This window comes from Lepisma saccharinum, chromosome 4, assembly GCF_977018435.1.
Source record: "Lepisma saccharinum chromosome 4, izLepSacc3.1, whole genome shotgun sequence".
NCBI lineage: Eukaryota > Metazoa > Arthropoda > Insecta > Zygentoma > Lepismatidae > Lepisma > Lepisma saccharinum.
In genome coordinates, this window is record NC_139232.1 from 17836104 (window position 1) to 17900156 (window position 64053).

General features: G+C 38.7%; 1 protein-coding gene across 1 annotated transcript; it reads left to right on the forward strand.

The window, feature by feature from the left end:
- The first annotated feature begins 26136 nt into the window (after nucleotides 1-26136).
- On the forward strand, nucleotides 26137-60109 carry LOC145986856 (uncharacterized). The gene is made up of 3 exons (XM_083121328.1): nucleotides 26137-26270; nucleotides 28365-29251; nucleotides 60000-60109. Exons 1-3 carry the CDS (start codon nucleotides 26137-26139, stop codon nucleotides 60107-60109), a joined length of 1131 nt encoding a protein of 376 aa, XP_082977454.1.
- Nucleotides 60110-64053: the final 3944 nt, after the last annotated feature.

The window sequence follows — 64053 nt, forward strand, 5'->3', positions numbered from 1 at the left end:
GGGGCAGTACGAGGATAAACGTACCAATAATAATAATAATAATAAAATTATTATTAATAGTAGTAGTAGTAGTAGTATCAAAGACTTTATTATCGTCGTAAATTACACAAAATGTGGGTAGAAGTTGGTGCAAAAGGATTTGTGTGAGAATAAACTGTTTTGAACGTTCAATTTCACATTAACTAATATTGGAAAACAAACACACAAATTGTATTTTTGAATGCAGAATATCAATTAAGAGAAGTCTTAGAAAATTTTTCAAACTGAAAACAATATTGATCTAATAGTGCGCAAATAATTTAACGGTGCGCCACGGCATTCTCTCTTTTACAACTTTTTTCATTTAGATCGTTCGGTGCCCATGGCCGACTCCTGCCGCTCACTAGCTACGGCTTTGAACTTGATGAGAATAAGAAAAGTATGTATTGCGAGCGAAGCGAGCAATAAAATTTCAAGAAATGTATTATTACTTGCACAAAATTTGAAATCGAGACTGGCAATTGCCCCTTTGTACTGCTACAGGTGCCCTTGACCGTCAATGCCCCCCTTAGAATGTGTTTTCATCCAAGGTTGGAGGGGGCAATGGCCCCCCTGTCTCCCCTGTCATTGCGCCATTGGAAACCATTATTCTTAGAAAATATGTCTTTTTGGCGTTGTGTTTTAAACATTTTATTTGTTTAAAACGTGTTTTGTGATCTTGATTAAACCACTGTTTAAAACACTTAAAAAGCGAGTTTAAAATAATTAAAAACGTTTTATTAGTTTTTCTTTAAAAAAATGCAAATTTTGCCAACTCTGTTTAAACTTCTTGGGAATATATCATTTGAATATAATTTTTTCATTAAATCACAATGTGCGTTTCTTTTCTTCCTAGGTTTCTGAAGTTTAGCGTCTTGAATTTGTCGGTATGTACTTTCTTAAACTGCTGTATATTCTGCCTATTCATGTTTATCGTGGCGACGATGATGAGATGAAATTATTGGGGCGCACTCGCAAAGAAACACCCGCACTCAGATCGGAAACTTTGGTGGCGAACACTCAACGCCCTCTGCCACAAGTGGAGGATTTTGATTGTCCCTGGCTTAGCTCGTAACGAATTCCTTGATCAAATGCCAGTCTTCTCTGTATCCACATCTACCTTCCTCAAGAAAAACTCGAGCAGCAAGAAGATTGCAGATGTTACGTTAGTCGACACTGAACACACTTTAAAATTATATGGTGACTCACTATTGATTTTCTGTCCTGTTGAACCTGCAGCTAATCGGCTGGTGCGGAGAATATGACAGAGGCTCCCAGGTTCGACAGAAAGGTATCGATTTACAGGCATGTACTTTCAGCAAATATTAGCATTGCGGAATAAAATTATACGATTTAACAGAAAAATCAATAGCCTAGTTATGTGGTAATATTTGCAACGATAATCCATACGCAAATATGCATAAATGCATGTGCGTATGCGAGTGTGTAATTATGCAGAATGAGATGTTTCCAGAATCTAAGAACTTCAAATTGTGGTACACCCGCTTATCTTGTACTGAGTTCGACGAGTTTATTAATACCATGCCCGGTGGGTAATAATTTGTCAATTATTTTGTTAATTGCATTCAAATTAGCACTACAAAAGCACAAGGTATGTGAAGTTCTTCGATAAACTGGCTGGTTAGAAGGTTTCAATATATGAGGTCCCTGTAGAGCAACCAGAATTCTCAATCACCCAGACACACATTCACGGTCTCGTATAGGATAGCATAACGTATTATGAAGTTACATGTTTCTGGATTCGAACTCCTGATAAGGCATAGACATATGGATACAAACGTATGTGTACGTGCCTGCATTCAAAGAAGGGTATACACAGGATTTCATATTACATGTGAATAAAATTCTAGGGATGATTAGTAAAGAACTTAGAAAAATGTACATTCATGTACTTCTACCCATATTCAGTACTCATGTATACTATTAAATTCATGTAATATTAAAATTATAACAATTTTAATTATATTATAGTATAATAATAAAATATATTAAACATACGTAGAAATTCGCAAAGAGTATAATAATAAAGTACAAGAAATATATTATAAAACCACAGACGCAACTATTCTGCATATGTGCTTGCACTGCAAACCTGTAACATTACAAAACACATTGCACAGAATAACTCAGTGTTTCCACGAAACCATATAATATTGTAATTCTGTATACATTATATGATATCGTCTTTGGGAATTTAAGTAGGAAAAATTTACAAGAAGTGGTTAGAAGCTCTTCTTAATGGAGCGTCAGAGGATCTGTAGATCCATCAACTTGTTTGAAAAAGGAGAACAGTGGCTTGTGATGACATGTGTTATTTGTTGTAGAAATCTATACAACACATATCTGACTCAGCTCACACATTGTTTTTCAAAAGTTGGCTCCACTGCAGAAAAGTATAGGCCGTTATCGGTAATAAAAATCCAACCGATACCGATATGTCGATATCGGTATCGGCTCAGCCCTAATATTCATATGAAAGCTATATCGCTTGTAATCCTTGCACGATAAATTAAGTTTTACAGGACTTTATGTACACTCACCGGCAATAAAAATGGGACACCTAGATCCTGAAATACACGCTTCCCTGTAAGGTGTTATGTTTGTTGTTTGTTGCATAACTCTACAGCGATAGCAGAACTCCAATATCAACTTTACAATGGAAAGTTTTGCTGAAGCCGTAGGGTTAGGGAACACATATAACACCTTACAGGGAAGCGTGTATTTCAGGATCTAGGTGTCCCATTTTTATTGCTGGTGAGTGTACACGCTGTATGCAAACTGTGTCAAACTTTGAAGGAACTGAAGATCACAGGGAAACTAGGGTATTTACGGCTTAGTTTCCATGGCATCGTGTCTCCGAACAATATAGAACATTCGCAACAGCGATACACGAGGGAATCTCGACTTCAATGAAGGGTTGAGAGGGGGAGAGACACGAGGGAAAAATGCGCATTGGCATATAAGACATTTGGAGCGTCCATCTTATTGAACACCAACCGTTTCCGTCTCCATGAAGAAAAGAGGAACTATGCAAAGAAAAGAGGAACGCAGTTTATAAAGTCTGGATGCCAGGGGGGGGGGGGGCATGGTCATCTGAGAGACGAATTCTCCGATCGCAGGGAGGAGGGGGTCGAAGGGAAGGGTGGGGTGATGCTGTGGAGAGCGAGATATTGCTCGGCTGGGAACTGAAAATTGAAACGGTTCCAGAGGTTGGATTCCAATAAAAGCAGGCGTTCACGAGAAGCGGTGTTCCGATAGCGAGTCATTCTAGGAATCGCCCAGTATACAATACACCTCCAACTGTTCAGTTTCCAATTGCCACTCCTGGGGGCACATTCGCTCATCACCTCGTCAAACATGGAACATCCATTATTAGTTATTACACAACGGTGCTCTACTCACAGGCATCTAGTTCCAGACCAGAAATGATGTTAACTGTTGAAAACAGCGTCTTATCATTTTTATTTATTCATTTATGATTACTGATTGATTGATTTGGTTCATTATACTTCGCTTTTCTGCCATTTTTGGTTATTCGCGACGATGAGGATGAGTGATAACATGATGAAGACACACTTATAAACAGCAACCATGCATTGGCCGGGATTCGAACCCGGGACCCATGCTGTGAAAAACACTCCGCCACGGACTTCCACAATCTTATTGCCCGTCGTTGCTCGGGTATTTATTTATCCCAATCTTCTATTACACAGGAAAGTAATGAATTCTAACTATAGTGTAAAATGAACTTGGAGTTGAACGGGATCGTGAGCGACCCCGAAAACTATGGATTCCACACTAATATCGGTCGTTTTCGATTATTTTTACATGTCACCCCTTCCCACCCCCACCCCTAGGGATGTTACAGGTGTCATGAAGTTGAACAGAATGGGTAGTGTTACTATTCATCTTAGCGACCCCGAAAACTATGGATTCCACACTAATATCGGTCGTTTTCGATTAATTTTACATGTCACCCCCTTCCCACCCACACCCCTAGGAGTGCCAGGGATGTCTTACCCTACAGTATTTCTTTCGAGATTGCAAGTGATATGTGTACCAAGTTTGGTTGAAATCGCTCCAGAGAGATTATTATAATACATCCTAATTACTAAGACCGATTGAAATAGATTTGTAGTAAAAATATAAATGTTACAGAAATCGCTGACTGTACAATGTTGTAACGAAAACTTACCTAAACGTTAAACCCATTCAATAAATAAGAATATAACTTGAAAAAATCCAACAGCTCTCTTGTACGTACAGTAAGTAAAACGTTGATTTTCCCCTGCAAATGATGACAACAATGTTTCATATTCATTTTCATAGAGGGGAAGTTTGTGTGCTATTTACATTATGGAGTAAAGGGTTCCTTAATACGAAACGAACTGTTTGCCCCCCCCCCCCCCCCGAACACCACCATACGCACACCACGGGATCTGCGGGTCCGTTATGGGCGCCTGTGGCCTGAAGAATACAAAATCTCGTCTTTTCTTGCAGACATGGGATGTTTGTCTAGACGATTCTGTAAGTCTCAGGATAATTAATGAACATAAATAGGAGAATCCAATTCACAGCTGAAGAGTTACTAGAATTTTTTGCGAAAATTCCTTGCACAACACGAAACGATTCTGCAAAGTGTGTCTTTCCTTGGTTCTTGGCGAAAAATGGTTCGAAACTCCTGCACAATGTTGCTTCAACTGAGATTAACGTGTTTTACTGAGATTTCTGTTAGCAATCTCCTGGAGTAGTTGGTTAGATGACAGCACTTTCGTTTTTTTTACTGTTTTCGTCAAGATCGAAACATCGTAGGTTCAAATCCCACCCTTTCCTTATTATTTTTTCCTTTTTATTTACCGAGTACGAAGTGTTCTAATAACGTAATATAATATTATATGATATTACTGTAAATATTTATGCGATGCATGCTCAGTGGCGGCGATTGGGTTTCAAAACTGATGGGGCAAGGTGGGGGTGGGGGGAGGGCAAGGACAGTTTCTTTGCCTTGGTAGATAATGTTTAGCATAGTGCTGGGTCATATGCCCCTCCACACTCCATAATCGTCGCCACTGTGCATGCCTCAAGTAATGCTTCTACTAATGTTTTTAATCTTTCAGTGATTGGCAGGATTTTAGGAAATACTTTTTCTTTCATTCAGCTGTTATAAGTTAACACATATTAAAACTTACATGTCAACTTTCTGCATCCGGAAATGCTGGACATAAATCGCATAAATATCAACGAAAATATCCAAGAAACGTAGATAAGCATTGTCGTCGAAAGCCGTATACTTCCCAAAAAAGATTTTGCAAGGAAGTAGGTTTGAACCCATGACCTTCCATTCCATAAGCAAACGATCCCCCTACACCACGCGGTTCACATTATTTTATGCACTCGGTTCGGATCCCACTTTAAACTGTAGGTCCAGTCCCGATTAGCCTTACTTTGCATAAAGTTGACTTAAAACACCAAATCAACCAATTCATCTCCTTTCAGAGTGGGCCTTCTATGATACTGTAGTCGGCCAGCATCCGAAAATACAGTTCTGCTTCGCGTATACCAGAGTGTAATTGCATTTAATATTGTGACTAATTTTACTTTAAAACTACAGATTAAAGCGATAATAGTGTCCAGAAAAAGATCCTCAAAGTAGATCTTCACAGAAAGTACTTTAATCCATTGCCAAACGTTTCAGTTAAGAATAATATTATGCTTTTCCATTGACCGTATTTTCGATTCATGGTGAATTTGCTAAAAGAACCATGTCAAGACATCTAAATATGTAAGTTTTACTAGTAAATGCATTTAAAATGTAGGAAACAACAGGGGAGGAGAAAAATAAACCTAAAGAATAAGTCAAAATGCAACAAAAACTGTTAAAAATACTGACAAATAAACTAAAAGCCAAAAAAGGCCGAAAAATGCAACAATAAAAATGTAAAATAGAAAGTGTTTTCTAGCTCTAACTGAAGAGAAACGGACATGATATCAGATTTAGCATTGTTTTTAATGGTCAGAAAAAAAGTTGATTTTTCATCAACTTCCGGACCCTAAGTAGTAATTATGACCATTGGAAAAGTTGGAGGTAACTTACTTAAAATTTTCTTGCTGAGGGATCGTATCGTCCCATATCTCCACTTCATAATAAAGAAAAACATCAAGTTCATATTTCGAAAATGACTTGGATTTTTCCACCACGAAAATATGATTTTCATAGTTTGAAGTTCGTTAGTATTATCTTTCAAGGTTTCAATTGTTTTAATTTCACACATATTTTACATTTCATACGTTCCTCTCTCTTTTCATACAGTCTTTGGAAAAATGCTGAAGTTTCTTGTCATACGGGGTCTGGTTCAAAGGCCAGATCCGGATCCTAGCGGATCATATGGATCCGGATCAAAAAAAATTTCGGATCCGGATCCGTTTTGCCATCCCACATGCGCTTCTTTGGAAAGTAAGAATGTGTTTATAACATATTGTTACCTGCTAATATACATATATATATAATATACATACATACATACATACATATATAATATACATACATACATACATACATACACACACACACACACACACGCACACACCCACACACACACACACACACACACACATATATATATATAGTGTGTGTGTGTCTGCGCGTGCGCGATTTGTAATTAATTAATACACTTACAAGAGAGGTCTAAGTCTCCCCCTCCGATTTCCATGAAACTTGGCAGGTGTATAGAGGGCCCCCCCTCAAATGTCAAGATGAGAAGAAATTGAAGTGGCGATCTGACCCCGAAACCACGTAAATATGGCATAAGAAGAAACAGGGGGCATAGGGCCTCTCTATACACCTGCCAAATTTCATGGAAATCGGAGGGGGACACAGGGGTCAGATATCCCCACGTCAAATTGTCCTCATCTTGACATTTGAGGGGATTTTGCCCCCTAAAACAGTTTTTAACTGAAACAAAAAAACACGTATTTCTTCCTTTGGGTCCCACTATACACCTGCGAAGTTTCATGAAAATCGGAGGGGGATACAGGGGTCAGATCCTTACTTCAATTTGTCCTCATCTCGATATTTGAGGGGATTTTGCCCCCTAAAACAGTTTTTAGCTGAAACAAAAAAAACACGTATTTCTTCCATTGGGTCCCACTATACACCTGCCAAGTTTCATGGAAATCGGAGGGGGACACTTAGATAACCTCCCTTGTTAGTCTTACACTTTGTAATTATATAACACTGCATATATTATAATGTTTTATTTTAATTTGTAAAACTGTAACTGTAGAACAATTGTATAATTTTTGTATAACATTTCTATCTTGTTATATGTGTTAAAGGTTTCATCCTGGAATGGAATGTCTTACATTTATGTGTGTTTTCATTTCCAATACATTCGAATGAATACATATTCGTTCAATGGCATTTACAAAATTACCTATGACATTTTATGTTAAACAAGTAAGATTATTTTTTGCACGAGTGTGTTAGCCGATGTGTAGCAAAGTATTTTAGGAAAAACACTTGAAAAAAAATTATTGTAGGACTAACTAATGTAATCGAAGATCATAATACCTTTTAAGGTGTGGTAATATTATAATGGGATTGAGATACGAAACTCTCGGATCCGGATCCGTTTGGCCATCCCTAGTTCAAATGACTCCTTTTCGCTCTCCTGTTCCCACTTTAAACAAACAACAAAATACTTTGTAACTAAACGATTGCTTGTTCAAAACACGGATTTTTTACAGAATTTACAAAATATGACAAAACGTTAACATACATGTTCATCATTTTCCCTTTCAGCGTTTCTCGATTGCCATGAGGAAAATATAGATATGACATTATGTGTGAATTGGTTTCTTCAAACTGGTAGCAAATTTTAACATGAGCTACCTGGAGAAGAGGTAGCGTGCTTGATTCTTACGAGTGAGGTCGTAGGTTCGATTCTCCACCTAGGCAGGCCCTTTTTTCAGGAGTATATCGTTGGGTGTAAAGTTTATCCACCGTGCTAAGAAGCAGGGAGTCGTAACGTAACGAAATGGAACGGTATTTTCAATTACGGTTTCCGTTACGTTACAACCAGAAACAGAATAACTTTTTTCGTGAACAGAAACGTTACCTCAGGTATATGAACATTACGTTACAGGTGTGCATAACGGTACCGAACCATAACTGATCTTTAAAGAAGTAGGTCTTCACGTGACACTTTAACGTTACATCCATTGCCGGCAACCAGTAACGTTACAGGGTAAGAAAGAGGTTCGTCACGTATTGACTAGTAACTTTAGTGTGTGTGGAAAGTGATAGTAACGTTACAATTAACCAGTAACTTAATTGAGGTCACTACTGAAAAAACGTTACACTCCTTTTTTCAAAGCAACAACGTTATTTATAGCTGGTATCATACAGACGTTCCGATGTGCAATACCGTGTCCGATGCCGTGTTCCGGAGAGAATAACATAGGTCTCTCGTATAATTGTGCTCGTTACTTTTGTAACGTTACAGTTCTTTTCCTCCACAAAAGTCTGTTTCGAAAAAGTGATACACATATCCGTTACGAATAGCAAATACCGTTATCGAAGGCGTTTTCGAAGAAGTCTCATAATTGTTTGATTTTGATATGCTTTATTTGACTTCGCTTTTTTTTTGCCACTTTTGGCTAATTCTCGAAGATGGAGATTGGTGATAACAATATGAAATTGATGAATGCACACTTACAAACATCCACGCCCAGGCCGGGATTCGGACCCGGGACCCGTAGCGTTCTCATAATTGTGATCGGCAGCATAGTAACATTACAATATTTTGACACCTTGAAAGTCATTAAGTTATAATACGTATTTTCGTTTTGGATGTCAGTGAAAACATTAAATTGTAAAACAAAACGTTTCATTCGGCGTGACAGAATTCTGGTTATCGGAATTTACTGACTAACTATGTATTTATCACAAATATATTTCTTTTCTGCATACTTAATCACTTTACGTGAATTTGTTCTAATTTGAATATCTATGCAAGATGAATTTTAACATGTGCGTTCACTTTATACAATAGGAAAACAAACGTTTGTTGAAGGAAAACGTTTCTATCTATCTATCTATCTCTCGCTCTCGGTTTACATGTGTTACATCAATTAAAAAAAAATACATTATGTTTTTCGATGAGAATGATTCGTTCTTAGATTAAAATGCTGAAGGACGAAACATAAAGGACCAACCATGGTCGAGCCAAAAAGTCATCCGTGCCACGCGTTCGTCCACATAAGCGAGAGGCAAGCTTTTCCTATCGGAAGACGAAAAATAATTGCTTGCTGCGCGACCTTGAGATGGCGAACCGAACTGATAGCAGCAGCACCACGCAAATCGGAAAATCTGAAACTTTGTACACGTGACCTTCGATCACGAAGCATCCGAGTAGACAACGCCCTGAGGCGATATGAAAGGCACTTTTAGCCAGTGGCGGCCGGCGGGTACTGTCAACGTGATCAAGAAATCGAAGAAAAAAAACCTCTGCAATGCCTTGGCCCCCCTCCTTGAGGTTGCCCCACTGGCCAAGATGTATATCCTTGTTTGGTAACGTGGAAAACAGTGTGTTTAAGTAATAACACACTAATACGATTCATCTTCACTCACTAACCTATCTTTAAACACTACAGGACACTTCACTAAAAACACAATTACAAGAGGAAGGGAAAGCAAATCTTCTCACCTTCTCCTCCCCCATGCACACGTATTCCAACTGGACGTTGAAAATATTCTACATTTGATGTAAAAAGAAATTGTCGAAATGCCAAAGGAATTTTTACTTTTATATTTTTAAAAAGTCTGGATGGCCCTCTAGGCGCATCTATCTATTATCAAAATGTTCATTTAACTTCGGAAAAATACTAGGTTCGTTTCTCCAAATGTTGGCAGAAAAGTAGATAGTACCTTTTTCACGAATTACTTCCCCAACGGGTCGTACAAATCCGTCGTATTTAGCGACTTATCTCTGAAGATGGCAACGGTGTCAACACTGAGAAAGTTCCCTCGCTGTGCTAAACGGGCACGGCTGGTGTCTTATGGGCTAACCCCATTGGCTAACACCACCCCCTGCCACCTTCTTCCCGGCTTATGGTGCAAAGGTTACTCGCTGAGACTTCACCAACCCTCTGCACGCGTTTCAACTTGGTTAGGCCAGCTCTTGGGTGGCGGCGACCGCTGCCTCGCCGAGGATACGAAACAGCTGGCGATGCAGTGAGGAGGTTGGGGCGGTTCATATCTAGTCTGTGGTTGGGGCGGTCGTCACGTCAGCTTGACCGATTGAAAGATTCGAATCTCATTGTCTGTAAACTATCAATGTATTAATTTAACAATACTTGGGCTAGGGGCTAGGTATGCATTTCTTCTGAGGGTAGTGCCATGGCACGGCGGCTCTCCCCCTTGAGCCGCCGCTGCTTTTAGCAAGTAGAAAATACGTATAAAGGATGGAATTTGTGTACGAAACAAATGAAACCGCGTTTGCGCAACTGGTCTGTAGCTAGACAGGGCCTTTGGACTCTGAAATAGGCAACAATTGTATGGAGAGTGATTCTCAAAACTAAGCGAATAAAAGGACAGTACACGTATTTTACAAGGGCCCTCATCTGCTTACAATTTTGAAAATTACTTTCAGTAATTCGTGCCTTTTTGGACAGGAGATGAATTAAACTTTTTGGTGTAGAAACAGACAGAGCGCCTACCACGTTTGAAAGAAGAGCATAGGCAGACATTAAAGTAATTTTCAAGAATGTAAGAACGACAGTCGACATGGACATTGAGCAACGTGTGACTGAGAAATACAATCGGAACAAAGGACAAGATTCTTCAAGAAACAGTAATTTTATAAAACTTCCTATCATTAACTAAGTTCATCCTTTTATCCTCTTTTGTTTCTTCTACTTTTGTATTGTTCTTGTATCGCTTTTCTGCCACTTGTAGATAATCGCGACTATGAACATTAATGATGATCATATTAAATCTATGAAGGGATGGTTACCAAAGAAAACGCTCATGCCCAGGTGTCTACTCGAACTTGAAATGTTTGGTAGAGAGTTTATGAGTGGATCACTCAACGACTTCGGCTTCGAGGATACTGTTTCAGTTGCAACATGCAGTATAATTACGTTTCTACTACTCTCAATTGACCCAAGCATGTGGTATGTGTCCTTCATTTTACTTAAAAAGCCCCCTTGATACATGAGATACTGCAAATAATTTCAGGCATGCCGTCGAATTCACATTGCCTGGCACTTTTTTTAAACTAAGTAATGAAGTGACGTGTATATTCATATTACGACTAGCTCGAACTAAAAACTCTTGTGGAATACTGTGTATATGTTGTCCTTGTTGAAGTGAGGAACTTCATATTTTGCTAAGAAAATATGTATGAAAAAATATGTTTGTAGCTACTAGAAGAATTCAAATTATTATGATGAAATTTCAACTTGCGTATACTCTTCATATAACGTGGTATATAGTTATCGCAGACGAGGTCTTGTTTCGCAGTCAATTTATTTTTAGTTGAGGAACTCGAGAGTAAGTTGCAAATATTTAATGACCCACGTTGTGGTGTGCTGTTCGATTAAGCAGAATTGGAGTGAGAGAAATCATTCAACACGTCAATTTGTAACTGTGAATGCAAGTTTTCTTTGATTTAGCGGGAAATCAGTCTGCTATTGTTGTAAGTAATAAATGGAAACATATACATTTTCTGCTCGAGTAGGAATCCACAGGCGTTATCCAATCAATCAGTTTCTGTGTTTGAAACTTCTGTCTAGGAAAGCTACATAAAATTTGCTTTTAATAACAGCAGCTTCAAAATAACCTATCCATTCTTGTCATGCCAAGTAATGTTTGATTTTGATTTGTTATATTTAACTTTGGTTTTCTGCCACTTTTGGCTAATCGCGAAGACGAGGATGGGTGATGAAATTACAAAATTGACGAAAGGACATCACAAAGAAAAATGAAAATGATGCATAGGCTGGGATACGAACTCGGGACCTGTGGCGTCGTATTGCGATGTGCTAACCGCTCCGCCACGGAGGTCTGCAAAGTTGTATTTGACCATTGTACATTGTTAATGAAATAAAAACATTACATATACAGTGGCTCACATTAGTAACCGAAACGTAGCATTTTGTTTCATTTCTTCACAATATTTCACAATTAACAACATGTACATAAATATAATCCATTGTGAAATATTTATACGCATTTATTAAAGCTATATTCCCTGTTACGTTTTTCTTTTTTTTTTTAATTTTGGGTGTTTCAGCACTTAGGCTATTTTGCACCCGCCACGTTATACTGGGTCCAGCCCCTTACCACAACAAATAACATAACTGTAAGGTCGCATAACTGAAATATGAAAATATTCTGACTTAGGTTAAAAGCTGAGGCTGTAAAGGGGCACTCAGCACACATGACAAAAAGCAGGAGAACATACAGAATTATACTGGCCAGTCGCCAGAGACTTGTTAGTCAGCAAAAGGCAGCCCAGGGTGTACTACGTGGAACTGATTTTGACGATCGGGTGTATGTACTGCGTGGAAGGTCACCCCTTACACCCCTGTTACGTTTTCAAATCTGAAATTAGTTATTTATATTTGGGTGTGAAAAAAAAGATCACTTTAATATTCAGACAAATCTTGAAAGCCTTCTGTTACTGTTACATAGTTTTTTACCGGTCAACTACAATGCGGGGAAAGAACAATTCATGCTACTTCCTGACTACATCTGTTATGAGTAACTGCATTGGTCCCTGACTGAAGTACGAGAAAAATTGGTAACAAAACAAAAAAACAACATTTGACGAACGACAGCTATTTATATTTGCCGTATCTAACCAAAGGGCGTCGGTACGTGCAAGGAAATTGAAAATGTTAAGTACATGTAAGCATACCGTGGGTAACGCAATAAAACGTAATGAAAAGCAAAATGAGGTAAATTCCGTATCTCAGAAAATTCAACCAAGATAAATGGGAGAAAGAAATGAAGGAGCTTCGGTATGAAAAATCAAGACCCTTTCCTCACCCCCACCCCCTTCTCAAACCAAGGGCTCTGAAAGCAGCTGTGCAACTTGGAGCAGACATTGGGACTGCTTTACAGACGGGATAAAATGAAATGTACTTCCGTTTTCCTACCAACTCAGAAGCGAGTTGGAAACTCTTCATTGCTCCTGTATAGATAAGAAAGTGGGGGAGGGCAGTAGCAGACAAGGCCACCACGGAAACTTGTTTCCAGCAAGCTTTATGTTGGAGTCTTGGCAGTTTGTGGAAGGATTTTGTGTTCTGCCTTCCCCCCCTCCTCTCTCTCTTTGGATTGAAAAACAGGGTGCGACGATTATGCGATGAAATACGGTAATATATAACGATAAAGCTTTATTTGATTGAAGATGATGATAATAATAATAATAATAATAATAACCCGTGACGCAACGGTCCGTGAGGGCCACGTCCTACCTACCGACTGCCGGCTTCACTTCCACCTGCCGAGGTTGGAATTATGGGGTGACGCGTGGTTAACAAGACAAGTCTTCAGCTAATCTGTGGTCTTCAGTCTTTGCAGGTTTCCATGGCCGCGTCACGCTACTAATTTGTAGCTCCTCAATTTCCTCACGACGGTGGATGGCCACCAACCCCATACACAGGCCGAAATCTCAGAACCAGGGGTTCCGGGTTCGAATCCTGGCCTGGCCATGAATGTTTGATCTTTGCAAATTAGCCAAAAGTGGCACAAAAAGCGAAGTATAATAAAAGAAAATCAATCAATAAATTGTTTATTGTTGGTTGACGTGAATTGTTAATATGCCTAAACTATTAAAATACTCTAATATCAGGTTTTCTGTTGCAAATTATTATTTGAATTTTGAGGGCATCCATGACGAAGTGCTTTGCATACTGCTCTATGAAACCGGAGACCCTATGATCGATTGATTGATTGATTTGCTTTATTTTAATTCGCTTCTTGTGCCACTTTTGGCTAAACGCGACGATGAGGATGGTCGATGAAATGATGAAATTAATGAAGGGACACTCACAATGAACACCGAATGAACACAATGCCAAAGCCGGTGTTTAAGCAAGCTGTGCTAACCACTCTACCACGGAGGCCGGAATCCTTCTTAATGTATAGGAGAAATCGTTCTTTGACATCGAACTAAGAACAGTTAATATGCGTCACCTCGGAGTTATTATATTTTAAATTTCGAACAATCAATTGAGATTTATTCTTCACCATTATTTTGTCCACATCAAAACTTCCACACAATAAGATCAATTACACTAAGGACAACAGCATTAGAGTCTATGCTTTAAGGAATGATTAAGCACACAACGATGACGGAAAATAATTCACATGATTAAAGTGATGCATTACATCAGTGAAACATAAATTTTCGGTCATGAAGAAAGATTGAAAAACGCAGGGACACAATAATCGATGTGTTTATTTATTTTATTTCGCTTTTCTTCCACTTTTGCGTAATCACAAAGATAAGTATGAAAGGTGTGTTAAGATGAAATTTGTGAAAGGACAACTACAAACGTAAATGGATAGGACACAGTCCAAACCCCACAGACCATTATACTGACCTTATGTCATGACGCCAGATCCTCGTTAGTGTGCAAAATGCACTCCATGGTCACAATGACGTAAGCATTCGTAGAATTGATTTGTATATCATTCTTTCTTTTTTTCAGAAAAACGCGAGCTAAACTATTGCGCGTTCTGTGATATGTTCATTACTTCTCAGGAACACTCGCGGCCTTCAACCAGTTTTATCCTTAAACAAAATTGCGGGTTAGGATGTTAACAGATACTTCAAAGACAATATCCAAAAAATTACTTGTCACATACGCAGAATGTAAAACATTTTTATTTTCTCGTTTCTTCTACATCCTTGGGGAGTAAAGACGGCTGGAGCGTGGTGCTGGTCATATGACCTCCAAAATGTCCGAACTCGAGAATATGCGACACCCTACTGCAACCCTTAAATGTGCCTTCATGGCACGGTTCTATACGCACGACGAACTTTACCTTACCTTTACTACTACTAAGTACTCATGCCCGGAATTTTTGTATTTTTGATCCCTCATTATGTCTCCATTGCTAACCTGTTTCATTTCCAGTCATGACAGCAATTAGTCGATGCAATAAAAATACGTCAAACTTAAAATGAAACAGGTGTCGGCGCGCGCGCGCACACACACACACACACACACAAACACAAACTCAAGGAGAGAGAGAAAGGCGGGGTTGGGGTGGGGGAGGAACACAAAATCCTTCCACAAACTGCCAAGACTCCAACAAGACGCTTTGCCGGAAACAAGTTTGCGTGCTGGCCTTGTCTGCTATTGCCCTCCCCCACTTTCTTATCTATACAGGAGCAATGAAGAGTTTCCAACTCGCTTCTGAGTTGGTAGGAAAACGGAAGTACATTTCATTTGATCCCGTCTGTACATCCGAAATGGTAATCTGGCGGTTAAGAAAGCAACGATGAGTATGAGCGACGAAATGGTGAAACTGATGAAGGGACAATCACAAAGAACACTCCTGCACAGGTCGGGATTCGAAACCGGAACCCCTGGCGTCGTAGCGTGCTGTGCCACTCTACCACGTAATATTTTTTTATGTACTCATTTTTAGCTACTTCCTTTGTTCCTTATTTTATTAAGTGTATCCGAATATTAATGTTGCTGCTATGTAAAGTCCAACGTTCATAATTTAATATCTGACTAAATTGTATTTTTTCAAAATTGTTCCACTTTGTATCACACATCTACGATACCGAAGATATTTTTTTTAAAAAAAATCTAACGTTCCTTCATTTAAAATGTGTCTGACATGCCTTAAAATGAAAACGTCTTATCTGGCCAAATATTCGAGAGTCTACCTATTTAGCGAAGCGTTTTTCTGTTGTTTGCGACGTGAACAACGTAACGTCTCGAAGGTAGTGAAGTATAAAGACATTTGTAGACATGTGAGCACTTTTGTTATCATATTCACTGATTGTAAATGTCAAATGATGGGGAATTGCAGAATTACGCCTGTTTATTTGATGGAATTCTAAGTGAAAAAGAAGAGAGGAAATGGAGATATTAATACTAACATTTATTGAACGTTTTATCCTGGATGCGAACCCGGCTTCTTAAAGGTAAGTGATCTCACTTTGTATTTGTTGAATATGTATTTAGTGTACACATTTGTGCCTAATAAAGAAGTCCAAGAAAAATGTATTTTTTAGCTAATACGTTTTAGAATTATTATTTTTTTAAGTATTTGTAGGTGTGTTTTACAACAAAAGAGCATTTCGGTATCAAAGCAGAGGGACACAAGAAAGAAAATGCAAGGGCATTAAATGAAAACTCCTTAACTTCATTAGGGGTAACATCTGAAATAAATAAATCAATAAATAAATCTAAGCGTACATATGGTGAGACATGAATCCATAGGGACGAAAGTATATTTTTGGTGAAATGGATTAGAATCACTGCGTGCACCCTAGAAAGTTTGATAAAACACCTCAAGTGTTTTTCTTAAGAGAAGTGTAATACTACCAAATAGGACCTCTGGCAAGAAATCGCTAATAGGCGGTGTGTGCCAAACAAAGAAGACGACGACAACCTATCTCCAGTTCTCAAGGGCATTTAGTGGAATGAGTGATTATAAAGTTTTATTTTGGATTTGTTCAGTAATATGGTGCAGGCGATAATCGTTCAGGTGTGTATATGTATATGATTAATTGAATTAGGTTATTTTACTTACCTTTTTGTCATTTTAGTATATACAGGGTGTTTCTAAAGGTCGTTTACAACGCTTGGGAGGTGATTCCTCTCACGAAAACAAGCAAAAAGTGTGAGTTCCATTTTTACGACTGAGGCTTCGTTTCCGAGATAGGAGCCTCGCAAAAGGTGACAAAGTGAACGTCACACCTAACTGGGACGAATACTATAACAGATAGAGAGGCGGTTCCAAGGGAATCATAAAGGAATCGTATGTGCTCAGTCCGGAAGTCACTATGAAAAGTTCACTGCACGCATGCGCAATGGAGTCCTCAAAGGAATTGGGGATTTCCAGCAAGAACAATGCATGGAAAGGGTATGTAACGCAGCAAGAAGGACCGTGACAATGAGAAATGCGTTAAAGACAACACATCCCGACCTCAAACATCAAAACATGAGCACGGTTGCATACCCCAGTTACACGCGAGGAATATACGAATCATGTCATGTGGCATACGAGACACATTACTCCACCAGGAGGAGGGAGAGAAAAACACAATATCAGATGATTGCGACAACATGTATTTTTACACGCTACAACTACGTAATATCCCTTCCCCCACACACACACACAACAAACAACAAATGCTACAATGTCTTACGCACAGACAGTGCGTGTCACTGTACACCAACTGAAGATGTCACTTTCACCACACAAAGGGGGTGGGGAGCAATACCAAGAGTGTTCTCACTGGGATTTGACGAGGGCGATAATCACAGACGGTTTTCAAAATGTCTGCCGTTCACTTGTACGCAGAGATGACAGCCACGAATCAAGGATTGTCGAGTACGAGCAAACAAGCCAGGTGTATCTGCTACCGTCGCGGCGGAGACGTTGATGCGAGCAACGAGGTCCTCAGCTGATGTGACAGGTGTGTCGTATACGAGGGTTTTCATTTCTCCCCAGAAGAAAAATCGAAAGGGTTGAGATCTGGTGACCTCAGTGGCCAAGGCACAGGCTCATCCCTACCAATGAACCTATTGCGAAACACGTCATGCAGGAAATGTCGTACATTACGATCGAAATGAGGTGGTGCCTCATCGTGTTGGTACCACATTTCTTGCCGCAGTGCCAAAGGAACGGTCTCCAACAGTTCAGGCAGAACCGCACTAAGGAATGCATGATACGTGCGACCATTCAGACGAACAGGGAGAATGTATGGTCCAATTAAATTATCATGTACTATCCCGCACCACACATTCACTGAAAACCTGTGCTGGTGATGGGCTACAAAAAGTGCATGTGGGTTGTCAAAGTCCCAGACTTGACTGTTTTTACTATTGAAGACATCCATCCTGGTGAAAATGGCTTCATCTGTCCTCAAGACCTTTGCCTGAAACCTGAAAGAAGGCGTGAGACGGTAAACGTCTATGTGGAAAGCGTTATCCATAAAGACGCCTTGCCTCACGGCTATTACCACGTGCCTCCCCATACATTAGATGCATGTCTGCTTGCTGCTGGGTCGTATACGCAGCCATCTGTGTAATAGGGAGCTGGAACTGGAAAGTATCGTTTTGTTTAACACTGGCACACTGCACAAATTGGCCATATTACCGTACGAACACCACAGACCAATTGTTGCGATACTTGACTTGCCCACTCCACCACGTCAACTTCTTTCAATACAACATACTAGTACTCTTCAATGCGTATGACAACCTAGAGAGAACTGCTGATCATATCCCAGAACCTGCATCACGACTGGGACGACTGCCGGAGAGAACCAACACTTCGAGCTCCTCTCGCGGGTACAACAGTCATGAAGGCCAAACGTAGACTACGAGAGCCAGACTTGCCTGCACAGCGCTTCCAAAACTGGTCTCTTTTACGTCACAGTGATCGCGTGCGAACACTCTTGGTATTGCTCCCCACCCCCTCTGTGTGGTGAAAGTGACATATTCAGTTGGTGTACAGTGACACGCACTGTCTGTGCGTAAGACATTGTAGCATTTGTTGTTTGTTGTGTGTGTATGGGGGGGGGGGGATATTACGTAGTTGTCGCGTGTAAAAATACATGTTGTCGCAATCATCTGATAATGTGTTTTTCTTTCCCTCCTCCTGGTGGAGTAATGTGTCTCTCGTATGCCACATGACATGATTCGTTCATTCCTGGCGTGTAACTGGGGTATGCAACCATGCTCAACTTTTCGAATTTTGTGTTCCGCGCTCATGTATTGATGTTTGAGGTCGGGATATGTTGTCTTTAACGCATTTCTCATTGCCACGGTCCTTCTTGCTGCGTTACATACCCTTTCCATGCATTGTTCTTGCTGGAAATCCCCAATTCCTTTGAGGACTCCATTGCGCATGCGTGCAGTGAACTTTTCATAGTGACTTCCGGACTGAGCACATACGATTCCTTTATGATTCCCTTGGAACCGCCTCTCTATCTGTTATAGTATTCGTCCCAGTTAGGTGTGACGTTCACTTTGTCACCTTTTGCGAGGCTCCTATCTCGGAAACGAAGCCTCAGTCGTAAAAATGGAACTCACACTTTTTGCTTGTTTTCGTGAGAGGAATCACCTCCCAAGCGTTGTAAACGACCTTTAGAAACACCCTGTATATATACTAAAGCAAGATATATATATATATATATATATATATATATATATATATATATATCTATATTTATATATATCTTGCTTTAACCCACGGAAATAACTATTTCTGCTTCTGCATTTTTCAGCAGTGTACAAATACGCCACAAGCTGCTTCTACATGGAGCCAATCAGATTCGCAGTGTTCGATTTAAGGGAGGGGTAGGAGGTTAGAACTACATTTTACAGCGGAGGTAGATGAAGAAATTGGGATCCTTAAAACTAGCGTGAATGGGAATCTCGGTCTTTTACGATTGGTTACAATGGAAGGAGAAGGTTCTTCGCTATCCAAGGGAAGAAAGAGAAAAAATCCCGTTCGCATGTTTTTCTCCTTTGATGACATACGACGAGAATCTCACTGTCTTATTCCGGGCTGCGGAAAGAAAGTTGCGGTAAGTGCAATCTTCGGGCAGGTTGAAATGTTTCAGTTCTCGCCGTAAATTCCGTTATTTAGGATTTCAGGATGGGACTTATCTTAACTTGTCGAATCTCATAGCCGTCCTAGACCGAAGCCACCTTGATCGTGTTATTACTATTTAAACATCATAAGTGTTTTCTATCTTATAAGTTACATTCTTCCTCTCAATTGTTCTGCCAGTGAGGGTCAACGTAGAGAACGTGGTCTCGAAAAAGGAAACTGAAAACAGCTCGTCTAAATGTCGGAGAGCCTTAGTTTAGAGTGCAATGGGGTTATACGTCGTATAGAGCGACCACAAGGGGAAAAAAAACGCCGAAAAGTGTACGCACAGATTTTCCTTCTTCCATTCAGCTCTGGCCATAAGAAAGCATGCTTTACTGTGCCCCTCTCCTCCACGCGAGAGTACGGTGCACGCGAGCCGCGAGTCTGCTCAGGTTTATATCCTTGTGGTCCCACAGTAGTTTCTGTTCATTTCTGCAGGAATTCAATCTTATCATAAAAAACTAACTAAACTTTTTGCTCTGATTGTCGTGGATTAAAAAAATGTTAGGATGCAGGCGAAAGGAAATGGAAAATAATTAACGTTTGTAAATTACACGTAGGATTGTGCACGAGTGCACTCTTGCTCACACATCACATTCTGCTATGAGCCAGCGTATTTAAAGGTGCTTGAAGACTATGGGCAGATCTTTTCATGTCTGCAGGTTTGCCTTGGGAAAATTCAAATGCCTAGTTTCAATACATTAATTAATTTAACTTTATTTGGGATTCTATGAAATTATTTGCATGGAGGTGCATATAGAAACGTTCATTTCATCATGTTAACGTTTGAAAGCAACTGATATAGTCTGACCGTGGGCAATAGTTGCTTCGGCATTTCAAAACTCGGCTGCATATGCATGTGTGGGGGGTAGAGGAGTATTTTATTTCCTATTTCGGCAATTTTACGTAGCTTTCCTACCTCTTCAGTTATTTACTATGTTGAGGTTGAATAGATATTGGGACAAACTCAATGGTACGTCCATACCTTAGCCAGGGTTTCAAATAGCAGCTTAGCTGATCAGTCACGGAGCAGGCAACGACTTTAGTCTTTACGGTGTTCTTCAAGCAGCAATTTTAGTATGGTGTCTTGATACTAATTTTTTCATGGCCATTATTTTGTTGGCCGTGACGATATAAGTTGTTATTGAACATGGTATCTAAAACTCAAAGTTTGCTGATTTACGTGAATGCTGAACTCTTACTCCAAATTGAAATGAATGCAATACTCCTTGACTACTAAAAAGTGATAGCGATACTTGAAGTGAAGGTCGGCTTCCCCGATGTCGCAGTGGTAGCGTCGTCGCCTTGTATTCCAGGGGTCCCGGGTTCGATACCCGGTGGAGGCACACAGTGGTTCGGATCCAATTTTATAAACTGTAGGTTCAGTTCCGATTAGCCTTACTGTGCATAAAGTCTGACTCTTAAACGTGACTCAGTCTTACAGATAAGAATTAGAAGTGGAAAAATGTCGATTTACTTCAAATACCCTTCAGAGGATTTTTTTTTTAACAAAACTGAAAACCGCATTTTTGTAGTTACGTTCGTCTGATTCCCGTAGGACGATAGGTGAAATACGTTTCCCGAGAAATATTTGAAAGGAGTTGTGTTAAGATGTCAAGCATGTAGCCCACAGCCATGCTGTATGATGAAAGCATAGAGGATAAGCCCCACACTTAATCTAGGTTCACAACAAAGATAGCGACTGAGAGGCCTAGCGTAATGAAAGGCAAGGAAAACTGTTAATCATTGGAAGAGACAATGAGTTTCATGTTTAGATCATTCTATCATATGTATAATTAATGAAATTGCTTATAAAAATAAAAAATGGTACAAAATGCTTCAAAGTAATTGAAAATATCGTCTCCAGGAAAAACCGAGAAAAGGAATACGCCCATTCAAACTGCAAACCTCGATTTGCATACTATATAGAAGGAATTTCCACCACATACTTGAAATTAGTTTGAGAAAATCTAAAATACGAGGAATCCCTATTCTCGTGTTGCTATTTCCTGTCAAATAAGAGGCTGTTGCGGTCTACTTCCGCGCTATACATTGAAGAAACAACGCTTTATACTCCGAAGTAGATACCAATGGTTCATGGACGCCCGCATTTTTTTTCAGGGAAGGGCAAGCAAGGTAGTTTTTTCCAGGGGGGGAAACAAGGTGCATGTCCTACACCATAAGTGTTGTCTTTTAAAAAAAAACATTACTTTAATTTGAAGTTATGTTCATGCAATAATTAACATATATTATTGTAGCTGAAATGACATTATATGTGTGATATATATATATATATATATATATATATAATTTTTGGTTGACTTTCATTTTCCAGGGGGGTCGTCCACCCCTTGCCCCTCTTTCGGACGTCCTTGCAAAGGTTCTATTTTTATTTCGCGTCTACCACTGTTAATCGCGATGATAAAGGATGCGATAGATGATGGAAGTGGTATAAAGACAATATCTTCTAGTCCAGGTTCTAATCAGACTTTAGACTTCGCATTGTATTACGCTAATTAATTTGCCACGGGATCGGCTACTTTGTGTTTGTCTGCTCATCAAATGATTAATTAGTTATTCAAACTCTATAGGTAGCAAAGCGATATAAAATAACGAAACGGAAAAAATCCACTTGACGTCTTGTAGTACTATCATCAACCTACAATTTCATGCTCACAAATCCACACAGGAAACTTCTTGTGGCATTAGTTTTGCGGAATGGCCTTGGGAAATAAAGATCGCCCATTTCCTTGTTCAGCTCTAGACAATTCAGGTGCCTTATCGAAGCTGCTCTTGAGCACGCAGGGTTTCTAACCTACTTCGCCGTAATTCAGTTGTTGTATCTTGATCAATATGCTGCATTGAACATTCCACTCAGAAATCCCATCCTATTCAACAGGGCGAGCTCACTACCATTCACGATTTTCGTCTGTATAAAGTTTGAAAAAGAAGAAATTTTCAGAAAACTCGTGTCTAATGTATTTCATTCTTTGATGTTTGTGTACAATTTGTAATACTATTAGTAATTGTAATACAGCGCGTCATTTTACTAGATATTCAACTAGTCTCTGTAGAAATAAGACAAAAAAGGAAGGAGGCTACTTAATGAAAAGGTGCAAACTGCTAATTTATAAATCTAAAGTCACGAAAAGAGTTCAGTCAAGGTCACGCCGCTCACCTAGTCTTGCCAGTAAGTAGACACATCCATATTTCGTTTTTGACGAAAACACGAAATGTGAAATGACATGCTGTAATGTTAATTTTTCATGTTTCTGAAAGGTGAGGTGCATTTTCCTACCCTGTTTCGTAACGAAATGATCTGCAAAATAAGAAATACTCCTAAACACAAAATTAGTTTATTTACCGATGCGATACTTTCTGAAGTTTGAAATATCCTGAGTTAGGTAATTCACGGAGAAATGATTAATTCTGCTGTAAATATTTGAGAAGCATAAATTGACCCCTTTATACAGAATAGACTTAATACTCTCGTAACTACATAAATGCGTAGCGTTCCAACAGAACTGATATGCTACGAATGTACTATAAGGGATATACTTATTTTGTGTAATAAGTGCAGTTTTTTAATCAAATTTAGGATTATATTCAATTTGTCATTTTATACACCACTTTTGATCAGATTTTTCACCGCTATAACAACGAATTTTTATTTTATTTAGCGCATTTGAACCCGAAAATTGTACCGAAATTTTGTATTATTTACCAAAAATATATGCCTCTTCTACCAATAAGCAACAATTTCAGCTGACGCAATCAACCGCATACGTACAGTGCGATGCACTAATATTGCTCGGCAAATTGTCCGACTATTTTCGTTATTTTTCTCGTACATCCTATGTGTTTTAAGCGATGGATTTTTATGTATACTGGTGCAGAAGTTGTCAACAGCTTGTTTTGAGTTTTCTTTTAATTCTTGAAGCTCTTATTGGGTCAAATAAAATGCACTAACATGGTGATGGACAATTTGCACGGTAATACTCATGGATCCCACTGTACAACGCGCGAAGTGTCGACTGAGCAGCTAAGATGTGTGGCAACCCTGTAGGACCAGGGGTGTGGAGGAGACAAGGGGAAGCTCAGACTTTGACTGGACTGTTTTCGTGGAGAGAGCAATCGTGGGAAATTCCTACTATCCATTAGCTAGTATATCCATATAAAATTGCGGAGGATGGTTACATTCTAACATTCCAAGTAGGACCTTTATTCCATCACTTGAATTGTTTAGTAAAATTTATTATTTTAATTCGTATATGCAAAATTGGACTAAATTGATCAATTTGATGGAGTGGTAAGTTAAATTTTACGTTTGGTACATACATTATATTTCGTCAGAAACCAAATGCTTTATTGATGGCGTTGCGGGCCAAAACTGAACGTATGAAAATATTTTAGATCAAATTGTGACTTTACTGGAAAGACAAAATATCAGGTTCAGGAAAGATTTCCGTGGGTTGTAGTTTATAAAACACACACCTCTGAATGGGTGTCCAATATGTCCAGGATTGAATTGCAGTAATTGGTTAATATCAAGGAAATAGCGTTTATAACAGGGCGAAGCAATTAATGACCTAAAAATAAAATTTTAAAAATATATCATTTGTTATTAATTCCTTAACAGTTGATGAGTTAATTTTTGATAAATTTAATGGATAAGTGTAAAATGTTTAAATTTACTACAACTTGTTCGGAAAATGGAGTAATACACACTGTTAGCAGCAGTGAGATTAATGCAGAATTGGCAAATACGTGAGATTTAAAATCATTTTTTTAAAAAAATAATTTTATGTTGTATTGTTACAGAAGACAAAAGTTGCAATGGCTTTTCAGAATAAAGCTGAAGTAATATGATCAATAAACACTTGACGGAGATTCTAAAATAAAAATGATTGTCTGCTAGTAAAGACGTGTACAGTACGATACACAAGTATCGTGTGGGAAATTGACAAAGATTACTTTTGTTAATTTTTTTTCTTGCATCGTGCGTGTGTTTGAGAAATAAATGCTTGTGTAGAGATTCAGTTGCTTGTCTGGCGCTTTGTTCAAATTCGCAACTCTCATTGGGTAAAACAGAACAAACGCGATGGTGGATAATTTGCTTAGTAATTAATACTTATGCATCGAAATCAGCATGGAAAAGCTCCTCTATACTCTCATTGAAAGAACTGAAAGATACTGAAAGCAGTGTGTCCTAGGTTTACTTCAGTCAGCAAGAGGACATTATCACATGACAAAATTTGAAAAATAAGGGTAAAAGATATTCAATTAATAAAATGTCAAACTCTACAAAAAATCTTCAGAAAACTACTATAAATGTTCAAAATTACCTAGAATTGACAAAAGTTACTTATCATTACTTAAGCATTAAAAATTCAAAGCAAATTTGCCTGAACAAATTGGCTTTACTGAACAAAGTTTTTACGCACATTGTTCTTGCATTGGAGCAATCTTTGCATCCTTTTTTTAAAATTCAAAATCAAATTACTTGTTCTATTGTTATAGTAAAAAGAGCAAAAGTGTGCCCATTCATCATATCACTCATCCCCAACTTCGCAATTAGACAAAATTGGCAGAAAAGCGAAGTAAAATATACTAAATCAACTCAAATGCATATCCCAATCATTGACTTTCAATTTTTCCCAAAATCTCAAAATCCATAAGCACAACTTTCTCCCTATAACCTGTAGAGTTTATCTAGAAGTTAGGCGAGCTTATACCGCAAATTAGTCTTGTTCTGTCACTTATCACCACGCCCCCCTCTATAGTTGCCTCCAGCTCGTTGTCCTGTAAATTCTCCACACGCATTGTAGTCTAGCTTTCCCCATGTTCAAGAATTTCGACGTATTTTATATTGGGGAAGGTCCACTATGTGTAGGGTATTCTATAGTATTTTAATCAGGCGTAAAAAGTGCTGGGATTCCAATTTGTGACTAATCTCCATACATTAAGCATATTGTTATATAATGACAGTTAGTGGTCTCCATATATTTACGTATATGGGTATATTGTACGAATACACAAACTCGCACATAGATTTTACTTTGATATTAATTCTTTCAGTATGAATAAAACTATTTTCTTTATAGGGAGATCATAGTGGTAACCTAGAGAAACATATCAAGCGGAGGCATCAAGATAAGCTGTCATTTCTGCAGAAGAAGAAAATGAGAAATGCTATCTCTAGTAATCCGAAAGCCAATATTCTCCTAAATGTAAAGATGACCGCAGACATCCTCAGGCAGTCTTGCATCCGACTCATCTCGGAGCACGGACGTCCTTTTTCACTGATGAATGACCAAGCATTTCAAGATATAGTGAATCCTCTTTTGGAAGCGATGCCAGCTTCTGACAGGTGCGTATTTTCATCAATGTCGTCAGATTGTCCTTTACATGTATTCCTTAGTATGTTCACATTGTATACGAATGAAATTATTTTCATTGTTAGTAACGGACAGTCTTAATCAGTGTTCGGAAAGTTACTCGAGTCAGTTGCTTGGTTCAAAAAGTAGGTTCGGTGCAGCTACTCAATTTAAAGAATAACTTACTTTTGCAGTTACTTTCTGTTGGATATTTTATTGCGAAAAATTGAGCACACCCAATGATCATTAATTACAAGAAAATAAATATTTAAGAAATTTTATTTTGGATTTTATGTCTGTGGTATGTCATCGCATTGTAATATTATGACAACAATCAAGATTAAACCAAACACTGAAGTTTTAATGAGCAACTAGAAATGACGAATTGCAACAAAGCGTGGATGTCCTAAATTCAAAATGGAACGAAGCCCAGCTTTCTTGCCTTAGTAGGAGATTCCGAAAAAAAAAAAAGGAAACAAAAGCGTCCAGAAAAGAAATAGTTGGAAGCTAAACTACCCCTCTAAGAGAAAGGCCCTTAAATCAATTTGACGTATACAAACAAGACTAATTATTCAAATGCCAACAACTCTAAGCTGATTTTTCAAAGGATGACGCTTGGTCCGCGCATAGTCCATCGCAGCTATTTCTGGCTTTCAAGACAGAACCCACTCCTTAACTAGCTCAACTACTGTCCTCGCGTAGCTGGGCAGGACTGAAATTTTGGAGGGCTCCCACCAGGAATTTAACCCTGGACCGCTAGCGCCAAATGTTAAATCACTAATAATTTGGCTACGCGGGAGCCCATAGTTGAAAGTGTTGCCAAATTTAACTTTTTCCCCCAACGCTACAAATTTTAAAGTTAAAAATTTGTCTTAAAGAATAGTAAAAGTAACGTCATAAAGTTACATCTATTGCAAAAATGAAACTCTGCTACGGTTACAGCTACCTTCTTTAGTTAGAATTCCTTAGAAATTCATTTCAGGTTACTTCAAATACATTGATTTTATTGATCCAGCCTCATGTAATGAAGGTAGAGAGTTCTGTATATCCTTACAATGTTTAGAAGGAATGCAATTACGTTAAGTTAGTTTTTCAAATAACTGTAAAACTAGTTACTCACTGACATAATCATGAGTAATTTCAACTGCAACAGTTACTCTTTGAATAAGTAAACTAAGTATAACTGTCTGGAAAAGTAATTTTCTGAAGACTGATATGTATGAGACACATTTTTTCATCAAATGATATTTAACACACTTTTGTACACTCAAACAAAACTAATTAATATAAAGTTTTCAAATATTATGTCAAATTTTCCTCAATTTTACAAAGTTGTTACATATACAGTGCGTTCGTTTTAAACTCTTATAACACAGGTTAGGTCGGAATATGTAATATAAATACTGTATAATTGTCTGCATGCTAGACGTTACGGGACGAAAATGCCGGCATCTGTCCCATATCACGTGCTAACTCTGCGCAGAGACAAAACAAACTCACTGTACTCCATATGCCTAGAGACAGGTTATGCTAACATTCTGTAGCTTTCCAGTGCTGGATGGAACTGAGCATGCAGTACAACTTATTTAGATATCCCCTATATACTATTGTTAATATATTTTAGAAAATAAAAAAAATATAGGTGTCACATATATCCTTTTCACAGCCTTAGGTATATCTGAATGAAGCAAAAAGACCTATTGCCAAAGCCCAGTGCTGTGACCAGGGAGGGTGGTGTTATAACTTCCTCATTAGTTCAAACTTTACTAAAGAGCGTTGATTGCATCAAATAACACTGTTTATTGCATGCAAGCTGCGTTAGTTTCTAGACACACTGATAGAGGTTAACCTATTATGGTTTTAAATAACAATCTTTTTCACTTTCACCAAAAAAGTGTTCTGCTTTCTCATATTTGTAGCATTTGCCTAGTTGATGAAAGCTTGATAATATAATTAATTCATACTATTTGAAAAATATTTTTAAGAATTTTAATTCTATTTTGGGTTTGAAACAAATGTCTTGAAAATTTCAAAAATCAAGAAACAACTTATCAATTAAGGATTAAAGCAAATTTTATTCTCTGCAGGTTTATCGTGAACAAGGAAGGTGTACGGAACATGCTATTCAGTCAGGCCCAGCAGATCAGAGAAACAATACGCGGCGAAATGGAGGGAAAATTGATACATCTAAAAGTTGATTCTACTTCGAAAAATGGACGATCATTCTTTGGTGTCAACGTCCAGTTTGTTGTAAATGGGGCTCTCCAATTGCGTACTTTGTCAGTTCAAGAGTTATTTGTGTCTCAAACAGGTAGCAATTTGCGTTACGAATTGTTGAACATTCTGGATAAGTATAATGTGCCCGTGGAGAATATATATAGTTTAACTACAGACACTGGAGCAAACATGATTAAAGCCGGGAAACTTATTGGGGAAGATCAAGAAACAAAGATGTCTAATATTTCTCAAGACACTTACGAAGATGAAGATATTGAAATGGAATTGACGAGTAAAGATTATCGTCTCCAATCCGTTCGTTGCGCGTCGCATACTCTTCATTTAGTCGTGAATGATGCTCTCAATTCCATTCCTGAAGTTAAGGATATTATTGTGACATGTCAAGCAGCATGCCGTGTCTTACGATCGCCTACAGCACGGCGTCAATTGAATGCAGAATCACTGCCGGTACCATCCCTTGATGTCCCGACAAGATGGAACAGCACAAATGATATGCTCCAGTCACTTTTTACACTTAAAAAGTTCATAGGGGATTACTATCAAGAGCAAGTTAAAATAAAGCAAGAAGACTGGATATACATTGAGGCTATTTTGACGTCACTGGAACCAGCCAAAGTAGCCACAAAGAGGCTGCAAGAAGAACAGCTTCTACTTGGCGACTTCTACGGGATATGGCTGGAGTGTCGCCTTAAAACATCAACAATCAACACAGACCTTGCACGCCACATAGTAGAGGGTATGGACAAACGAGAAAAACAAGCATTATATGTCAATAACGAAGAGAGACTTCCATCATTATTTGAGTATCCAGGATTTCTTGCTTCTATTTACATGGATCCCAGGTACTTTTCTGTTTTAAGTGAAGAAAACATCCATGTGGCGAAGGTGTATCTCCAGAAGTTGTGGTTAAGACTTGAACACATGAAATCCTTATCAGTGTGTGGAGAGGTAAAGAAACAAGAAGATTCCAGCACTGAAGATGATGACAGTGACCATGTCACAAACTACTTAAAGAAACAAGATTTATTGCGGCGGAATACCATATCTGCACCAAAGTTTAATATTGCGTCATTATTGGACACTTACTTTGTTTCAACTCGAAGACTGAAAAGGACTGAAAATGTTCTAAATTTCTGGGAAATTAGAAAATCAAGTTGTCCCGAATTGTACATTTTGGCTTGTATTGTTCTCTCTACTCCTGCAACACAAGTTAGTGTCGAGAGACTCTTTTCATCTCTGAAATTCATACTAAACCCACTCAGGTGTAATATGGCAACCGAAATTATTGATGACATACTTGTTATTAGAAATAATTATATTTTCATGAAAAAAAATCTAACTAAATCTTCATTAAAAAGCAATCTCAGAAATAGCAGCACAGAATTGACTACAAACATTGTAGCAAACTTTGTGGAATCCAATGATACACCACAGAAAGATCTTGTACAACATGTTGAAAATGTGGGGAATATTACTGTCTAGATTAATAATGTATATAATTACTTGATTTTTTTTGTGATCTTATAGTTCATTATACATAAGTAGCTGTAACCAAAGAAAATCTTTTCAGAGGTTCCATAAGAAGTAATTTAATTAAAAGAACAATTTTGCTCGTACTTGTTTAATGTTTCCTAGTAATTAATACATTTAGTTTTGAGTAGCTGTCTTACCTGTTCACAAAATTGCACAGATATACTGATGTTATACAAGAGTATGAAATATATTTTTATTCATGTCAAATTTGTGGAATTCTGTTTAGTTTTAAATTGACACCTGAAGGAAATGACAGTGTATTTGCTTTGTTTTGAAAGATACAAAATTTCTCTAGTTTTTTAAGTAATAAGGTCTTTTTTTCCTTGTTTTAGAATTTACCTTGGAATGATTAAGAGAATAATAAAGATATTCAACAAAATTTTAAAAACTGTTTCAATATATACTTTTCAGAACCTCCGTTCTATTCTTATGCTTATACAGTACGAATGCATACTTTAAATATATGTATATTTACATTTTTTTAAAAAAAATTGAGCTTCGATGTTGTAGGGAGTTGAATATATGGCAAATATTGTTATTCCTTGGTTGGTGAACAAATCCTAATTTTTTTTTATTGTATTAATTCCCATGATATCTATTTCTTTGTGAGAGATTAGTGTAAATTTTTAGATTTTTTATGATAAATTTGACAGCCATTTTAGAATGTACCTCAAAATGTAACATTTAGAGCAAATTACTCAGGAACACCACTCAATAACAGACGTTACTGTTAGCCTCCTAATATGTAACCTAAAATCAATTCTTGTTTTTCAAACACGCTACTTCCTAAGGTTAAGTTTAGTTCTCTTGTTATAAAATTCTCTTAATAAAATATCAAAAAATGGCAACATCATTGTCATTATCTTGTCTAAGTAATTATTGCATGGCATCTGATAAATTATCAAAAGACGCACGCAAATGCAAATTAATGTACATTAATTACCTTGATGGACGCACGTGTCTGCCTGTGTGTGTATCCAAATCAGCATGTTACTTTCTAATGTTCTGGACAATGAGTTTTTGAAGAATGGAAACCGAATAGTCAATCACTCTACTACCAAATCATCCCGTGTAACAGCATGGAATGTAAATGGAGATGACAAATAGCATCCACATATCTTTTGAACTTGACTCATTTTGTTAGAATCAGTCGTTCCACATGTCTTATCGATACCTCAAAAATACTGAACCCACAATTGTAATATTAAAATGGGCTCCAATAACTATCAAAGTTTAATTTTTGCATGGCTGAGTTGGGGTCATGTAAATTCTTGTCCTCGCTAAAGTACAGTATGCGTACGTTGCACAAGACTATATAAAAACAAAGTAAATTTGTTACACACACATAAGTGCGCGCCCGCAATTGCATAGCTGAAAGTCTACTGAACACACACACACATCAACTTTCGAGCACTAACGATGACCATTGCCATAAGCACAATCTCTGGCGTGTGTCCAAACATGCACTTCTATGTTCACTATCTAGTAGTAGCAATTTATGGTAGAAATCAATGGTCACTAAAAGTGCATGTTACAACGTCTGCCCACACCTGGGAGTTAGGAATGGAAGACATCGCCATTATGTTATTAAGTGTCCTGTTCAAAATGTCCTTACTTTTATTTTTAAGAAATTTGCCAGAGAACGAAGCGCGATAGTTTTCAATTACATAGAAAATGATGCACCCCCTCAGAGGAGTAACCACAAATTCTTGTCTGCGGGGGGAGTACTTGGATAAACTATTAATAGTAGTAGTAATAATGGCACTATTATTATACGTACACAATTTATATAGCCTATATTAATACATTACATAATGAATTCATTCGCCCCCACAACAAACAACAAAAAATATGCCTCTGAAATGTGTGCGCTGCTTCTCCCCCAAACAATTGTTCATACATTTAAGACTCAACTGTTTGTAATAGTCTGACGTACTTACTTCTTGTTACTTCTCCCTCTGGTAATTTACAATGCATTACAGAAAATAAATTGCTAGCGAAGCGATCAAGAAAACTTTTAGATCCAAATTTTTGCAAACTGAAAACAATATTGATTTAATATGGCGCAAAAAAATCATGGAGGCCCATGACATTCTCTTTTACATTTTTTTTTTCTATTTACATCGTTCGGCGTCCAGGGCTGACTGCCGCCGTCCCCTATACATCGACCACAAGGAAAAAAACCTTGGGACGAAAAGTCCCCGCGCAGCTTTCCCTTCTTCCCTCCACCTCGGGCCATAAGGAAGCATGGTCCACTCTCCCCCTCCCCTACAAGCGGGAGTATGGTGTACAGGAGTCGTGGGTCTGCGCAGGTTGTTTTGCTCATGGTTCCACTATAGCTAAGGGTTTGAAATTGACAAGACTGTAAGAAAAGCAGATATTGCGAGCGAAACGAGCTAGACAATTTTATATAACTTTATTTACATTTGTATAAAGATATAAATCGAAAGGGGGCAATTGCCCTTCTGTGCCTCCTTGCAGATGCTCTTGACCGTCTGGAAGAAATAATGCACGAAAGACGTGAAAACTAAATCCGTCTTTAGTATCGTTTTGTCCTGCAACTCTTAGATTCTGCAACCTTTCTTTCCATAGTTCAATGTTTGCAACCTTACCCCTTAGAATTGATTTCCGTCCAAGGTTGAGGCCCAATCTCCCCCCCCCCCCTGTGGTTGCGCCACTGCACCTTCTTTAGCCGTAGTTGTTTTGTGAACTTTCATTGGCTTAAAATACTTCATTTTCTTCAAGAGCATAATATAGTTTAATAACCGGCGATAAAATTCCTCTCCCCTCAATTTCTGGATTAAAGTATAATAATATAGGGGCATGGAAATCTGAAAGGGGGGTGCGGATGGCCACCTCTCTCCTTTAGAAAACGAATGTCAGCTAAAAGTATATATTTCACACGTATAATTTGATTCCAGTCATAGTAATTTACATTAATTATTATAATGGGTATGCAGGAATGCGATAATTTCGAATTCAAGTGGTGTTTCTTGAGGGGGCAACACTATTATCGGGGTAATATGCCCCATGGAAAAATACCTCGCTTCTCCCTCCGTCGAAAATATCTGCAGACGTCCATGATTAGGGCGGGGCATTAACCCCCCCTTTGGACTTCGTGCGCACGCCTATGGCTACTCATTTCTACACTACATGGAAGGTTTATTCAATTTCGAGCCAAAAATGTAATTTTCAAATCAGGGTTTTTAAACGTCCACGAACCCATCAACTAATGGGTTCTATTGGGTTCCGCAACAATACCGGAACCTGTTCTATCACAGTGTAAATTCGGTCCAAGTTGCGTATTGTTTCATTTCAAATATGGAACTTAGACCGTCTTTAAATTGATCCGGAACGAAGGACCCTGTGCCGTATTTCAATTGATCCAGAAAAAAGGTTCCTGGAACTTATTTAAATACCTTAAACATAAAAAGGCTCTTTACGGTCCAGATCCATTTATGCTTGCTAATATTCCCTGCTGAACCTGAATTGAATTGATTTAAAATTCCTGATCCTTTAACAACCCTGGTGGAAATTCATTAATTTACAAACAACCATATTTTTAACGAAACATTAATCCCACACAATATACTGAGTTATTTTTCGCAATGTTCCAATGAATGGCAAGAGATTTGGGCTATTCCTTTTTCTTCCTTGATGTTTAATAGATTATATTTGTCACGCACCTATAACGTTACTAGCAAACATTTGTGAATTGTTCTTTCCTTGTAACGTTAACATCTACCATACTGAATTTATTTACGTTCCTTATGCAGATGGTATGTACCCAACTGCATTTTGTTCCGTTCCGCTACAGTGGTTTACATTTTGTTACATTCCTATGTAACGTTAATTAACCATATTGCCTTTCACTTCGTTCCGTTACGGAGGATTGCATTCATTACGTTCCTATGTACCGTTATTTACTACCATGTTGCATTTCGTTACGTTTTTTTGTAACGCTAGTATATACCACAATGCATTTCGTTACTACGTTCCTTGTATCCTTGTAACGGTAGTATATACCATATTGCATATTACGTTATGTTCCAATGTGCTCATTTCGTTCCGTTCCTTTATAACGTTAATATCTACCATAATACATTTTGTTACGTTCTCTGTAACGTCAGTCTGTAACATATTGCATTTCGTTACGTTCCATGGGTACCAGCAGCTGAACCATACTCTTCCTCCTACAAAATGGAACGTACCGTGTAACGCAAATTGGGTACGTTACGACTCCCTGCTAAGAAGTTAACATTGGTCTCTGTATTTCACGAGAGCAAAGGAAATAGTAAGAGAAAGTTATTTCGATGATAGGAGGAAGTCACATGCCACGTGGAATGCGCAGAATCAAGTTACATAGAGCTAAGTCTGTAATGGTGGTTTCGAATATTGCAAAGTTAGTGCGGAAAGTTTGTTATATCTGATACTCGTACTTTCTGTTCAAAGAAGACAAACATTTTAGATACAAAGCAGTGACGAATTAACGATCATTATGAGGTTTTGAATTTTTTTTGTCACTCACTATATAAATACTTATTAGTAGTTTCTTATCGAATCGGCCTTCGTCGCAATAACTATTTATTTATGTTAATTAGCGATTTACTATTAGTTTTAGACGCATGTTAAGATGGTGGTGAGGGGATTGACAACAGTCATTACGAAGGAACGGCCATAACATTACCAATCTTAGCAATTTGAACTCATTAAACACTCTCCTACGTTACAGTACTGCACTACATCACTACTTAACATAACTGTATATCTTTTTTTAGTATATCGAAATCAAATAATCAATATTTTAGGTGTCAGTGAAGAACAAACAATACATAACTTAAATAACATTACATTTTGCATCCTGAATACATGTATGTGATTTGTGAATTAATCATGATGTTTGTATTAACACAACATATGAACAATAACTAAAAATAAAAGTTTTAACTTTAAATCCTGGAAATCTCCAACTTCTAAGGGGAAATATGCGCAGAAGGGACGTCCCTCAAGTGTGCAACGGATTCATTTTTTTAAAATATTCTAATATCAACGGTATCTGTTCAGCAAACAAAAGAAAGAAAGAAAAGAAAGAGGAGAGGGTGGGATTTGAACCCTCGACCTTTCACGCTTGATGAAAAAGTAGGAAAGCATCACCTAACCAACTGCTCTACGTTAACTTAATGACGTTATACCCTTAAAAACATGTTGACGTTTATGAAGACTCCCACCTTCCTGTGTTTCAAGCACATTTTCTCGACAAGTCGTGTAAAATATATGTTTTTGAGAACTGTTCGATATTGTGCAAGGTATTGTAAATAAAATATCGCATAAACTCCTCACAAATTTGCTTCTTTCTGCACAAACTTGATGGCAATTTCCTCCAGGTGGAGAAAAACTCTATTCAGTGTTTCAACCCCCCCAAATTTCAAGTCGAGCAAGCAGAATCTTAAATATTCTTCAAGGTTCTTTTTCCAATTTATTATTTCTGTTTGATTGTGTATTATAATAACGGTTTATAGTTTCTAAGTTCATGGAAAGTGTTAAATTGAAAACCTATCACCGTAGCGTTTTTCGTCTAGTGGAAGGACCTACTCAAAGTTGGCTACTCTCACCTGGAGCTGAAGTGCAATGTTGCTAAGTTTACGATTTCGGGACTTAGAATTCTTTCGAGGCGGTCAAATAAGATGTTGCGAAGTGTACCACTACTTGTAAATAATAGCCTCAATGCTGAGTGCGCAGAGGTGGATGTATATGCTTACAAACAAAAATATCCCTCATGTGAATAATTTCCCTCTCTGGTTTTAAGGCGAAACGGGTAAAGGGGAAACGGGACTTCCCATTTAGCCTTAAATTGACCACTGGAGATAAATCGGTTTTTATGTGCTTATAAGGCATGAGGCGAAATGGGAAAAGGCGAAACGGGGAAACACGGCTTTGGAGACACGTGTCCCTGTGCTCCGCTAAATCGGCTAATGTAGGAAAGGTTTATGGATTTGAATTCCACCATGAACATCCGCGATACCAATTATTCCATGCGGTTACGTATCCATCTTCACTTTCTCAAACTATATTCGTGGAATTTAGCTACATTTACCACGGATCTTAGGCTGGGAAGGAATTCCATACCTGTAGCTATATTTCATACAAGCAATCTTATCACAAACGTCAGCATTAATCAGATTACCCAATGCTCATGTTACAGGGACCGACAAGAGAGATGGAAGTGCTATCGACGCATTGATTTAGCTCATGAGTGAAGCACACACCTCTAACTGTATGTCCAAGGTGTCAACATCATTGCTCAAATAGGGACATATCCACTTAGCAAGATAGCCCTTATTGCATTGTTCAGAGCACCCAGATATCCAGCAACTTGCTCAATTAGGTGCCCCCTCAATTGTGGCCTGCATGGCGGATATGACTATTCCCGCTAACTGCGTTGCGGCAGTCCTGCTAATATTGTTGCCGAACGAAGCAATCCATCATGAAACTAATTTAGCATGGCAAATTAGGTATTTTCGTCAGTATTAGTAACTAATTCAAACGAGTTAATCAGTTTCCTGAACATGTGTGTAAATTTTCTGCGAGGAAAACCAGTTGAAAACTTTAGTTTCTTTTGGAATATGATTTCCTTTTTGTCGATTATATCTGGTTCTAAATGAGATACAGACTTCTGAAAAAAAAAAAAAACAACTCGTGGCAAGCGATTCCAATCAAATTATGATCTCAAGCATGGGGTGCAAACAGCGTCTTCTCCATGGTTCCGCATTTACCGTCAACTTTCCTCATGTATTTTCATATATTTGGTTTCAATACATGAGGAATCGCTCATTATATGTTAGGCAGACTATTAAAACAAGCTTTCAATCCAAATTTCAGTAAATTATATTCATTCATTCATTGTTTTCTGCCTAATTGGCAGGTTTTTCACTGCAATCTCCGGTTTTCCCTATTCTCTACCTTACGCTTCGTAATAGCATACGACCCGGTTAATTTAATATCATCCATAAGCTGATATCTCTTTCTTCCACGGACTTTTCCTCCTTCAACCATTCCCTCCAAGGCCTCTCTTAGCAGCAGTTCCTCCTTAGACAGTGTCCTAACCAGTTTCTTTTCCTCTTCTTGATGGTCTCCAGTATAGATCTTTTTTCCAAACTCTTTTCAGTACGGCTTCGTTTCTTACCTTGTCCGTCCATTTTACCCGCTCCATTCTTCGCCATGTACACATTTCAAAAGCTTCGAGTCGTTTCTCTTCATTTCTTCTCAACGTCCAGGTTTCTGCACCATATAGTGCTACACTCCACACAAAACATTTCACTAATCTCTTCCTTAGACCTATGTCCATGGGCCCACAAAAACATTCTTTCTTCTATTAAAAGCTTCTTTCCCTATTGGGATTCTCATTTTCACTTCTTGTTTGCAGCTCATGTCACTGCTTGTAGTGCATCCGAGGTACTTGAAGCTATCCACTTGCTGGATTCTTTCACTGTTTGCTCTCACATTAATATTCCTTGGTTTCCGTCCTATAACCATTGCCTTTGTCTTCTTTACATTTATCTTCATCCCATACTGCTCACAGCTACTGTTTAACTCTTCTAACATACTATTTATGGTTATTTCATCCTCAGAGAATAATGCCATGTCAAAGAATTTAAATGAGTGGTTTATGCACGCCGCTGATAATTCTCCATCGCACCCTTCTCACGCACGGGTTTCCTCCCCGATCGTACGCAGGGAGGGGAGGGAGTCGAAGAAAAAGTGTGCAGCCTGGGTGGTCCCTTTTTCTGTGCCGCGCTTGGCAGAGCCAGTATTGTTACATGGACGGAAATTTGCATTGGTGAAGGACAATCCAGGTCCAATAATAAGTAATCGGTGAAAAAGAAAATTGCCGGAAATATTTGAAGTTGTTGGATTCCTGTTTCTGCATTGTTGTCTTATTTCTATTATATCTAATTCATCTAGGTTGTAACGGTATATTTTGTGCTTTTAAGCTGATTCTCAGCAACATACACAATATACACTACCATACATTTTTGAATCCTTGTCCCGAGGTTCAAAACTTGCAGTACCTGAAGTTCTGTGGATGCTAGTTTAGGCAATAGACACGTACCTCTTCAAATTACAACTTAACGCCCATTTCCTTTTAGATATATATAGGTTTATTCATAATATATTTACAGAAGTTAATTCTTGGCCGTTATTCACAAAATTACATTCCGGTGTGCCCTGTCCCCCCTTCCCGAAGAGAGTGTGTAGACTCGCGTAGCCACTGGCTCCACGAGTAAAAAAAAAATATAACCCTCAGTACCAAAAAAGGTGGCTGAAGGTATGTGTGTTGTGTACCCGGTTTCCCACATGAAATAAACTATTGGAATAATGTGAAAAGAGCAAGTGTGTGTATTAAAAGAAAGAAAGTTAACATCCCCGCCGTCGGTTCACATAATAAGGAAAGAAAGCTCGCCCAGGCGCTCCCCTCAGAGAAAAAGATACCTCTTACATTGCTGTACTCCGCCAAACATCTGAGGCCGACTGCTCCTCTGCCCTTCCTATTTATAGGCCCCGCTAATGACCTAAACCGTTACTGGAAACTTACTGCTCCCCCAACGGCCAAGAACCCAAAAGTACAGGAATACATAGCCATACACAATTTATAACATAAAAAGGATCCAGTAATGATCGCATCATTACAAGGTAGGGGGGGGGGTTATTATAAATATATACATTATATAGAAGAATTGTTGCGGTAAACCAGGTCAAATGTCAAGAATACTCCACTGGGTGCAAACATAACTGCGTGGTAAGGATTGTATCTTCTATCGAAGAAAAACCTGATAAGTCCAAATTTTATCGATTTGCTGTTGTCGCTGGCAATATTTGCTCTGTCAGTGTAGTTTTGTATGGTGTAATTGCACAGACAAATACTCGATAAGTCCTGAGAAACGTGAAAGTTTAAAACTTGTACAGCGAAATGTAGCGAGTCACGAAAATTTGATTTTGTTCTCTTGTAAAAGCAGGAACATGTGACTTATCATGTTTTCCCCCTGAACTCTTGAAATGGACTACTCGCCTACATAAGTACTTGAACAGAGGATGTTACTACGTCCAAAAATAGAGTAAGGAAGTATATTTGTTGTAGATGTTAGTATTTCAGTACAAATATGGTGCACATGTAGCACAAGACTTCGAACCTTATTTTTCAACCTTACATCGTAATATACGCAGATGTAGTAGCTACAAAGTCAGTCATTCTCGAAGTCATGTTACCGTACGTTAGCCTGAAGAACCTTAGATTCGAGAATGTTCAAAAATTTTATGATTTATGTTAACGAATACGTTAAGCTGAAAAATCTGCAAAGTGTTCAAAATATGTATAGTTTCTCATTTATGTAATTTTTGGAGTGTAAGGAGTGACCTTGGGTAACAACCCCAATCTCTCTTCCATGTACTACACCTTGGACTGTATTTTGCAGACCTGTCTCTTTATCCAACTTATCGTATCACATCGTATCACCATTCATCCTAATTGTCGCAATTAGCCAAAAGTGGCAGAAAAGCGAGGTAAAATAACCTAACTCAACCAAAATTAATCAATTTCGTTGGTACATACAACACATACACACACACACACACACAATCTCTCTCTCTCTCTCTCTCTCTCTCTCTTTCTTTTTCTGATTCTTACTGATGAAAACTAACTAACAAACTCACTAACTCTTTATCCTTCATATTTTCACTAATGAAATTTTTTTCGTTTATTTGTGTTTATTTGTGTAACAAATGATAAAAAATGGAGTCAATGAGGGAAGATAGTCCGCGAATTGAGATGGAACTACTCCTGCTAATACAATAAACATTTGAAACATGAGCATTAGAATACAAGCAGCTTGAACAACTTGATATAGTTATTTCAACAAGAATTAACTCCATTAGTGCGTGTTAACGTTGACAAATCAATGATACATAGTCACCTAACTAATGTCAGTGTGGATTGTATCAAATTAAGAATTCGTTCACTTCATTCGTTTACCTCATTACTATAAGCCATGAAAGTGTACGAATCCTTCCTGTGGCCAATGTTGTCATATTTAAGAAGTTCATAAGTTTCTCATGTATGTAATTTTCATTGGTACATACACCTGGCATGGAGACGCACTCTCTCACACATACAAGCACATCGGGTAAATCAAAAAGTAAAGGAAATTTTCACATAACATCTTTATTTCCACACAAGAAGAAGAACTACACATGTCACATTTCCACATATGTCCACTTTTGGTTTTTCGTACAATCAGCTTCTGTACCCCGTCCGCTAAGAAGGTTTTTGTTTGCTCACGAAGCCACGTCTGCACCGCCTGCTGGACGTCGTCATCTGACCTGAACCGACGACAACGAACAAACTTTATGGTACCCTAACTCACTATTGCATATGCTGATCCGAAACTTATGTCGAGCAGTTCCGCCACTTGTGCTGTGTGATTTTTTTGATCGTCCCTGATAATGGTATCCACCCGTTGGACGTTTTCTTCTGGGTGTCCACTTCGACTTTCGTCCGTTACAACTTGTGCGTCCCGCTTTAAAGCGATCCACCCACTCATACACCCCTTTCGTTGAGTCATGGTGCTTGGTCCATACTGCGCTAACAGCCGACGGTGGATATTGGCAGGTTTGACTCCCTCCGACCACAGAAAGCACAATACGGCGCGCTGTTCCTTGATGGTGCATTTGTGGAGTGGTGCGTACGTGGCCTTTTTGCTCCGCGACACTCGACTGAATGGGGAAGTGATGGATACTCCTACTTCCACGTCACTCCAAGTATACACGTGGTGACGTCAGACACACCCAGTCCTCGTTTATTCTTGCGAAAACTCAAAATTGCCTTTAGTTTTTGATTTACCCTAATATATTGTTATAGTGCTCTTTATCTACGAAAAGAAAGTTTTGGTAACAGCTATGATGACACAAACAATTAAGCAATATTCCGTATCACGCCAAAGGCGTGACTCGAACCCATGACTCCTGGCGCCATAACTCGATAGACAAATCTCTTTGCGAAAGAGTCCGGCTGAAGCGCTAGAAATAGCTTCTTACAAGCACATAACACCGGTAATCTTCAGCGAATCTTGACAAATCCGCTGACACGGGATTCTACCGGAAATCGTACGAAAAATAAGTAAACTGAGCCTTAGGCAAAAACGCACCGTTAACGGCAGACGCGCACTCGCCAACGGCTTTAACGATCGGAAATTTTAATCTCATTTAAATAGTTCGAGAGACTATTTCTCGCCCCAGTTGTAATCAGAATGTAATCGTTTTATACGATTCATACATGATCGTATTATTATACGATACATATTAATCTACACTTAAAACTCGCTTATCCGAAGCTGACGGGACCTCACCGATTTCGGATAAACGAAATTTCAGATAGTCCGGAAAACCGCGGGTGTAAGAGGTGACTCTTTCCGAAGACACCCAAATGTCACCTAGCGAGGCTCTGGTGTCTGGACCCACAGCAAGAATAATTATTTGTGGGATCTTGTTGTGTGATGTCCATATGTGTTTGTGATTGTCTATCTCATCTTATCACCATTCACTGTTATCTTTGCTATTTGCCGTAAGTGGCAGAAATGCTAAGCACTAAATCAACCAATCAGTCAATACGGAATACATATCAATGCAACCAGTGCGGTTCCCTCTGCAAACACACAGTGAGCGCTAAAACTAGCATTGCAGTAGTTACTGGTGTAAAAGGTACAACAGTATTTGAACCATTTTCAGTACCTATAGACACACCATACTGAGTTATGTGTTTAATAGATTTCATTTGAGTGTTATTTAGCATAGCTTTTCTTCCACTTTTAACTAATCGCGACGATGAGGATAAATGATGAAATTAATCAAGGAACGCTAACAAAAACACCAATGCCTAGGCCTGGATTCTAACCCGAGACCCCTGTCGTCATAGTGCGCTATGCGAATCACTCCCCCACAGAGGTCGGCGTGATTAATAGAGTTACTGTACATATTATCTTTACAATTATAAATCACCTTGAATCGCTTGTGTAGAGGCTATTAAATATTGATCGGGAAAATACTTTTATGTATTTTTTTTTGTAGTAAAAACTGTTTAGGATGAACCGGATTTTCGGGTGAACGCAATTCGGGTAAAGGAGTTTTGAGTAACTACGTGCCGTGTTTTCTTTCCTCCGTCAGAGTTTTAACCTTCCCAACGATTTATCATGCATGTTTGGTAGATAATGACAGTGTTTTAGCAAATGTTTGAAACCTTTTGAGAAGGGCAGGTCTCTTCCGATGTCTGTGAGGACATTTTTTTAGTGTGTCCTCCCCCTTTTTTAATATGTTGCGTTTGTCCTGCGGAGGCTCTTTTACAACCTTGAACTTTTAACCTTTCTCAAGGGTTTCCTTACACCCTTTTTTAACGTTTAGGTAAAGGTGTTAGATAAGGGGATTTGCAGGGTGCACAATGGCCATACTTGCGGAAGCAACAAAAAATTTTAACCCATTCATTAATTTTTTCGCTTAAAAGAATGGTACTATATACACTGACATGAGAAAAGTGCAGGTAACGATTACACTTTAGTATCCCCAGCTGTAAAAAGACACTGTGTAATTCGCTCACTGATTGAAACGAAAAAATAAAATCCAAGCACACATTTCCTCTATCGGACATCATCACAAGCAAGAATGTTAGATTTAAATCAGGTGATATTTTTTTTAAAAAAATAACTGATATATCTTAAATCACTTTAAAAAAATAATTCACAGAATTATGTACATAAAAAATTTGTAGACAGCAGAATCACTTTTGGTGAAAGTATATTAATCTCGTAATCATTTACTTTATTAGGCTCTAAGGAAGGGAAAAAAGGAAACGAAGTATGTGTACTGATGGGGTGAAGCTCATACGAAAGGAAATGTTATATGTAAACAGTAAAGACATTTAAATTTCTCCCTATTTTAAATTCAATATTTTCGTAGGCTAAAATAGCGAACATTTTGTGTAGACAATACGCAGAATAGTAATCATGTCAAACCGTAAATAGTGTCATTATCATTAAGCTGTAAATAAACATGCCAGCTGATATGTTGCAAACTATCGTTAAAAAATCTGCAAAATCCATGTACAAATACCAAAACAATATTTTAAGTTACAATTATATACTACATCCTTACCTTACCACATGGCGCTACAGCTCCTCATGGGCTTTGGCCTCCTCAACTATGTGCCTCCATCTATTCCTGTCCTCTGCAATCTCCCACCATCTTTTCACCTTCATGTGACGCAAATCTTCCAGGACACCATCTTGTCATTGGTCTTCCTCTTCTTCTTGTTGAATAGATTTTTTCTTGCATCACTTTCCTTTGCATTCTATCCTTTCCCATTCTCAGTACGTCACCCAGCCACCGCATTCTTTGTGATTTAATAAATAATGCACATATTTGAGTGCTCTTTGTAAAAATTGATCCTCTCTTATCTACCTTTTGAACGGCCACGTGTAATGCTAATATGAAGAGTGTGGTTAACAGTCCATCTCCTTGTTTGACTCCTCTGTAATATGGAAATTCTCTACTTGTTTCATTCCCTATTTTCACTTTTGCTCTGGTCTGTTTCATTGTCATTTCTATTAAATTTATTAACTTGATGGGGATTTTTAATTCTTGCATAGCTCTACTCAGTTCGGGTCTCCTTATACTATCAAATGCTCTTTTGTAGTCAATGAATAGAATTAAGAGGTCTATTGCATATTCATAATATACTACATCCAGAGAGTTTTATTTTTACTGGAAGAAAAGTTACTGAAAATATTACAATTTCATTAACACACACAACAAACATTTCCATAGTAGGTTCGTTTATACAGTGTGAGAAAGATAAAATGTACATTTACGTATTTTTTTATTTGCTTTAATCAGTGTTCAAATATTTTACAGGGCAGTTTACCTTAAAGAGCAATTTTAAGCGTATTATTTAAATTAGAAAATCATGATTTTTATCAACTCTGACCACAAGTGAACTTTTTTTCTTCCTCTTGGCGACTGAATTACAAATGCCTGGGAGGTCAACGCAATCCACTAAATTGCGAGCTGCTACCAGCGCTCACTAATCAGCAACCAGTGTGACACAATACTCTCTTTGGAGAGGTCTCTGTTGGACAACGATATTACGCTGCACCCGAAGCCTTTGCCCCGTTAAAACTGCACGCTTTTCCTCCTACCCCGCACCCCGTCGCCCCTCTTTCCCTCCCAGGCCTCTTAAATTGCCTTGCTGTATATTGCGTTATGTCGCTACAGGGCTCCCTAATATTTGACTTACTCCCTCGCCGGGTACGCCGAAAGGTACGTACAATGCAGCACTATATACTGCATAGGGTAATTGATATAGGTGACTGCTTACAGGATCGTCAAATATTCCTGTCGGGGATCAACCCGTGGCGACAGTATAAATTAAACTTTTAATGAACGAAGGATCTGGTGCGGTGCACATCCACCTGCTAACAGTCACTAAAACTAATTACTAAGAGCTCTAAACCTGGCCCTCCTAACCTAAACACATATGCATTATTAGGCCTAAGCGGAATTGTAGGTCTGGAATTGTTGGGTTAGGAGCGACAGGTTTAGAGTTCTCAGGTCAGCTTTAGACGAGGACATTTCCTTTAACATTTTTGCTAGCATAAATGCTATGTAAATGATTCTAAAAATCTTATAGAGGCTATTCACCAGATGTTTACATTTTCGTCAGGCCGGGACGCTGCTTCCGGTTTTGAAAAAATAACATGGATTTCAGAGGTGTAGGGGTAAGGTATTACAGAAAGGGCGACAATCATTGCGTGGCTGTTGGTTGCAGTATGAGGTCGGGAACGAATATTTCTTCTCCACTATCTATACATCACTTTCCGACAGACCCGATACTTAAAAATCAGTGGATTCAGGCACTAAAAAGAAAAAAAAAACTGGGAACCAACACGAGTGAGTTGGCACTTCATCGCCGGTAAATAAACCCAATCAAATATTTTAGATGTTTTAAAATGAACGCGAATATGTTGATGCAACAAATTTATAAGATGTAATTGTTATTATGTCAGGCAAGTTATTAGCTGTGGTAGAACCCCAATACTCTGCCTGGTAGAACCAGTGGTGGGGCTAATCCCTCTCCAAGACATAAAATTATGGGGGCTGTGTTTGAATACACAATTTCGAAATTTATCCATTTTACTTGCAATCTAAGTATTTCAATGTTGTCAATTAAATACGCACACACACACACACACACACACATGTATATATATATATATATATATATATATATATATATACAATCTATAGTATATAGCCTGCATACATACATAGATATATGTACATGGCACGTATCTAGAAATATATTTCGGCGGGGTCCGAACTAAGTGTCTGATATGATGATGATGATAATAATTTAATTTTTTTTATTACATTATTATACGTTTTATTTATACGTATTATTTACATTAATAGGTAAAACTGCACATATTCATTATAGCTTATAAAACATGTATTGATTGATTGAATTGTTGTTTTAAGTCCACTTTATGCACAGCAAGGCTAATCGGGACTGGACCTACAGTTTAAAGTGGGATCCGAACCCGGGACCCCTTGATTACAAGGCGATGATAAAACATGTAGTGTAGATCGCCAAAATTAATAAAGAGTTTAATATTTATTGAATAGCAAAAGAAGAATTTTAGATCCAGTTCACGAAAAGTAAAGTTCCTTACGAAACTGCTGCTAGAAGACCAACATTGTCTCGGAAAACATTACTGTTGTTCCATACATCTTCATCCAAAAGCTCCGCGAACTTGCCAATTGCTTCCAGGTATCTTTGTTTCTAAATATTACTTAAAAATTTTAAGGGATCCAGTTTGTGTCCGATGTTTTGTAACAAAATAACCTCGAAGGCAATCTGTATTCCATTTGTTTATATGCGAAACGGTCAAACCGGAAGTTAGTTTTTCGCCATCGATAATCGAATTGTCTGATCGATTATTTTTTATTCGATCAGCAATAACCCCCATAGCAGATAGTACTTTACACGAAAGCATTTCCTGGAACATTTCGGTTAGCTTTGCGGTTACAACACGAGAGGCAAGTCAAGTTACACCATCTATGGTGAGGATACGGTGTTTACAATTGAAAAAACTAAAATATTCTTCCATGCGTGTACAGTAATCGCTATAGAGTATGTATTTAAGCAGCGCCATTTTTTTGTACCTAAAACCATTTAATACGAAACGTTATTCCTTTCGGTTGAATAGCTATCGTCCTTTGAAAATATAAAGTTTACATTGTTTACATCTCACGAGGCCGCCATTACATTTGCCCTCGGACCTAGAGGTCGCTTCTGATTGTTTATGCTACGAACAATACTACGAAAATAGGACGGAACGTATCCTTGATAAATGCCAAGAAATATACCATGGCATCTCAAATGTCACGCACCTCCACCACGTCTCATACCCTTAGGTATGGGGGATCTTTTGGGAATGTAGCTCACTAATCATCATTCATCCTTGATGGTAAAGCACTCTCTGCTCGTGGTGAGCTTGGTGGTAAGGCGCTAGAGGTACTAAATTTACACACTTGAATGGCAACACATGACACTTGAGTTTCACATCCCTAAAGACTGGATCAGCGTGGCTGAATTAAGGATATACACCTGTCTCTGTACTGCAACTGAAGATCTGCTGGGAGAGGTTATGCTTGTGACAGTACGTAGAGTCTGACTTGCGACTAGCGTTAAAACGCTCTCTCTGGAACCTCCTCCTCTCTGTCTCTATTCGATCGTAACTTGCTCCTCAATCACTGAATTAGAACTGCTGTCGATCTCGCTGCCTTCCAGACATTTATTGCAATTCAATTTACTAAACAAAAGCACAGTCAGCCCTGCAGCCTCTTCCTGGATTTCGTCTGTTTACATCTTTATACCGCTGATGACCAGGAAGAGCTTCAGTGCTGTCTGACACTGCATTCCTCTGATGTTTGTGAATATTTCGTGATTGGAAAACCATTGTTGAATGACTGGGAGTTGGAGTTCGTTGTCCATAATAATTAAAAGATACTACGGATAGTTACGATATTATACCATTTTATAGCTCTTGTTCTGTTCTATGAAATGAGGCTAAAAGGATTTTATATAGCTGCTCAAGAAGAGTGAAAATAATTTATGTCTCTGTCCAATTTTTTAACAAAACATGAAATAAAAGGAAGGGAAAAGGTACTGAAGCATCAAAGAGAGGGTAAAGAGGGGGGGGGGATGTTCTAACCTCACGAAAAGATGCAAAGAGGTGCAACAAAGTGTGTTCACTTTACTTGATTTCATGTCCTAGAATACATATCTCAAACGCTCGCTGTGAAAACAGCTATACTTTTGGAAAGGTGTTGCACCTTAAAATCCGTTATCTAAGCTGTACAGCTACGACCGATATATGTATATGATGGACAAGATAAGCGTAAAACTAACAATTCAGAAGCCACGTGGTTTTATTTACATTAACCTCGTTCTTACAGTGGATGGGGAATAGAATAATAGAATAATGTCTGTGAGACGGCACATTAGGCATAATTCCGTTGACTTTCTACCAATAAGCCACGTGGACACACTTGCCTATTCACTCACATCGTCTGCTGTTGTGGTCAACAGAGTTATGAGCGTTTCAACACTTGCCGATCTTTTGTCGGAGTCGTTATAGGTGATGGCACTGACACCGACATCGAATTTTACGCTCGCACCGATAAAATCGGGATTTCTCGCCAGTATGGAGGTGCACAAGGAAGTGTTGGACAAAGACACGGCACAGTTGGCTCCTGGCCAGCGTTGCCAACATCCGATAAGAAAAAGTGCTGTTTAATCTGTGAAATTATGCAAAATGCTGAAAAATTGTTCTAGGCTAGGATCTAAATAATAATAATGATTATGGATTATTACTGTTATTGATAAAAAGTAATGGTAGCTCATTATTATGATTATTTTTCAAATTATTGTAATTTTAATTTATGCATCTACTTTCCAAGATGAGTTCCACATTGAACTAGAGAAAGTTTGAGATGATTTGTCGAGTAGAAAGCGAGACATTTGTTTTATTTGTGCATCACAACTTTCTACCGATTTCTTGCCATGAAATGTTCGTCGCGATAAGGAGAATACAGAAAAGATACTGAGAAGAAGGTGTCCCTGGACATGAAATAAGATCTGGATTAAATTTTATTAATATCTCAAAACATCGTCCTTTCAAGTGAATTTCTCCTTCCCAGAGAAGCAAGTTTGTACATCATGCTATATTTTTCCATTATGCAAAAACATGGTGCTCGGTGCCAGCAAAGCTCAAATTGTGCTAGGTTTGGCATCGCTGTTCTGCTTGAAAACAACTTCCTCCTTGAAACGACTAAAATTTATGAATTGGGTCTGTGTCCTCTTTTTCATTACCTGAAGCGCAGGAGGGATGGGTGTGACTGTCGATTTATCGAGTAGAGCTTCGGCTGCATACCGACCCTTTGAGTACTTGGGAGTAATACTAACAAATGAAAAATATATTAAGGAGGAAATAATAAGCAGACTTAGTTCAGGAAATGCGTGTTACTTGTATCTTCATAAACTTATATCTTCTCGTATAATATCTAAGAAACCAAAAGTCAAAATATACAAAACAGTAATTTTGCCAGAAGTATCATATGGATGTTAAACTTGGTCCCTCACATTAAAAGAGGAACGTTAATTAAGAGTATTTGAAAATAAAATTCTTAGAAAAATATTTGGATCTAAAACGGATGAGGAGACATGTGAGTGGAGAAGGCTGCAAAATGTATTCATGTCCAGTTATTATTAGAATAATTAAATCAAGAAGACTTAGGTGGGCAGGCCGTGTGGCACGAATGATAGAGGGAAGAAGAGTTTACAAGATTCTTGTTGGGAAATCTGATGGTAAGAGACCTGTAGGAAGGCCAAGACGAAGATAGAGGGATAACGTTGAGATGGACCTAAAGGAAATCGATTAGGACGGAAAAAATTGGATTGATCTTTCCCAGGATAGGAACATATGGAAGACTTGTGTTGCTGCAGCCATAAACCTTCGGATTTAAGAAGGCTAGAGAGTTAGTTAATCAATTTACGAAACCGGACACATGATAATTTAGGAAAGACTACGTTCAGGCATTTAAACAGAAACAATGTTCTTGAGAGTATTAACACTGCTTTCTTACCCGATTTCGGGGCATTAGTTCATCCCGAAAAAACTTCTCGAGAGACAGGGACAAATTATACCATTCATGGACTATGCCAGAAAACCCAAAAAACTTTTTTAATCTAATAAACTCAAGGAAAAATAACAGTAGGATTCCAGCTGAAATTACGCATGATAGTGAAAGTGCAATAGGGGACCGAAGGGCAGAACTCTTCAACGCTTATTTTCATGGTAACTTCTGCCCCCCGTCTTCCCTTGCAGCGTTGCCAAACGTAAGACCAGTCTGTTCCTCCTCCCTAACAACGCTTGTCACTACACCCGATGAGGTGAAGGATCTATTGTCGTCTCTTTCAGTTCACCGTGGCCTAGGACCGGACGATATCAACACCATGTTCCTCAGGAAAACTGTGCAATCCCTGTGCTATCCCCTCTCCATTCTCTTGAACAGATGTTTTTCCGAAGGCATCTTTCCTCACGCTTGGAAACAAGCTAACATCACACCGATTCACAAAAGTGGCAACAACAATTTTGTTTCATCTTACAGACTAATCTCCTTACTCTCTCCTCTGTCCATCATCTGTGAAAAAGTAATCAAAGACAGACTGTACAAATTTGTTTCTCTGTACTTAAGCTCTAAGCAACATGGTTTTCTTCCTGGTAGCTCCTGTCTTACAAACCTGTCTGTTTTACTCTCACATGCTATGAAATGCATTTCAAATAATTCACAATTAGATGTAATATACTTTGATCTGGCCAAAGCCTTTGATACTGTTAGTCATCGTCTTCTGATTCACAAATTATGCAATAGATTCAACATTCATGGCAAATTTCTCACCCTTCTCACAGATTACCTTAGCGATCGCCAACAACGTGTCGTTCTTCCTGGAACTGTTTCTAACTTTCTTCCTGTCCTCTCTGGAGTTCCACAGGGTAGTGTTCTAGGACCTCTCTTGTTCATATTATTCGTCGATGACCTTGCCGACCATCTCACAGCTCCCTCTAGCAATTACCTTCTTTTCGCAGACGACTGTAAAATTTTCAGGGAAATCTCCACTTCCGACGATACTCATCTTCTTCAGAATGACATAGCAACATTTACTTCCTGGTGCCTGACATGGGACCTTACATTACATCCTGACAAGTGTACTACTCTCACTATCTCTCTCAAGAAGAATCTGTTAAAGTCATCTTACTTCATCTCTGGCAATAACATCAAAGCAGTATCCTCTCATAAGGACCTAGGCATTGTTTTCGACCAAAAGCTCACATTTGAGGAACATATTTTATGCACCACAAAAAAGGCCATGCGTCTCTTAGGTTTACTCTACCGTTTCACTGAAATTATTGACATCTCAGCCCTCACTTTGTACTTCAAATCATTCATCTCCCCAATAATAGAATACTGCTCTCCCGTCTGGTCCATGGCATGTCCCACTCACCTCTCCAGAATCGATTCAGTCTTTCACTTCTTCCTAGCTATAGTCCGTCACAGGGTTCCCTCATTACGCAATTTTTCATCTCCGCATCTCTTGTCTTTTCTAAACTTACAAACTGCTTATCAGCGACGTTTGCAGAATGATTTCAGTTACTTATACAAAATTGTGAATGGCAAAATCCGCTGCAACACACTCCTTGAGGAATTCCACTTTAGAGTACCTATGCGCACAACTCGCAATACAAGGTTATTTTATACAAAAAAACCTCGACTAGAAATTCAAAAAAGATCTATCTTTTATAGACTTGCAACACAATACAATGATCTCCCCTCAAGTATTGATATATTTTCCTCCGAGTTTGCCTTTCGGTCTTCTATCAGAATAAATATTTGTAATTAATATCACATAGTGCCATCTCTTACTTATCTTTTTGTTCATTTGCTATTCACTTTTATGTTGTTTTGTTACTCTTAATTATTTCTTATTTATTTTTATTTATTTATTTTATTTTATTTTTTATTTTTTTAATTTTTATGCTTATTATAATTATTGCTTTCTCATTGTTGACAATTTCAGTGTAAAATGGCCACCTGTGCTGTATCTGAAATTTTCTCAAATAAATAAATAAATGAATAGCTACCATAGACTGATGGTGCTAATGTAATCCTGATAGACACTCGCCGCATTGTTGTGACAAAGGAAGAAATTCAAGACTGAGGGACAAAACTTGATGTTCGTTGGAGAAATTTTCTCCATACCCAGATAGTACAGACACTTTTCTGGTAGTTAGTGAGTAGTAAACTCTCCATGGCAAACTATTAGCGTGCTACAAACTTCTATCCAGCTATCCAGTTACCAGAATTGGAAGTTGCAGCAAGCTTGCCACACTACACTTTCTTCTCTTCCTTGTAGCTTTAATGTTCACATATGTTTCGAAGGGTGTTAAAACACATTTGCTTGCTAATTACAATTAAACATATCCTTATTTGGTTAACGAAAACTTATGTTTGTTTTACACTTCTTTCACACTGCCATCTAGCGTCCGCTGCAGGAAACATTAGCTTACGTCGCCATGTTGTCGTATCCACATTGCACTTCATTCCACTGTATTTCAGTTTTATTTCATGTTGTCACTATTATTTATGTATAATGGTCCTCTATTGTTATACTAAATGAGTGTATCTATTGTTATATATTTTTAAAATAATGTATCCACCCACCCACACCAAGCTTGCTTTGACAAGCTATAAGGAAGCTACAGTAAACCTGCCACACGTTTGTGTGCTAGCTGGGTAGAAATATTTGATATAGATATAAACAGGGCCGGACTGGGACTTCCAAGACGGCGGCGGCAATTTTCCTCAACAGGGCGCCGATTATGAGCAGTTGGGAAAAAGAGGGCGCCAAAATGTTTTCAGAAGGGCACTGAGATTTTGCTTGGTGTCCCGGTGGGCCAGTCCGACCCTGGATATAAACATTTGATTACATTATCTAAATGGTGTCATTTATTAAATCTGGAAACGCTTATATCTTGGTCGGATGGCATAGTGCAGAAGTTCCCAAACTTTTTTGTTTCACGGTGTCTTTAGTGTTTCAAGATTTTCCGCGGCGCCCAAGTCAGATTGTAGGCCTATCTAACACTTTTAACGCTTAGTTAGTGTGGCTAGGTTGCTTGCCTTAAGTTAAAAAAATAAACACATATTTCAAATTAAAAAAATGTGAGTAAAAAGTACCAAATAAGCCAATGGAACAATCATATCATTTGAGTGAAAACATTGGAACAATTCGCGGCGCCCCCTGTTCACGTCTTGAACCGCTGGCATAGTGTAACCGTAAGAACAAGTTTTAGCAGAGATGAAACCCGAAGCCGATTTTAACAAGATTGCTCCGTCGGCACCTTCTCCGGTGAACAGCTTCCCCTGCGCTTTGAGTGAGTGAGCTGTTTACTCTCTCCCCGATAGCTGCAACTTATCATCCTGAAACACGACGCCTTTTACTTCAGGCACTGCAGATCCTCTCGCGACGCCATTATCTGGAGTCTAATGGGCCTCGTCTGCCAGGTGCTTCCCCCCTTTCCAAGTGACACGATTTAATTGGCTCCTCCGAGTCTCTATCGGTCGTAAAAATCAAGGTATAGGTAGCAGGAGCTGCGGTGAAAGTGTTGCCAACTCATGTCCTTCACGAGGGAACACAAGACCCGGAACGAACTATAGTACGTTTCGGGAATCTCTGGAGCAAGCGAACGAGAACAAGTCCTCTGCGCAAGTAGGACTCGAAAGGGTACGACCGATCAACGCGCTGAGAGGGTAAGTGAGTGCGTGGAAGGGAAACGCGATTGCAACTACCAGCCGTTTTCATCAGCGCGCACTGCTTTGCTCTTCCCGCTAGCTTTCTCCCCTTCTCTACCTTTATGGTAGCCTTGATACACAGATTCCCGAGAGAGAGAGATTATTTCCAAGAGGCCCTTCAACAGGAGTGATATATTTTCGAAAACGGAAATGCTGGCGACTGTTGAATTTCAGATTTCAAAGATTCTTTGCAAACGCCCTGTACAACACAGACGAGCATATGCAAACTGAGTTAAAGGAAATCAATCAGTAACACCTCCCTTCAGCTTGCATAGGAGCGGTACAACAGGAATACCTCCCCTAGAATGAAAACCGGTTGTGGACGTTCATCCCAAACTGCCGAAATGCCTACCCGAGAATTAAATCAAGTTGTGTGCTTTCATCCGTACAGCCGGAATGCCTCCCCGAGAATTAAACCCTGTTGTGAACGTTCATCCAGAACGGTCGAAATGCCTACCGGAGAATTAAAATAAGTAGTGTGCGTTCATTCGTAAAGTCGAAATGCCTCCCCGAGAATTATAACCGGTTGTGGACGTTCATCCTACATTGCAGAAGCGCTTACCCGAGAATTAAAATCGGTTCTGGGTAGAGACCTGCTCAAGACCCAGAAAAAAAAACGTCTGCGAGGAGGCGCGCCTACAATAATATGCAACACGCACGTCAAGCCCAGCCCTCTGCTTCTGGGCCATCGTTCCGAAACACCCTAGGCTCCAGACCACGATGATGAAGAATTTTTCTTTATGGTACACAGACACACTTCTGTTGATGTGAGAAAATGAGCAGGGAAGATGAGAAGGAACTTTTCGTAGAACAACCCATTCCTCCATTACGCCTCCGATCAAACTCTATCTACTTCGCAAATATATCTTGCAACCAATATCTTTGAGGTGTTTCTGTTGTTCCGCCTCTCATCCTCCGCACTACCTCCAACCTAGAGATCTTCAGTGCAACTTCTGATTATTCAGGTGCAGTGCTGGCAGTTCATAATAATTTTCATGCTTAAGGAAGGACACGCATCCCGTTCAAAGGCTATAAAATAACGATACACATATCTGAAATATCGCATCTATTTTTCTCGTGCACCTAAAATAATTATAGAAATTCCAGTGTATAATGTTCGACCCTACGGGGAATAACCACATTGCCCTTCTCCAATAACACAACGTATGGTTTGGATCAGGTTACGTCCCTCTATGATTTTCATTATCCAAGTTCGACAACTGAAATTTCCACTGATTATAAACTAATTCGGGACACTACTTTTTTGTGTAATTGAAAGTAATAACATATTTCCACACATAATTGGAAAATTTAAAATTAAGATCTACAAGAGGTGCCGCCCTTGCTTATTGCAAGTTGCTGTGAAGGCATATGGGAAGTGGGGGTAGGATTCCATATATTCATAAACTCAGTGATGTAATCAGCATCACGGGGGTACTAATCCCCTAGTATTACACTACCCATTTAGAGACTGTGTGAATCCCAGAGCAGATTGAAGCAGGAATATTGCAGGAAAAAGTTCCCACCTGATATAGCACATCCCGGGAATCGATGACAGGTACCCTGCGTGGAAATCAAACGCCCTAACGCTACACCACATTATACCTGTATTTCAAGTAATGGGTGCCGGCGATCCATCTCACAAATATTATTTATCCCCGGCAGAAGAAAAAATTGGTAATCCCTGTCGTGGATGTTTCTATCCCTGCCATCCAAAGAAAATTGAATTGAAAAGCATATTATACCATTTCTTAACTGTGGCGCAAACACCACTGAAAAATCATTCGCGAAAACAGTTAATTAACCTTTAAACAATTGCATCACAGATAAAGATATATATAAGCACATGTTCATCTAAGGCAGAAAAACCGATGCACGGACCTCAAAATGGGAATCGCCAGTCGCAAGAAGTTTTGTAATAATCCGCTATGAGGCGCTGAGAGCACCACTCGCACTTTTGCTTCCACTTCTTCATATATATATCTTTATCTGTGATTGCATCCTATACTTCGCGTCTCAAGTTCTATTTTTAAATACTAATTATTTATTCGTTTATTGTCTTCGGGTGCAGAGGTTTTATAAAAAGCTCCCAGAGTAACGCCATTGCTCTGTGAATTGTCAAATAAACTACTCGTCAGCTTTATTCGTTGGAGGTACAGTTTCCGCCACACGGCGTCACTGAGGAACGTGCAATAGATATATGGTCAAGTTTCCTTGGTGTTACTAGTTCAAAAGCTCTGTTTGTGTATGGGTTTTGTTAGAATACAAAAACACTGTTTATAAATTCCGTGTATATGTTATCATAAGATTTAATGTCCTAGGTACTTAGTACTGAAGGCAATAGTAGTTTACTGACTGCTAACATGTACAACTTGGCATACCTGCCCCCTTAAAAAAAAACTACCCCAGGAAATGAAGTCACAAATACGGCACTGAGTGAGCACCCCCTCCCCCCTCCAAACAAAAAGTCTCCGTACGCTTACTTGCATGTGTCATGTTGAGACGTCAGTATTCTTTAATTTCTAACTTTGCATTCGCATAGTACTCCCAGGAGAACTGGTAGTGAACTGGTAGTCAACCCGTTGATTACAAGCCCTAAGACGTCGTTCATGGTTTTAGGTGTTTAATATTATGGTATTACAAAATTTAAGTGAACAGACTAAAGCAGAATCGGCCTCAATTTTATGATTTTTAATGTTGTCATGGTAACTTGTTGTTAAAGTTTGCAAGTATGTTATAATGTAAATATATAAATACATATGTTGTAATAAATAACACACACACAAACACACACATAACTATATACACAGGGTGTTTCCGCGCTGATGATACAAACTTTCAGGGATGATGGAGAAGGGCACATGTATCAATTTGAGATAAGGAGCCCTGGTCCCGAAACGACTTAGTCGAAAGTTATAAGCGAAAATCGGTGTATGAAGATGAAATACTTTTATTACCTGCACAAGTTTCACAAGCTGCTACATTCACAACAAGTGGCGTCCCCCAGCTTCGCTGCAGGCATGACAAGACAGCCTTGTGTATGAGTCACCTGTAGTAGACTAAAGAGGATCTCCTGGCAACAATTCTCAATGGCTGTGACATTTTTCGAAACGACACCGGGGTTGTTCAAACGGGTAAGCCAGAACTTTGTGCGACAATGTCATGCTTGCAGCGAAGCTGGGGGACACCACTTTGAACAACTGTTGTGAATGTAGCAGCTTGTGAAACTTGTGCAGTTAATAAACGCATTACACCTTCATACACCGATTTTCGGTTATAACTTTCAACTAAGTCGTTTCCGGACCAGGAGGGTTCCTTACCTCAAATTAATACATGTGCCCTTCTCCATCATCCCTGTAAGTTTGTATCGTCATCCCGGAAACACCCTTTTTATATGTGGTAATATGTTAATATATAGGGGTACGGCACGGTGACTTCATGAACATACTGCATATAAAGTGAAAATTTACATATGAATTGTTTAGAAAATACTTGGTAAATTGTTACCCGACCAATAATACTAATAAGCTAACCCTTAAATTTCTACTAACTTTGGCTCCTTGGTTACTGAAAGTTGAACCCCAACCATTCCATTACTACTCTGTATAAACGGCCATGCTTCACACCACTCTTTGGTGAGCCTAGATTTACAACAGCAGAGCCATTAGTTTCGCTCTAGACTACCAAGGAGCCAGACATTCTTTAAGCCAGCATCTCACAGGTGTCTCTCCTCCCTCGTTTGTTCTGGGGAAAAGAGCTTCCCCAGCCCACTGGCGCCATGCCAAATGACACAGCAGACCGCTAACACGACTTACGTTGCATTACATTGCCAACGATGGTGTCGTTGTGCCCAGACAGACTGTTTTGTATGCGTCTGGCGCGATTTCATTACACAGAAGAATACACGTGAGGTTAATTGTTACGGCCTCCAATGCTTATGGACTGGGCATCCTTTAAGTGCTCTGGTTGGCTGCTAAGAGTGTGACATTTGTGGTAGCACAAGCCCTCGTTTTTTGCCCAAATGGGTGCACGATTGGAGGAAAATGAGGAAATTTGTTGAACAAATGTAACACATCACTATATGGGCTATTTATGGTGAAAACGTCCATCCTCAACTCTTAAACCTAACTCATTCATTCATTACCTAATGAACTATCACTGAGGACTAATATCTCGTTCCCTAGGTTAATAGCTGATGCTGTAAACTGACACTCAGCACGCACAAGGGCAAACAAAAAACAACACAGCGCCGCAAAGGATTATCCTGCCCTTATGTGTCCAGGCACCAGAGTTTCGTTGGCCTTTTGACTTTTCAGTGCCTTAAAACAAGTGACATTTACGTGTCTGTAGAAGGCTTCACCCTTACACCCCCAAAAATAGGGTAGAAATCATGTAATCATAATAATAATGGGTAGTCAGAGATGGAGATTATTCGAACAATATGTATAGGCGGCTCTGGGGTTTACTCAGTCTAATGAATGACCTAGGGTCAACCCTGAGTATGTAAAAGGGGCCGAGACGTGGCATTGATCATATCACCTCCACAGATGGCCCAGATCGAGAATATGTGGAGTGTCTTTGCCTCCACACCGCCATGAAGCTTCATCGCAGTGCAATCCACAAATGAGTGTTTTACCTTTAATTCAATGTTCTTTGGTACGTGGTAAAGTACGTGTACGATGTAGAAGAGAATGCAATCTGTCTTCTTAAAGCAGCAACACGTACTAAGCATAAATGTTTGAACTTTCGGAGTTCGAGTTGTTTTAAATCGACTTTACCCACAAATAGGCTAATAGGGATTGAACCTACAGTTTAAAGTGGGATCCGAACCATTTTGTTCCTCCACCGGGTATCGAACCCGGGACCCCTTGATTGCAAGGCGACGACGTTACCACTGCGCCATCGGGGAGGCTCCTTGACTTTCAGAAGTTTCATTAAATGGAAACTGGGGAAACATGATGGTACTCAGCTTAAAATATAAGGGAACTTTTCATACGACTTAATATTTCAGTTTTTTAAATGAAGGCGTTAAGGAAAATAAATCTCATATGTTATTTGATCCAACTCCCACCATGCTTGTTGGAGCTACTTAAGAAGTGGTGCAAGTTATCATGGTTCACGTAGAAACTTGAAATTAGCTCCTTCGAGTAACTGTGAGAGTGCACTGTAAGCATGGTTTGGTTTGCAAATACTAACGCGGTATGTTCTAATATGATGCTCAGATATTCGACATTCGTCGTTCTCCAGTAATAGAAAAGCTGGTCATGTTGAAACTTACTAGTCTTTCGGGTGATGTCTGTTAAGTTTGATGAAGACTTGTTGCAATGAACTGCGCAGAATCTCGGAATTCGTTATTCTGAGGAACTCCAAATGCTATGCTCTATCCCGGGAATCTCAGGAGCAAGGAAACGAAAACAAGTCGCTAGTCGAGTACTGCTTCGCTCGACCCACTTGCTCCCTACCCTTGTCTACTGTTACGCACGGCCTTGGTCACAGATTCAAGGGACAGAGTATAGCTTGCGCCGTAAACTTCGATAGGTTTGTCTGCAAATGCTAACGCGAGATATTACAGTAATCAGCGCAAATAAATAAGTAAATAAGTAAAGAGAAAAGTTATCGTTCCATGGACGGTCTTTGTTTTTCTTCTATGTGAGCCGACTTCCATGGCAGAGTAGTCAGCACAGAGAGCTACACGACTACTGAAGTCCGGGTTCGAATCCCGGCCTGGGCAAGGGTGTTCTTTGTTAGTTTCTTTTTATCAATTTCATCATATCATCGCTCATCCTCATAGCTCTCTGAGTGGCGGTGGTTACCTGTGCTAACTACATATTCAAACTGTAACGGTTCTTTTCCTATGGGGTGGTTATCAACGCTGACCACATAATGTATTTCCTCAATTCATCACAAATTGGTACGTTTTTACACTTGGCTATTTCGTTTGAGCTTAGAGAAGCATGAATCATTTCTTACTCACTTCAGCGCTAGAAATCAAAGTGAGTGGTCACGTGTTTGATTCTCCTTAACTTTTCGTGAAAATAAGTGTGACCTTGAAGTGATCGTGGACATTTTGTAAGTAATTGAGTAGTATTTCTCACATGTAAGTGTATGTGATTTGACTTATGTATGTGTCCTGACACTAATTACTTATAAAATTTGTGGTTAGCGTTACTAACCACCGCGCACAGGCGACAGTGTTTTCTTGACAACTTGTCTTCGAGAACTCCGTGTAAAGAATTCGTAGAAAATCTTGCTAATGAGGAACTTCCATCTGGCTCAGGTAGCGAATTGAGTATTATTGAGGGTTCAAATTCGAATCAGCCTGTGGCTGTTTTCCCACCTAACCCCGTTTGACATTTACCTGGTGTACATAAACAAAATCGTAAAAAAGAGAAGAAAATACAATAAAAAAGAAAAAGAAAAAAGAAAAAAAATTGTTACAAGGAAAGAACAAAGACGAGATTTTAAAAAATGAAGACAACACATAAAAAAGAAACAGAAAAAAACACATTCACGCACACGCACCCCCCCCACACACACACACACACACATACTACACATTTCTGAGCAGGACATTCACGCACGGATGTTGAGATTGATGTACATGATTATGCTGGTTTTGTGAGGTACGATAGAACAACACATACGTAAATATTGCTTGAAGATTTGTCAAGGATTGGATTGGATTGGCGAGGCTCGTATGTAATATATACTGTATTGTGTAGTGTTACTCGTGGGAGCTTGAACAGAGATATTCTGGCGATGATCCCCTTACAAACAAGAATTTGCATAGAATAGTGTACGAGGGAATGTTGTAAAAGCAGGTTATTGTAAAGAATGCCAATGGAGACAGTATGAGAGGTTTGCAGGGATAGAGTGTTGCAGTAAGTAACCACAAACCAAAAGTAGATAAACAAATAACATTGGACTCAAATGCACAGCAACCAGTGCAGGGAACTTCAAGAAAATGTGCAATGTGTATGCAGTACACGTGCAAGACCAATCAGGACAGTTTGGACATGCAGAGCCTGCAATGTACTATTCTGCCTAAGGAAGGGCAAAAATTGTTTTCTGGTGTTTCTTTCAAATTAAAGTATGCAATAACGCAAGTGATTAAGAAAAAGAGTTTAGATAAAATCATTTTTATAAACATTACTTACTATCTTTACCAAAAAGTTAAATATGTGTTAAGTGGGCGGTGGTTAGCATAGGTAATCACATTGTAATTGTTAATAACTATGAAAATAATAAAAAAAGTCCAAAGGAAAAATTCAATTATCTCCCCAATATCTTACATAATCAATGTTACAAATGAATATCTTAAAGAGATAGTCACGATTAGCCGAAAGTTGCAGAAAAGCGACGCTAAATAAGAAAAAGCAAATCATAGTTATATTTGAAGTAATGATGTAGTCTACAACCTCTGCCACTGTCGGACGAGAGTGACTGTGTGAGGGCGAGCATTATCGTGTACGAAAAACCATGAATCTTGTCGTGACAATGCTCGCCCTCACACAGTCACTCTCGTCCGACAGTTTCTGGCTAAGTAGTGGGTGTTGCAAATTGACCATCCACCATACTCACCAGATCTGAATCCTGCAGATTTCTTTCTCTTCCTACGCCTCAAAATCACTTTAAAAGATCTGAGATTTGACGATATTCCGGACATCCAACGGAACGTGACGAGCGTGCGTCTTGAACACCATCCCGCAAGAAGACTTTTCTAAAAGTTTCCTGGACATGTACAGCCGTTCTCAACGGTGCATAGCCATGGGAGGGGACTACTTCGAAGAACAGTAAGGTAGGTTTCATTAAGAATTCGTCTACCTTCGATATTGAGGATCATTCACCGAACTTTATTGTCAGAGGTTGTATATTTTCTTCTCAAGATGTATCAACGCTGCATAAAAGTCTAGCGGATATAGTTCGCTCGGAGTTTATAGCGTCGCCTTGGAACATCTGCTCACAGGTATCTCACGTTTTCACCAACGATGAGGCTGACGCGTGTTTCAAGAAAGAACCAATTAATTGTTGACGCTCTGCCTTTAATTTTCCACCAATGACGACCCGAGTTACACAGCCGATCACGAGAGATCTCTCTACAGCGAAATCCCTTTGTACTAGAGCAGGGGGTAAAAGCTAATTGGCCTTTGGAAAGTGAAGCTTTGAGGGTTAGCAGTTAAAAGTTAGAGGATTGTTTTGCAGAAGAATCTTTTTCTCCATTGCTTTTATTCTATCTCTCACTCTCTCTCTCTCTCTCTTTCTTCCTCCCCTCCTTCCTTTCTTCTATGTTTCCGCATGAAAGGGATTACAGAGAAACTTCGTCGTTACTAAAAGTAGCAAATTCTCCGAAAAGACCCTCTAGACTGTGAGCTGAGCGTGTTCTGTGATAGAATCAATTTCAATGGCAATTCACTGGAAATTCTTCTCATACATAAGTTGCCCAATGTTCATTTCATCTTACCTCCTGTTAACCTGTCATCAGTTGAAGTGGCACCTTATTGATTCTGTATTACATGGCACTTATTTGTTTCCGTTATTTTTACAAATATGTATGTTTACATATTACTAGGGTGACCATACGTCCCGTTTTAGAATCGTGTCCCGGTCGTCCAGTCGATATTATTAAAAAGTCTCCATTTGTCTCGTTTTATAAACGTCTACGATTTATCTTGAAAACAAAGTCTAAATTGGACATATATTGCATGCTAGTAAAAATATATTTTATTGTTTTGTGTGTGTTCCGTTACTTGTAAAGCAGTGAATAAGCATGGCCAAGAAGCGTACACGCAGTTTCAATACGGAATTGCAACATCAATTTAAATTCCTGCGTCTTGATACAAACTCACAAGACAAATCTCGCGTTTTGTGTCTGATATGTGGACAAGGATTTCGGTGAGATTTATAATTGGTTGGTGAAGAACAAAACTGCTCTCAAGAAGATTGATTCTTCTGATAAATACTTGTTGTACTCTTCAATTTGAGTGTAGGAATATCATCAAAGGTTGATCAGAAGGGACAAGAAACACTATACCGAGATTATAATAATTAACATCTTTTGACAATGGGTGATCATATTTCACTTACTGTTTATGATGTATCACTTATGTGATCCATCTTTTAATAATAATAATACGTTAATTATAACATTATTTTTAATTAGCCCTAACCGATTATTCAGGAGGGGGGGGGGGTAAACTGATCTCCTTAAGATGTCCCGTATTGGGGTCAAAATGTTATGGTTGCCCTACATATTACACATTTATAGGTGCACAGGGTGTCGCTGTATAACATGAACAAACTTTCAAACCCTCGAAAATAGGATTTCTTATCCTGCGTTTATATATATATGGCAATCAGGGGGGAATTTGCCACTAGGCTATCGCAGACTATCGCTGTCCAAGGGGGCAGCACAAAAATGAGATAGACAGAAGGGGCAGAAGTGGCATACACCATCGACCATTAAAATTCCTTAATATTGTGATAATAGCTAAATGAAACAACATGTCAAGTCCTTTTACTTCCTTATTTAATGAAAGAAGGTAGAAGGGAGGAGTTTCTAGCGTTTTTCCTAGAAAGCTAACGTGTCCTGTGTCAAACGTTAAAGCTAATCATTCGTCTGCTGGACTACTGATTTCTTTAGAATTAAAAGACAGCCTAAATTTTGCAAAAACTAATTTATTTACTATGAAAGTTAGTATTTAACTTTAGTGGCGACTGATGGTCCGAAGCTCTGGGTGTGCACCAAACTGTATACTCGCTAATGAATACTACCCTGTTAAACTATTTTTTATGCAGGAAATACAAACTTTGAGGTAAAAACTAAAACAGACTGCCTGAACGTAGAAATGCTGGTGAATCATGGAAGCAAATGGAAGGTTAATTAACTTGGAAAGCTTCGGTGTTTTGAAAGAGATGTCATTCAACGAATGAGTTTAATAAAATTAATCGCATTACAGATGTATTTGGGTGTGCATATGCGACTGTGGCAGAAACCTCCACTGATTTATTTCCAAAATACATGAATAACATGGCAGAAATGCAAAATTACATTTTTGTAAGTCTTATGTGCACCCAAAACAACACTTTGACTGGTGTTCACCACACCTGACTTTGGAGCAACGGCAGCAGAAGAATCTGGTTATTCTTCTCTTGCTTGAGCGTCAGAATATGCAGATGTCCCTTCCTTGTTGTTGAGCATCTGCGTTAGTTTTTAGCATTTGCATATTCAGGATGATAGCAAAATCTTAGGAAGTTGTGGAAGTTTTGATGTACGTAAAGACTAGCGTTTCGTTCACCAGACTACGCAAAATTAAAAGCCATTAAAGACACTCTGAAGGAAAAATGACACCTATGTTTCCCTGTCAGTCATTCCGATCCAAATGAATCTAGAGTAGAAGATTTTAGCGGAAGGGCCTATTTTCAGAGGTCACGTAACAGTGCTCGAATATAAACAATTGTTCCTCGAAGAAACGAATGTAAAGATTTTGAAAGCCAATAATTCAAATTCAACTGGGGGGATATTGACAGTTGAAATCAACATCCTTGTCTGTCAGTTCATGGCTATCGTAATGTAATGCAGGTTTCTTTTCCTTTGGTGCGTGCGCGGTATTAGTGTTGTGTGGCGAAATGCATAGTGGAAGTGAAGTGGTGCTTATGAACGAAATGAATATTTATCTCCCATCGAATATCAGTCTCAAATTTTATTTTGCAGATAGGTCTCATAGCGTACTCTTTACACTGTAGATATCAGTTTTTTGTTAGATCGCCCCACCAGAGATATTGGGGCTCAAATTTTGAAAAAAAAAAAGAAATGAAATGAAAAACGAGCATTTGAAAGACCTACTAAAAGAGGAAACCAGTAACAGAGCTCAAATATTTTCTGCTAAAAAATATTGCTCTGACATTACATTATTCTCATCAAAAAAATCCTTAACTTTGATTTTTGTTCAAAATTGAATGTAAAATTTGGCCCTAAATTTCAGCCATTTGCAT

Bases quoted from the DNA above. Each gene is read 5' to 3' on its own strand.
- LOC145986856 (XM_083121328.1), top strand. From the start codon at position 26,137: ATGACCGCAGACATCCTCAGGCAGTCTTGCATCCGACTCATCTCGGAG. The intron at 26,271-28,364 runs GTGCGTATTTTC...TATTCTCTGCAG, and splicing joins GCGATGCCAGCTTCTGACAG to GTTTATCGTGAACAAGGAAG. The intron at 29,252-59,999 runs GTATGGACAAAC...TCAAATGCACAG, and splicing joins TGCACGCCACATAGTAGAGG to CAACCAGTGCAGGGAACTTC.